We start from the raw sequence: 72,089 nt of genomic DNA, 5'->3' as shown, positions 1-72,089 counted from the left end.
CTCTTCCAGGTTCCATATGTTGCGATGTTTTCCACATTTTTCTCAATAAGAAACACCACCTCTGTCTTTCATTTCAGCCATACCGTGTGTTGTGGGAGCTGCATAATCTACACCATATGATGCCCAGCTTTCTGTGAGAGCCAATGGATCAAAACGTATTAATGTTAATTTAGCGCCTGACACTGACCTCGAAGTCATGGTAGGAAAACAAAATGCATGTCTGTGTATACAGCTGCACTCGTACTCTGCTTCGATAAGTTGCAGCAAAAAACGGTGTATCAGACTACTTATGAAACAACAACACTGGAACTCTTTCCTTGTGACCACTAGTCGACACGACCTTCCTCCAACACAAGTGACAAAACTTTACACATGTCTGTGGCAACGACTTCGATTACGGGGCGTCTGCTCCAGTGGACCAATACACGTATATTTAATGGGATCAACACACATGGTCGATGTCAAGACACAGACGGTATTTATTTCCCGATATGCACTGGCGTAGCGTGAGGGGAGACTTTGAGACTTAGTCTCCCCTGTATTCGTGCTTAAAAAAGATGCAATAGTAATTCAAAACAAAAATATAAACAACTTTCTACTAAGAGCACTAAATGTGCGAAGACATCAGTTTTGTAGCCCGAGCCGCCGCACCCTGAGCATTGGTGTATCTGCCTGATTGAGACTCGACTGCTCTCAGTCTGTGCCTCCCTTCCCTTATCTGGCTGTGTGCGCCTGCGCGCTTCAGTGGCATTCTCGGCTCCCCTCCACTTTCCCTCTTCCACGCAGGCCGGTGCGCTGCGCTTGCTAACAGGTATCGAGACTAGTCTATGCCGCTTCTACGCTGGCTTTTAACACGGAAGTGAACAGTCGCGCGGTTTGTGTTCATAGTCATTCTTATTTAATTTTAGTGCATATTTTCGTTGTGTCGCCAACAAGAGTGAGCCAGCAACTGAACACCTTATAGAATTTTTATTAAAAACTCCTTTTTGTACATTAACGAACGAAAAAAAGTGGGAATTGAAGGACAAACGACCTACTCCTATACTCAGTGTAGTTTTAAGTGAAGCCAAACAAAAACGCACTTTTCAGACGGCCTGGTACGAAAAGTATGCTAGGCTGACTGCGAATGCAGTTAATAACAGATTATATTGTTATACACTCCTGGAAATGGAAAAAAGAACACATTGACACCGGTGTGTCAGACCCACCATACTTGCTCCGGACACTGCGAGAGGGCTGTACAAGCAATGATCACACGCACGGCACAGCGGACACACCAGGAACCGCAGTGTTGGCCGTCGAATGGCGCTAGCTGCGCAGCATTTGTGCACCGCCGCCGTCAGTGTCAGCCAGTTTGCCGTGGCATACGGAGCTCCATCGCAGTCTTTAACACTGGCAGCATGCCGCGACAGCGTGGACGTGAACCATATGTGCAGTTGGCGGACTTTGAGCGAGGGCGTATAGTGGGCATGCGGGAGGCCGGGTGGACGTACCGCCGAATTGCTCAATACGTGGGGCGTGAGGTCTCCACAGTACATCGATGTTGTCGCCAGTGGTCGGCGGAAGGTGCACGTACCCGTCGACCTGGGACCGGACCGCAGCGACGCACGGATGCACGCCAAGACCGTAGGATCCTACGCAGTGCCGTAGGGGACCGCACCGCCACTTCCCAGCAAATTAGGGACACTGTTGCTCCTGGGGTATCGGGGAGGACCATTCGCAACCGTCTCCATGAAGCTGGGCTACGGTCCCGCACACCGCTAGGCCGTCTTCCGCTCACGCCCCAACATCGTGCAGCCCGCCTCCAGTGGTGTCGCGACAGGCGTGAATGGAGGGACGAATGGAGACGTGTCGCCTTCAGCGATGAGAGTCGCTTCTGCCTTGGTGCCAATGATGGTCGTATGCGTGTTTGGCGCCGTGCAGGTGAGCGCCACATTCAGGACTGCATACGACCAAGGCACACAGGGCCAACACCCGGCATCATGGTGTGGGGAGCGATCGCCTACACTGGCCGTACACCTGTGGTGATCGTCGAGGGGACACTGAATAGTGCACGGTACATCCAAACCGTCATCGATCCCATCGTTCTACCATTCCTAGACTGGCAAGGGAACTTGCTGTTCCAACAGGACAATGCACGTCCGCATGTATCCCGTGCCACCCAACGTGCTCTAGAAGGTGTAAGTCAACTACCCTGGCCAGCAAGATCTCCGGATCTGTCCCCCATTGAGCATGTTTGGGACTGGATGAAGCGTCGTCTCACGCGGTCTGCACGTCCAGCACGAACGCTGGTCCAACTGAGGCGCCAGGTGGAAATGGCATGGCAAGCCGTTCCACAGGACTACATCCAGCATCTCTACGATCGTCTCCATGGGAGAATAGCAGCCTGCATTGCTGCGAAAGGTGGATATACACTGTACTATTGCCGACATTGTGCATGCTCTGTTGCCTGTGTCTATGTGCCTGTGGTTCTGTCAGTGTGATCATGTGATGTATCTGACCCCAGGAATGTGTCAATAAAGTTTCCCCTTCCTGGGACAATGAATTCACGGTGTTCTTATTTCAATTTCCAGGAGTGTATATGTCTTCTGTCTGATGGTGAAAAGGAATGATGCAATGAGGGCATTTGTACAATAATGAACTTTGACAGGAAAGCACAAAAGCATCAGATGTCAAAACGTGACCTGCAGAACAAAGAATCATTTCAGTTATTCAAATCTGAATTGAGCACGCCCTTTCTGAAGCCGCTCGTATGATAGCAATATAATACAAAAAACAAGTTGCATCCAGCAGGAGAGTATTGGCTCGTCTTATTCACGCAACTGTATTTCTTTGTAAACAAGAACTAGCCTTTTGCGGCCATCGAGAAGACGAATCCTCTAGCAACAAAGGTAACTATCTGGAATTGTTGGATTTACTAGCTCAAGGAGAGCAGTTAATCCGAGACCATCTGTCATCATCTTCAAACTTTAAAGGAACTTCTCCAGATATACAGAATAATGTAACAGAAATGATAACTCTGGCAGTTAATGAGAAAATAAAATCTGAAATTCAGAATTGCAAATTCATTTCGATTCAGGCTGATGAAACATTAGACGTTTCATGCAAGAGCCAAATTAGTATAATATTTAGGTATTGTATTGCAGACAAAATTGAGGAAAGATTCGTTGGATTTTACGATATTTCTGGAGATAAAACTGCTGAAGGTTTGACAAACATTATTCATGCAGTATTGGAAGAATGGAATGTGGAAGGAAAAGTGGTTAGTCAAACATATCAAGGCGCTTCGGTAATGGCGAGCAGAGAAAGAGCACTACAACAATTGGCGAAGCAGTTCTGTCCCCATGCGCTGCTTATTCATTGTTATGCACACCAACTGAATGTGGTACTGTTACATGCCTCCAAAATCATACGACAATTACGCATGTTAGTAAGTGACCTTACTGCATTCCATTCGTTTTTTAGCAAATCATCAAAACGAACTGTGTTTCTGATTGAGAAAGGATTTAAACTCCCACATGCAAGCCACACTCGCTGGCACTTTCGTTCCAGGACAGTTTCAAAAACGTCTAGTCATTTCTCAGGGCTATATAGTGTTTTTAATTATATATTTCATGATATAGACTCTCAGTGGGATCCAGAATCTTTGAGCTGTGCTGTGGGAGTGAAACGACAGATGGATGATCTTACGTTTGTCTACTTCCTTTGCTACTACCGAGGGTGTTTTGTTTATGTTGATCATTTCTTTAATGTTCTTCAGTATAACTGCTTGCCACGAGGAAATAAGAAATGTCTTCAGGAACTTACAACAGTTAAGAACGGAAACATTCGTTCATGGCACCTTGTGTTTGAATGGCAACTTATCATTCTGTGACAGTCAAAAGACATCTCCCAGGGCATTAATTTACGAGATATTGGATTTGCGAATTGTTCAGATGGAAAGAAGGTTTCAAGACTTTCCCCAAATTTAGTTTGTCGAGCCTTTGAACAAAAAGTATTTCCCGAACTATCAAAAAGAATTCCCAAAGTTGAAACTACTTCAGTTATTAGAACAGTACTCTTTTTTTCAAACAAAAACAATTTTAAAATGAATTATGTAACATAAACGCCGATGAGAAAAAACACTTATCTCCAAGAGTCCTCTTAAAGTACAGTGTCAACAATGATTTAGACTCCGTTTATGAAGAAACAACGAAGTTCCCGCGTTTGGTTTTGACCCTACCCGCAACTAAAGCAAGCAGTGAACGAAGCATGAGTGCTCTTGAACGAGTGAAGAATTGTTTAAGGAATTCAATGTCCAACATACTTCTGTCGTGTTTGAGGACGTTAGCAACAGAAAAGACACTACTTGGAGAGCTATCGAGTGATCAGATCTTTGTTGAGCGAGCCGGCCGCGGTGGTCTCGCGGTTCTAGGAGCGCAGTCCGGAACCGTGAGACTGCTACGGTCGCAGGTTCGAATCCTGCCTCGGGCATGGATGTGTATGATGTCCTTAGGTTGGTTAGGTTGAAGTAGTTCTAAGTTCCAGGGGACTGATGACCGCAGCTGTTGAGTCCCAGAGTGTTCAGAGCCAGTTTTTAGTTGTTGATCGAGTTATCTACTTATTCGTAGAAAGAAAAGACAGGCGCATTGCACTTATATATATATATATATATATATATATATATATATATATATATATATATATATATATATATATATAAGCGCTTCTGTTGCTGCTGGAGTTCTACAAATTTGTCATCGTTTCTTGAACAAGTTATTATTATTAGTGGCGGTGGTAGTGGTAATGGTAGTAGTAGTGGTAGTAGTAGTAGTAGTAGTAGTAGTAGCTGTTGTTTTATTTGATGCATTTTGTTTCATTTGTTTAAATTATTGTTTATTGTACTATTTTGTCTCCCTATAATAACTACCTTTACAAACACGCTACGCCATTGCCGATATGTCGGAAGAGAGAGACGCAGTAAAATCTATTGAGTTCTCTACCAGGTAACGTTAGCGAAGTTTTTATAGTGCGTGGTTTTACTGCATTGGATGTTACAAAAATAACGAGGAGAGAGAGACACTGTGCTGTCAAAGAAGACTCAGACAATATTAAACTGTCGTATTTCTAGCGTGATAATCATAGGAAGGATATTAGGACATGGGAAGGATATGAGGACATGTACAGAGAGATATTTATAGACTGTCATTCAATATCGACGAATTGTAGGTACTATGCTTCTGAAATTCTTTGTGCAGTCCGTGTATAGACTGTATGGCTGTGAATTTGCTCCTGTACCTTAGTGCGCTGTTTTTCTCGTTGTTATAGTTTTCTACCTGTCAGCCTTCTCACTAAGGGAACAGTGCTGTCGAGAGAATTAACAGAGTTCTGTAACTTGGCGGGAAGCATCTCTTACTCGTCAAAATCAGGTGGTTTCAAATGCTATATATCGAAGACTGGAAGATCTGTGAGAATACGGCAGGCAAGCGATATTCTGATGAAAGGGGAATTGAGAGGTGAGTTCAGTACCGTTTCTTCTAGTTCAAGTGGTTCTGAGCACTATGGGACTCAACTGCTGTGGTCATTAGTCCCCTATAACTTAGAACTACTTAAACCTAACTAACCTAAGGACATCACACACATCCATGCCCGAGGCAGGATTCGAACCTACGACCGTAGCAGTCGCACGGTTCCGGACTGCGCGCCTAGAACCGCGAGACCACCGCGGCCGGCACCGTTTCTTCTAATTATTTTGACCAAACATATTACAACCTCTCACATATGGCTCGTGAAGTGACTGCAATGAGAAAATTGGGGGCTGATACGAAGGTTTCTACAGAGAAACAATCAGCAGTAGAAGTTCCATCTTTTGTTTTTTTCCATAAATAAGAGACAACATTCATCCATGAGTTTTGTGTACCTATAAACGGATAGACTGATATCTTAATAGGTACACTAAACTGATATTTGCATCTATATGCTTACTTTGCAAGCCATCGTATGGTGTGTGGCGGAGGGTACCCTGTACCACTACTAGTCATTCCCTTTACTATTCCACTAGCAAATAAAGGCAAGAAAAAGGCTACCTATATGCCTCCTATGTGCGCAAATTTTTTGTATTCTTATCTTCGTGGTCGTTATGTAAAAATGTTCATTGACAGTTTCACATGCTGGGTTGGGGTTGTTTGGGGAAGGAGACCAGACAGCGAGGTCATCGGTCTCATCGGATTAGGGCTGGACGGGAAAGGAAGTCGGCCGTGCCTTTTGAAAGGAACCATCCCGGCATTTGCCTGGAGCGATTTAGGGAAATCACGGAAAACCTAAATCAGGATGGCCGGACGCGGGATTGAACCATCGTCCTCCCGAATGCGAGTCCAGTATCTAACCACTGCGCCACCTCGCTCGGTCATATGTTCGTTCTCAATAATGTTTTTCGAAGAGAATATCATCTTCCATCCAGGGATTTCCATTTGAATTCTCGAAGCACCTGCCCAATAATTTGGTGGAAGCCAATAGCAACGCTTTTATAGCGATGTATTCTGAGGGAAACCTAGGTCTACACACTTGTACACGTTTGAGATGTGGCGCTCTGTTGACAGGTATTTTGTTATTGCTCCCTGCATCGGCCTTTTTGGGATATTTCTAAAACACATCTCAGAACATCTGCATGAGGGGTGAGGGAAACATGTTGTTCAGCGTCTTGGCATTTACCCCAGCAACATTTAAGCGCCCAGTCCTTCAGCTGATTGGCACGGCGAGAAGTGGGTTGTCCACTGTGAGCGGTACAGTCCTGAAGGGTGGGCGGAGGTTCGCAAACCCAGTGACGGTGGTGGCAGCTGTTCACAAGCATTCTGGTGGTGGAGGAATCACAGGGGTGGAGAAAAGAGTGAAACATACTACTGTCCAGGGAGGTTGAGCGGTGAGCTCAATATGTTTCTTCTAATTATTGTGGACAAACATATTACAAACTCTCATATATGGCTCGTGAAATGACTGCAATGAGAAAATTAAGGGCTAGTACGAAGGTTTCTACAGATGGACAATCAGCAGCAGAAGTTCTGTCTTTTGTTTTTTCGATAAATAAGAAACAGCATTTTTCTGTGAGTTTTGCTTGCCTATAAATGGATTGACTTATATCTTTATAGGCACACCAAATTTACATTTTCACATGTGTCCTTACTTTGCATGCCGTCATACGGAGTGTGGTGGAGGGTTCCCTGTACCACGACTAGTTATTCCGTTTTCTACTCCACTCCCAAACAGAGTGAGGGAAAAAGACTACCGATATGCCTCCCTATGAGCGGTTAAGTTTAAGTACTTTAGTCCATCCAGATTAATCTTTAGAACTGTGAGCCAAATTTGAAGGCAATCTTTAATGCTGTTAGACGACTTTAAACTGATGATGTTCTTGTTCATTTGAAAAGCGAAACCGGTCAATAAAAAATACCAAGTATGGCTTGTGGCTCAGTTCGAAAACATATATCTCACAACATTTCGGTTTGCAGGAGGAATGACGGGAAAGCATATTGTTCAACATCCTCGTATTTACCTAAGCAACATTTAGTGTCCAGTCCTTCTGAGAAGCATAGGACAGCTTTTGCGAGTCTGGAATCATTAACAGGTGTTCGGCACGGCGAGCGGTGAGGTGTCAGCTGAGAGCGATACAGTCCTGATGCGTGGGCGGAGGTTCGCGACCTGGTGACGGCAGTAGCAGCGGTTTAAATGCAGTCAAGTGGCAGAGACGTTGCGGGGGAAGGGAAACACACTACTGCCACCACAGACCGACAGATCTTAGCAGAATTTTTTTGGGAGTAGTATGTCAGAATTCCAAGGGATTTATTTCCAACACCATGACAAGGCAACTGAGAGACATAACAACACAATTAGTGTTGGATGTCTTCCGTTATTTGACGACGGTTATCATCCATTTTGGTATCGGAGGAAGCGACTAGCTAACCTGTGGGAAGCCTCCAGAGATGTCATGGTAGCAACTGTAATGATTACCTGGCGAGTGTAATCCGACTACAGGAAAAAAAACTCACCCCGCAAAGTGACTCTCATAAACAATTCAATTAATTAGTCTATAAATTTGACATCAATGACATTCTTCTGGATGGGCAGAAGTGAGGGCGAGATACTATGGATATGATTCGACAGATATCAACTGCGTTTTTTAAAGTAGGAACCCCCATTTTTTATTACATATTCGTGTAGTACGTAAAGAAATATGAATGTTTTAGTTGGACCACTTTTTTTGCTTTGTGATAGATGGCGCTCTAATAGTCACAAACATATGGATCAAAATTTTAGACAAACTGTTGGTAACAGGTAGGTTTTTTAAATTAAGGTACAGAACGTAGGTACGTTTGAACATCTTATTTCGGTTGTTCCAATGTGCTCCATGAACCTTTGTGAACTTATCCTTTCTGAGAACGCATGCTGTTGCAGCGTGATTACCTATAAATACCACATTAATGCAATAAATGCTCAAAATGATGTCTGTCAACCTCAATGCATTTGGCAATACGTGTAACGACACTCCTCTCAACAGCGAGTAGTTCACCGTCCGTAATGTTCGCACATGCATTGACAATGCGCTGACGTATGTTTTCAGGTGTTGTCGGTGGATCACGATAGCAAATATCCTTCAAGTTTCCCCACAGAAAGAAATCTGGGGACGTCAGATCCGGTGAACGTGCGGGCCATGGTATGGTGTTTGATGACCAATCCACCTGTCATGAAGTATGCTATTCAATACTGCTTATATCGCACGCAAGCTATGTGCCGGACATCCATCATGTTGAAAGTACATCGCCATTCTGTCATGCAGTGAAACATCTTGTAGTAACATCGGTAGAACATTACGTAGGAAATGAGCATACATTTCACCATTTAGATTGCCATCGATAAAGTGGGGGCCAATTATTCTTCCTCCCATAATGCCGCACCATACATTAACAGGCCAAGGTCGCTGATGTTCCACTTGTCGCAGCCATCGTGGATTTTCCTTTGCCCAATAGTGCATATTATGCTGGTTTACGTTACCGCTGTTGGTGAATGATGCTTCGTCGCTAAGTAGAATGCGTGCAAAAAATCTGTCATCGTCCCGTAATTTCTCTTGTACACAGCAGCAGAACTGTACACGAAGTTCAAAGTCGTCACCATGTAATTCCTGGTACATAGAAATATGGTACAGGCGCAATCGATGTTTATGTAGCATTCACAATACCGACGTTTTTGAGATTCCAGATTCTCGCATAATTTGTCTGCTACTGATTTGCGGATTAGCCGCGACATCAGCTAAAACACCTACTTGGGCATCATCATTTGTTGCAGGTCGTGGTTGATGTTCCACATGTGGCTGAACGCTTCCTGTTTCCTTAAATAACGTAACTATCCGGTGAACGATCCGGACACTTGGATAATGTCGTCCAGGATACCGAGCAGCATACATAGCACATGCCTGTTGGGCATTTTGATCACAATAGCCATACATCAACATGATATCGACCTTTTCCGCAATTGGTAGACAGTCGATTTTTAACACGGGTAATGTATCACGAAGCAAATATCGTCCGCACTGGCGGAATGTTATGTGATACCATGTACTTATACGTTTGTGACTATTACAGCTCCATCTATCACAAAGCGAAAAAAGTGGTCCAACTAAAACATTCATATTTCTTTACGTACTACATAAATACGTAATAAAAAATGGGGGTCCCTATTTAAAAAAAGGCAGTTGATATCTGTTTGACCTATGGCAGCGCCATCTAGCAAGCCAACCATAGCACCATCTGGTTTCCCCCTTCAAGCTTGATGAGTTTCGTTCTTTGTAGTTTTTTCGTTTGATGCTTATTTAGTGAGATATTTGGCCCAGTCACTATCAATGGACAACCCTGTATTACCGAATTTAAAGTAGTATCAAGCGGATATTTACAACTTCTCTGTGCTGATAGCTCGAGAGACTACATATTTAACAAGACATTTGTTTACTTTAAGAGAGTTAGAAAGTGAGGAGGCACCCTGTGACAGAGAAAGAGCATGCTCTTAGCACTCCGTCATGAGCCAAAAATGAGTTTAATATTCTATTCCTGTGAGGCACAACATGGCAGATAAGAAAAGATATTTTTCTACCTGACGAGAGAATACTTAGAGGAAATATAGCCTATGCCATTGTGTTGTACAAGATTTTCCTAGCAAGTAACTTTATGTGGGCAATGTGGAAATGCATGTATGGTCCAATTTCTTTTATCCTCGAAAATAACTCTTATAAAATGGAGGAATCTATATTTTGCACAAGAAATTCGAGGTGTATTGACAGAACAACATCCCCATTTCGGATATTTTTAAACTGAGGAGTCTATGTCAGGGTTGGAGCTGCAGTCAGTTCAAGTTGCGCTACATTGTGCTAGGGTCAGCAGTTGACGTGGTCATGAGGAGATCGGACGACTGGAGGTTGAGGCTTAAGGCTGTTTCTCGGCTTGTCCGCTCTTCAGGTACACAATGCAACTGGTAGATGGCGTTGGACTAGGCTGGAGGTGACTGGTAAGTTCCTTTTCTCGTCTTAAGACACTGTGTTTAGGTAAGATAATGAGCACTACATTGGTAAAAAAATATTGTACAATACACTTTCCATGTTTTGTTGGCTGGAATGTGACTTGTAACTTGTAAATAGATGTAACTCCGTTTCATTCCCAGATGATGTTGCAAATGATGCAAGGGGAGGGGGAAAGGAAGGAGGAAGGGACGTATGTGCTGGCTGGGAAAACCCATGACGCCATGAGGAGGCGGCAACAATTAATTGGTCAATTGATTAATTTGCATAATTAATTTGATAACTATTTGATATCAGAAGGGCGCCAGAAAAGGCTTTGCCCCACTACTCACACTGTCAGGTGGCTTGCAGAGTACTGAGGTGGATGCAGATGTAGAGCCGGCCGCAGTGGTCTCGCGGTTCTAGGCGCTCAGTCCGGAACCGCGCGACTGCTACGGTTGCAGGTTCGAATCGTGCCTCGGGCATGGATGTGTGTAATGTCCTTAGGTTAGTTAGGTTTAAGTAGTTCTAAGTTCTAGGGGACTGATGACCTAAGATGTTAAGTCCCATAGTGCTCAGAGCCATTTGAACCATTTTTTTGCAGATGTAGATTATGGGCCAGCTCATACAGCTCATCCCGGTGAGGCTGTGACAGGATGCACTGGCTGGTGACCTCTTTGCACACTGCAGTGGTATTTCATAAAGGAATGCACCACGTAAGATAGCCTTATATGTCACTGCTCTTTATACTTACCTATGAGTGTATTGTAGCTATGACTCCTGTAAAAATGGAGGAGTGCAGACAAATAACAATTTGTTAAAATTACTCCAATGAAAGGTCTCAGATAAAGCCAGAAAATGACAATATGTAAGTCCAATACAACAGTTTCCTCATCTGTTGCCAAGTAAATACACTGTGCAACACAATTAAAGGATCACTCTTTTTACATACCATAATTGTCTCCCATTGCATTGCAGAAATTTGAAATTTGGCTCAAAGGTGCCTACAACATTCCACTGTAATGGCACCCTGTGATGTCACCATCCTGCTCGGCAATGCTTCAAACAGCAAGGTTTTGACACATGGAAATAAAAGACCAGAACTCAGAAGTCCATGTGAGCTGTAAAGCGGGTAAATGATTTGACACTGGCACCAAATTTCACCACAATTCTGCCCAACACCACAGTGGGAATGCCACACGAGGGAAGGTAATTACACTCATGCTTACCCACATTACACCCATTCATTCGATACCTCTGCAATGAACGTCAGATATGCAACATATAATGTGGAAAACGTGAGCAGCAGGGTAGGCAGTGGGGTCGTCGCAAATTAATTAAATGGATCTATTAAACACCCTCTGATCTCGCCCACCCCTGCCTCCTACCACGTCCACCCCCGCCTCCTCAGATGATGTCATGTGTTTTTCTAGTCTGCACGTGGGCCCTAGCCCCCTCCTTTCCCCCTCCCACTCGCCCAACGTATCCTATTGGCGGAAATTTTGAATTTTGGCGGGAATCTAGAATTTGGCGGGATCTCCGAATTTTCGTTGTGAAAATCAATTGTCAGTTCAGCGGACATAATACTAAAGGAAATTATTAATGGAAATTGTTTATAAAATGTGAATAGGTGGTAAAAATGGGAAAAAAATTCAGAGGACAGGAAACCACAGATTTATGCTCTGAGAAGGACATAATTTACATTTCACGGGACTAGGATACTCTTGTTTAACTTCTGATCACTTCATCGCTTTGTATGTTGCGATCACCGTGTCATTAAGACATGCCACAGTGCTCTGCATGTCTCGAGTGCAATACTGGCATGGGTGGCTGCGTGCGGCCGCCAGCCCCTCGCATCAGGTAACAGTCCCATGCCGGCCCAGCCGCATCATGGGACACTGCTCCCCACCCCCTGACCTTCTGCCAGCCTTCTGACATGAAAGGCACCACGCCCCACGAGCTCTGAACTCTCAGGCGACCTAGCGACAAAACCGTGACACATGCACCATTCAGCCACGTGTCCAGCGGTCTACTGATGACTATGTGTCTGCCTCCATCAGCGGGGCGACAACCAGCAGCTGGAAATCGGTGTACAATGCTGCTCTCAATCCGCTTTTGTCGATAATTACCACCAGCAATAGCGTTGTTTTCGTAGGTTAGCATCTTCCCCCACAATTATGTCCTAATGAAAACAGCAACATATATTTTGAGGTATGCAGCTGGCAATGGGCCTGTTAGACTATCCATCTATCTCAGACTGAACAAAGAGTGTTTTTCTAAAGCTAGCAGCTTCTTCCAATTTTCCGTCCACTTGCCAGCAAACACAGGATGTTTTCGGAAATGAACCTCTACTTGTTTCACAGATTTTTTTGTCTCCTGCAGCATCTGCCTGCACAAAGAAGAAAAATAACGCAAAGTTAGCATCTGCTCCCACAGCTCTGTCCAAAGGAAAGCAGCAACATATATTTCGAGGGATGCAGCTGGCATTGGGCATGTCAGAGTAGTCACCTGTCTCAGACTGCACAAAGAGTGTTTCTCTAAAGCTAGCAGCTGCATCCGATTTTCCATCCACTTGCCTGCAAACATAGGAGGCTTCCTTCCGCCACAGGTGTGATATTTTCCTTAAACAGCTGCACCAAGTCTGCCTGAAGAAAAAAGAAGGCAAGTTGTGACTTACTGGTACGGCACTCTGAGATCCTATTGGTCCGCTACAAAATAGAGGATGGAGTCGGAAGCCCAATTCCCACCACAATCATTTTCAGTCTTTGACAGTGCATAGTTGTGGCAGTGTGATTCCTGAAACATGAAACGGTCAGCCGGCAGTGATTTTCGGAAATGAGCCTCTACTTGCTTCACAGATTTTTTTTGTCTCCTGCAGCATCTGCCTGCACCAAGAAGAAAAAGAACGCAAAGTTAGCATCTGCTCCCACAGCTCTGTCCAAAGGAAAACAGCAACATATATTTCGAGGGATGCAGCTGGCTTTGGGCATGTCAGAGTAGTCACCTGTCTCAGACTGCACAAAGAGTGTTTCTGTAAAGCTAGCAGCTGCATCCAATTTTCCATCGACTTGCCAGCAAACACAGGAGGTTTCCTCCCCCCACAGGTGTGATATTTTCCTCAAACAGCTGCACCAAGCCTGCTTGAAGAAAAAAGAAGGCAAGTTGTGACTTACTGGTACGGCACTCTGAGATCCTATTGGTCCGCTACAAAATAGAGGATGGAGTCTGAAGCTATATAAAGCCCAATTCCCACCACAATCATCTTCAGTCCTTGACAGTGCATAGCTGTGGCAGTGTGATTCCTGAAACATGAAACCCTCAGCCAGTAGTGATGCCAGCGGCAGCGGTGGTGGGAAACGGCCAAACATGGGTCAATTGCCATGTAAGTGTTTATAATAAAATTAGGAGTTCAAATTGCGACAGTTATAAAATTTTTTAACAAAGTATTCAAAATTTATTGAGATTGTGATATATTTTCGTAACAAGGTGTTATAAAAGTTCTTTTTCTTAACATTACAGCATTCATTCACGAAATGTTGATGGAAATAGAACGCCAGCTGGAAGGTGAAAGTCTCCAGCAAGTGTAAGAGGTTGTGCTACCATCATGTAAATACATCTCCAAATTCTATATAGTAGTTTACATGTTCAGAAAACAGCCCTTGATGTATTCAGATCGTAACAAGTGCTTATAAAACTATCTGATGTCGCTGTTTGCAGCATTAGAGCAGCAGCTGTTGCATATTGAGCTGCTGCTGCTGGAATCTGAAATGCAGCAGGAAAGTATGTACAGTTGTAATATATTGCAATTACACTTTTTATCATACACAGTTGTTTAGGGTATATATTATTCATTGTTGTAGATGTTGCTACTGCTTGAGAGGAAAATGAGATTCTGGTAGGAGTGTGCGTCGACAATGACGACTAGGAGTCATCACTTCCATCTAATATGAAGTTTTTACTTACTTATTTAATTTTGTCATATTTCTGTATAATCAAGATCTCGCTGTAGTCAAATGCAGTACACATTTTGTTGTTGTTTCTAATAGCTGTTGTTGTAGACGACTTCCATAAGATGGATCGATGGCACCACAACAGCAACAATTCTGGCGAGGGTGAGATGATTAAGTAGGAACGTGAGATGGTGGCTGCTGAAAGGCGGTGCGATCTTTCCCTTCTCGAACAGGAGATGGAGATGTTTGACTGAGTGGGAGAACTACCAGAAAGAACGTGATTATGGCTGCGGTCAGCTGCCTTCAGGCTGCTGCCTCGGAGTGTATCGGCAGTAAGGAGTCTGGTGCGTCACCTGGTACACCCCAGGTGCTACATACTTCACCCACAGTCCCTGCTGTCGAGACATCTTCGCAGTTTGGCCATCCTCTCGCCAAGGGGAGTGGCGGATTCAGAGGCGTTCACGTCGCACGAGGCGGAGGGCCAATGTGGAGGCTGGCCGTGTTGCATCACCTGCTCTGCCTGTGAGTGGACATGTGGCTGCTCCATCAGCAAGGTCCGAGCAGGCACACGGGGGGGGGGGGGGGGGGGGAGGTATTCATTAGTGATTGGGAGCTCCAATGTTAGGCGGGTGATGGAGCCCCTTAGGGAAATAGCAGAAAGGTCGGGGAAGAAGGCCAGTGTTCACTCTGTCTGCTTGCCGGGGGGTCTCATCCGAGATGTGGAGGAAGTCCTGCCGGTGGCGGCGATAGAGAGCACTGGGTGCACCCGACTGCAAATTGTTGCTCATGTCGGCACCAATGACTCCTGCCGTAGGGGTTCAGAGGTTATCGTCAGTTAGTACAGGTGGTTGGCGGAATTGGTGAAGGCAGAAAGCCTTGTTCGCTGGGTGGAATCTGAGCTAACTATTTGTAATATCGTTCCCAGAACTGACCGCGGCCCTCTGGTTTGGAGCCGAGTGGAAGGCTTAAACCAGAGGCTCAGACGATTCTGCGGAGATATGGGGTGCAAATCTCTCAACCTCCGCTATCGGGTGGAGAACTATAGGGTTCCTCTGAACAGGTCAGGCGTGCACTACATGCAGGAAGCGGCTACAAGGGTAGCGGAGTACGTGTGGAGTGCACATGTAGGTTTCTTAGGTGGGAGAATTCCCTCCCTAAGCCCGACAAGATGCCTCCTGAGATGCAACAAGGTAGCAGTAGGCAAAAGGCAACAGGGAACAACAATATTAATGTGGTAATAGTAAACTGCAGGAACGTCTATAGAAAGGTCCCAGAACTGCTCTCATTAATAAACGGTCACAATGCCCACATAGTACTAGGGATGGAAAGTTGGCTGAAACCAGATGTAAACAGTAATGACATTCTAAACTCAGACTGGAATGTATGGCACAGAGACAGGCTGGACAGTGAAGGGGGAGGCGTGTTTATAGCGATAAAAAGTGCAATAGTATCGAAGGAAATTGACGGATATCCGAAATTTGAAATAATTTGGGTGACGGTCACAGTTACGGCAGACTCAAACTTGGTAATTGGATTTTTCTATAGGACCCCTGGCTCAGCAGCTGTTGTGGCTGTGCACCTGAAGAATAATTTGGAAAATACTTCGAGCAGACATCCCCACCATGTTATAGTTATGGGTGGAGATTTCAATTTGCCGGATATAGACTGGGAGACTCAAACGTTTATAACGGGTGGCAGGGAGAAAGAATCCACTGAAATTTTGTTTTAAGTGCATTATCTTAAAACTACCTTGAGCAGTTAAACAGAGAACCGACTCGTGGCGATAACATATTAGACCTTCTAGTGACGAACAGATCCGAACTATTTGAAACAGTTAACGCAGAACAGGGAATCAGCGGTCATAAAGTGGTTACGGCATCGATGATTTCAGCCATTAACAGTAATATTAAAAAGGGTAGGAAGATTTTTCTGTTTAGCAGAAGTGACAAACATCAGATTTCAGAGTACTTGATGGCTCAACCCAAAATTTTGTCTCGAGTACAGACAGTGTTGAGGATCAGTGGACAAAGTTCAAAACCATCATACAATATGCATTAGACAAGTATGTGCAAGCAAGATCGTAAGAGATGGAAAAGAGCCACTGTGGTACAACAACCGAGTTAGAAACCTGCTACAGAAGCAAAGGGAACTTCACAGCAAACATAAACATAGCCAAAGCCTTGCAGACAAACAAAAATTCCACGAAGCGGAATTTAGTGTGAGGAAGGCTATGCGAGAGGCATTCAATGAATTCGAACGTAAAGTTCTATGAACTGACTTGGCAGAAAATCCTAAGAAATTTTGGACTTACGTCAAAGCGGCAGGTGGATCAAAACAAAATGTCCAGACACTCTGTGACCAAAATGATACTAAAACAGAGGATGACAGGCTACAGGCCGAAATACTAAATGTCTTTTACCAAAGCTGTTTCACAGGGGAAGATTGCACTGTAGTCCTTCTCTAGATTGTTGCACAGATGACAAACTGTTAGATATCTAAATAGATGACAGAGGGATAGAAAAAAATTAAAATCGCTCAAAAGAGGAAAGGCCGCTGGACCTGATGGGATACCAGTTCGATTTTACACAGAGTACGAGAAAGAATTTGGCCCCCTTCTTGCAGCAATGTACTGTAGGTCTCTAGAACAGCGTAGCGTTCCAAAAGATTGGGAAAGAGCACAGGTCACCCCCGTTTTCAAGAAGGGACGTCGAACAGATGTGCAGAGCTATAGACGTATATCTCTAACGTCGATCAGTTGTAGAATTTTGGAACACGTCTTATGTTCTAGTAAAATGACTTTTCTGGAGACTAGAAATCTACTCTCTAGGAATGAGCATGGGTTTCGAAAAAGATTACTGTGTGAAACCCAGCTTGCGCTATACATCCACGAGATTCAGAGGGCCATAGACACGGGTTCCCATGTAGATGTCGTGTTTCTTGACTTCCACAAGGCATTTGATACAGTCGTTTAATGAACAAAGTAAGAGCATATGGACTATCAGACCAATTGTGTGATTGGATTGAAGAGTTCCTAAATAACAGAACGCACCATGTCATTCTCAATGGAGAGAAGTCTTCCAAAGTAAGAGTGATTTCAGGTGTGCCACAGGGGAGTGTTGTAGGACCGTTGCTATTCACAATATATATAAATGACCTTGTGGATAACATCGGAAGTTCACTGAGGCTTTTTGCGGATGATGCTGAAGTATATCGAGAGGTTGTAACAATGGAAAATGGTACTGAAATGCAGGAGGATCTGCAACGAATTGATGCATGGTGCAGGGAATGGCAATTGAATCTCAATGTAGACAAGTGTAATGTGCTGCGAATACATAGAAAAAAGATCCTTTATCATTTGTCTAAAATATAGCAGGTCAGCAACTGGAAGTAGTTAATTCCATAAATAATCTGGGAGTAGGCATAAGGAGCGATTTAAAATGGAATGACCATATACAATTAATCGTCAGGAAAGCAGATGCCAGACTGAGATTCATTGGAAGAATCCTAAGGAAATGCAGTCCGAAAACAAAGGAAGTAGGATACAGTACACCTGTTCGCTCACTACTTGAATACTGCTCACCGGTGTGGGATCCGTACCAGATAGGGTTGATAGAAGAGATAGAGTAGACCCAACGGAGAACAGCGCGCTTCGTTACAGGATCAATTAGTAATCGCAAAAGCGTTACGGAGATGATAGATAAACTCCAGTGGAAGACTCTGCAAGAGAGACGCTCAGTAGCTTGGTACGGGCTTTTGTTGCAGTTTCAAGAACATACCTTCATCGAGGAGTCAAGCAGTATATTGCTCCCTGCTACGTGTATCTTGCTAAGAGACCACGAGGATAAAAACAGAGAAATTAGAGCCCACACAGAGGCATACCTACAATATTTTTTCCACGAACAATACGAGATTGGAATAGAAGGGAGAACCAATAGAGGTACTCAAGATCGACTTAACTGCTCAATCCTGGGGCACAGAATGTAAAAGATGATTATAATGCGACTGTCATCGTTAAGAATGTAATTGTTATCCAGGAATGGTGATTTACTTAATTGTCCTTGTTTGTTTACAGCATATATTTAAAAAAATTCTTGAGCATTGTACTTAATTTTTTCAGTTATTCATATGTTACAGAGCTGACATCAACACAGCCATAACAAGATCTTTCTGTACCAAGTGCATCTAGAGCAGTGGTTGTGGGGGCAGATGTCAAACACACACCTGCGCAGCATGCACAATCGTGCAAAGGGCTGCTCATTGCTGAGTGAGAGGCAGCCATAGCTGATGCAGTGCCCACCCCTGGACCAACGCATACAATTTGGCGTCAATGGGTAATTCAGTCAGAGCAACGATCACCCATCCCCCAGGCTGGCGATGGTGAAGGCTCAAAAATGCAGGAGCATCAAGGAGGCCGTCACCATAGCCTGGGCGCTCCCACAGGAGGTCATCGTCACTGCCGCCTATTACTCACGCTCCAGGTGGTCGCCCTCACCGACAATGAAAGGTATGTGTGCGTCAGCACATACCCATCCCCGAAGGCGCCTCATCGCCAGTGCCCTCATCCACCAGCTGGATGCAGTCATCACCTAGCTTTCGCATTAAAGATAACAGACCTGTGGCTAGCGGTAGTGCTCTATCCCGTCCTGATCTACATCTACATCTACATCATTACTCTGCAATTCACATTTAAGTGCTTGGCAGAGGGTTCATCGAACCACAATCATACTATCTCTCTACCATTCCACTCCCGAACAGCGCACGGGAAAAACGAACACCTAAACCTTTCTGTTCGAGCTCTGATTTATCTTATTTTATTTTCATGATCATTCCTACCTATGTAGGTTGGGCTCAACAAAATATTTTCGCATTCGGAAGAGAGAGTTCGTGACTGAAAATTCGTAAATAGATCTCGCCGAGACGAAAAAGTCTTTGCTTTGATGACTTCCATCCCAATTCGCGTATCATATCTGCCACACTCTCTCCCCTATAACGTGATAATACAAAACGAGCTGCCCTTTTTTGCACCCTTTCGATGTCCTCTGTCAATCCCACCTGGTAAGGATATCACACCACACAGCAATATTCTAACAGAGGACAAACGAGTGTAGTGTAAGCTGTGTCTTTAGTGGACTTGTTGCATCTTCTAAGTGTCCTGCCAATGAAACGCAACCTTTGGCTCGCCTTCCCCACAATATTATCTATGTTGTCTTTCCAACTGAAGTTTTTCGTAATTTTTACACCCAGGTACTTAGTTGAATTGACAGCCTTGAGAATTGTACTATTTATCGAGTAATCGAAATCCAACGGATTTCTTTTGAAACTCATGTGTATCACCTTACACTTTTCGTTATTTAGCATCAGCTGCCACCTGCCACACCATACAGCAATCTTTTCTAAATCGCTTTACAACTGATACTGGTCTTTGGATGACCTCACTAAGTGGTAAATTACAGCATCATCTGCGAACAACCTAAGAGAACTGCTCAGATTGTCACCCAGGTCATGTATAGATATCAGGAACAGCCTAGGCCCCAGGATGCTTCCCTGGGGAACACTTGATATCACTTCAGTTTTACTCGATGATTTGCCGTCTATTACTACGAACTGCGACCTTCCTGACAGGAAATCATGAATCCAGTCGCACAACAGAGACGATACCCCATAGGCCTGCGGCTTGATTAGAAGTTGCTTGTGAGGAACGGTGTCAAAAGCTTTCCGGAAATCTAGAAATACGGAATCAACTTGAGATCCCCTGTCGATAGCGGCCATTACTTCGTGTGACTAAAGAGCTAGCTGCGTTGCACAAGAACGATGTTTTCTGAAACCATGCTGATTACGTATCAATAGATCGTTCCCTTCGAGGTGATTCATAATGTTTGAATACAGTATATGCTCCAAAACCCTACTGCAAACCGACGTCAATGATATAGGTCTGTAGTTCGATGGATTACTCCTACTACCCTTCTTAAACACTGGTGTGACCTGCGCCATTTTTCAATCTGTAGGTACAGATCTATCGGTGAGCGAACGGTTGTATATGATTGCTAAGTAGGGAGCTATTGTATCAGCGTAATCTGAAAGGAACCTAATCGGTATACAATCTGGACCTGAAGACTTGCCCGTATCAAGTGATTTGAGTTGCTTTTTAACCCCTAAGGTATCTACTTCTAAGAAACTCATGCTAGCAGCTGCTTGTGTTTCAAATTCTGGAATATTCCATTCGTCTTCCCTCGTGACTCCACTTTAGCGGCACAGTCGTCGGTAACAGTGCCATCGGCACTGCGCAGCGAAGGTATTGACTGTATCTTGCCGCTTGTGTACTTTATACACGACCAGAAATTCTTCGGATTTTCTACCAAATTTCGAGACAATGTTTCGTTGTGGAACCTATTAAAGGCATCTCGCATTGAAGTCCATGCCAAAATTTGCTCGTCTGTAAATTTTAGCCAATCTTCGGGATTTCGCGTTCTTCTGAACTTCGCATGCTTCTTCTGTTGCCTCTGCAACAGCGTTCGGACCTGTTTTGTGTACCATGGGGAATCAGTTCCATCTCTTATGAGGTATGAATCTCTCAATTGCTGTTGCTACTATATCTCTGAATTTGAGCCACATCTCGTCTACATTTGCATAGTCAGTTCGGAAGGAATGGAGATTATCTCTTAGGAAGGCTTCTAGTGACACTTTATCCGCTTTCTTAAATAAAATTATATTGCGTTTGTTTCTGTTGGATTTGGAAGAAATGGTATTGAGCCTAGCTACAACGACCTTGTGATCACTAATCCCTGTATCAGTCATGATGCTCTCTAATAGCTCTGGATTGTTTGTGGCTAAGAGGTCAAGTGTGTTTTCGCAACCATTTACAATTCGCGTGGGTTCGTGGACTAACTGCTCGAAATAATTTTCGCAGAAAGCATTTAGGACAATCTCGGAAGATGTTTTCTGCCTACCACCAGTTTTGAACAAGTATTTTTGCCAACATATCGAGGGAAGGTTGAAGTCCCCACCAACTATAACCGTATGAGTGGGGTATTTATTTGTTACGAAGACTCAAATTTTCTCTGAACTGTTCAGCAACTATATCATCGGAGTCTGGGGTCGGTAGAAGGAGGCAGTTATTAACTTAGTTCAGCTGTTAAATATAACCTCCATCCATACCAATTCGCACGGAGTATCTACTTTGACTTCACTACAAGATAAACCACTACTGACAGACACAAACACTCCACCACCAACTCTGCCTAATCTATCTTTCCTTAAGACCGTCTGAGTCTTCGAAAAATTTCTGCAGAACTTATTTCAGGTTTTAGCCAGCTTTCTGTACCTATAACGATTTCAGATTCTCTGCTTTCTATTAGCGCTTGAAGCTCAGGGACTTTCGCAGCACAACTACAACAATTTACAACTACAATTCCGACTGTTCCTTGATCCAAGCACGTCCTGTATTTGCAATGCACCCTTTGAGATTGCAGCAGACCCCGTACTTTCCCGAGGCCTTCTAATCTAAAAAACCGCCCAGTCCACGCCACACAGCCTCCGCTACCCGTGTAGCCACCAGCTGAGTGTAGTGAACTCCTGACCTATTCAGCGGAACCCGAAACCCCACCACCCTATGGCGCAAGTCAAGGAATCTGCAGCCAACACGGCCACAAAACCGTCTGAGCCTCTGGTTCAAACCCTCCACTCGGCTCTGCACCAAAGGTCCACAGTGGGTTCTGTCAACGATGCTGCAGATGGTGAGCTCTGCCTTCATCTCATAAGCAAGACCGGCAACCTTCACCAAATCAGATAGCCGCTGGAATCCAGAGAGAATTTCCTCAGATCCGAAGCAACACATGTCATTAGTGCCAACATGTGCTACCACCTGCAGCTGGCTGCACCCTGTGCTCTTCATGGCATCCAGAAGGACCCTTTCCACATTAGGAATGACTCCACCTGGAATGCACATGGAGTGCACACTGGATTTCTTCCCCTCCTTAGCCGCCATATCCCTAAGGGCCCCATTACGCGCCTAATATTGGAGCTCCCAACTACCAAGAAGCCCACCCTCTGGGATTGCCCAGACCTTGAAGGCTGAGAGTCATCCTCTGAAACAGGGCAGGCAGTTGCATCTGGCTCAGCCAGAGACAGTACCTAAAACCTGTTTGTCAGACGCACCAGGGAGGCATTATGATCAGACTCCGGGGACGTCTTTCGCTGCCTGCCACGTCTTGGAACGACCTCCCAATCAACCACAGGTGAGGGCTTAGCCCCACTGTGGGCAGCAACCAGGGCAACCACAGCAGCAGACCGATCTGGGGACAGACGGGATGAGTTTGACATCCCCGTGATACCCACTGTGGTGCCTGGTGCCCATTGGCAATAGCCTCAAGCTGCGTGACCGAAGTCAGCGCCGCCTGCAGCTGTGAGCGAAGGGATGCCAACACAGCAATCACAGTCCCTGTCCATTCTAATCGATGTTGAACAACAGTTACTGAAACAGGACTCTGTGCCTAGATAACACAAGGGAAACACGCAAAGAATGTATGAACTAACCTGTACAAATGCCTAACGACTGCGCTACAATCTGCCTGAATTTACGATTACAGTAAGTAAAACTCGAAATTACACCTCCTATACGAAACTCACACGCAATTTAAGTAAGAATCTACGAAGTAAACACAGAAAAGAAGCTATATACGTATCTTTCTGCGCTGTCGATGTGCACCAACTGGGAGCTCAGGCCACACTGGTCTTTGAGAGCCTACTAGACAGACAAGTGCCACTGACGTAACAAAACAAAACAAATGCCTAACGACTGCGCTACAATTTGCCTGAATTTACGATTATAGTAACTAAAACTCTAAATTACACCTCCTATACGAAACTCACATGCAATGTAAGTAAGAATCTACGAATTAAACACAGAAGAGAAGCTATATACCTAACTTTCTGCGCTGTCGATTTGCACCAACTGGGAGCTCAGGCAGAAGGAGACTACGCGATTTTACACTAGTCAGGTACTAACAGGGCGATGCTACAACTCTCAAATACTATAATACGGCCGAAACTTATGAATTAAAAAATGCAAGTACCCAAAAACACGCAAAGAAATTAAGAATTAAACTATGTAACAAATAAGTGAGCTAGGAGTATACGACTTGCTCCTGGCAGCTGCTTATCCAGCGGCGGCAGGGAGAACACTGATAGTGAAGGACATCAAATTAGCAGCGTCATGACCCCTCTAGAATACTCGGCAGTTGCTAGGGCCTTTGAGGGGTATATCTCATTTACTAGAATTGAGAATCCAGCTTGGGGTATCGTGACCCAGGCAGGTTACTAGAAGCATGCCTCCAAGTGCTTGAGCCCTAGATGATTCGAGATATATTGCCGTTCAATGTAATGCAGTACTCACTCCGCTGCAGTACTCACTCCCAACCAGCAAGGTGCTGCTAGGGAGAAAATCTTAAACCACAGCTGGGGTGATAATGGCGTTATATCTCAGAGTACCCGTGGTCTAGGGGTAGCGTCTTTGATTCATAATCAAAAATGTCTTCGGTCTCGGATTCGATCCCCGCCACTGCCTAAATTTTGATAAACAATCAGCATTGCCGGCCGAAGACTTCCGGCATAAGAAGTCAGCCTCATTCTGCCAACGGCCTTGTCAAAGAGGACGGAGGAGCGGATAGAGGTTCAGGGCCCTCTCTTGTCCTAGGGGTGGGAAATTGCCCCTAAAGGCGGAAGAATCAGCAATGATCAACGACATGAGGATGCAGAAGGCAATGGAAACCACTGCATTAAAGACACGTAACGTGTAACCACAGGACATGTGGCCTGTAGTTGAAGAAGGGTCATGATGATCTCTCCATTGGCAAAAGATTCCGGAATAGTCCCCCATTCAGATCTCTGGGAGGGGACTGCCAAGGGGGAGGTTACCATGAGAAAAAGATTGAATAATCAACGAAAGTATAATGTTCTATGAGTCGGGGCGTGGAATGTCAGAAGCTTGAATGTGGTAGGGAAACTAGAAAATCTGAAAAGGGAAATGCAAAGGCTCAATCTAGATATAGTAGGGGTAAGTGAAGTGAAGTGGAAGGAAGACAATGATTTCTGGTCAGATGAGTATCGGGTAATATCAACAACAGCAGAAAATGGTATAACAGGTGTAGGATTCGTTATGAATAGGAAGGTAGGGCAGAGGGTGTGTTACTGTGAACAGTTCAGTGACCGGGTTGTTCTAATCAGAATCGACAGCAGACCAACACCGACAACGATAGTTCAGGTATACATGCCGCCGTCGCAAGCTGAAGATGAACAGATAGAGAAAGTGTATGAGGATATTGAAAGGGTGATGCAGTATGTAAAGGGGGTCGAAATCTAATAGTCATGGGCGACTGGAATGCAGTTGTAGGGGAAGGAGTAGAAGGAAAGGTTACAGGAGAATGTGGGCTTGGGACAAGGAATGAAAGAGGAGAAAGACTAATTGAGTTCTGTAACAAGTTTCAGCTAGTAATAGCGAATACCCTGTTCAAGAATCACAATAGGAGGAGGTCTACTTGGAAAAGGCCGGAGATACGGGAAGATTTCAATTAGATTACATCATGGTCAGACAGAGATTCCGAAATCAGATACTGGATTGTAAGGCATACCCAGGAGCAGATATAGACTCAGATCACAATATAGTAGTGATGAAGAGTAGGTTCAAGTTCAAGACATTAGTCAGGAAGAATCAATACGCTAAGAAGTGGGATACGGAAGTTCTAAGGAATGACGAGATACGTTTGAAGTTCTCTAACGCTATAGATACAGCAATAAGGAATAGCGCAGTAGGCAACACAGTTGAAGAGGAATGGACGTCTCTAAAAAGGGCCATCACAGAAGTTGGGAAGGAAAACATAGGTACAAAGAAGGTAGCTGTGAAGAAACCATGGGTAACAGAAGAAATACTTCAGTTGATTGATGAAAGGAGGAAGTACAAACATGTTCCGGCAAAATCAGGAATACAGAAATACAAGTCTCTGAGGAATGAAATAAATAGGAAGTGCAGGGAAGCTAAGACGAAATGGCTGCAGGAAAAATGCGAAGACATCGAAAAAGATATGATTGTCGGAAGGACAGACTCAGCATACAGGAAAGTCAGAACAACCTTTGGTGACATTAAAAGCAACGGCGGTAACATTAAGAGTGCAATGGGAATTCCACTGTTAAATGCAGAGGAGAGAGCAGATAGGTGGAAAGAATACATTGAAAGCCTCTATGAGGGTGAAGATTTGTCTGATGTGATAGAAGAAGAAACAGGAGGCGATTTAGAAGAGATAGGGGATCCAGTATTAGAATTGGAATTTAAAAGAGCTTTGGAGGACTTACGGTCAAATAAGGCTGAAGGGATAGATAACATTTCATCAGAATTTCTAAAATCATTAGGGGAAGTGGCAACAAAACGACTATTCACGTTGGTGTGTAGAATATATGAGTCTGGCGACATACCATCTGACTTTCGGAAAAGAATCATCCACACAATTCCGAAGACGGCAAGAGCTGACAAGTGCGAGAATTATCGCACAATCAGCTTAACAGCTCATGCATCGAAGCTGCTTACAAGAATAATATACAGAAGAATGGAAAAGAAAATTGAGAATGCGCTAGGTGACAATCAGTTTGGCTTTACGAAAAATAAAGGCACGAGAGAGGCAATTCTGATGTTACGGCTAATAATGGAAGCAAGGCTAAAGAAAAATCAAGACACGTTCATAGGATTTGTCGACCTGGAAAAAGCGTTCGACAATATAAAATGGTGCAAGCTGTTCAAGATTCTGAAAAAAGTAGGGGTAAGCTGTAGGGAGAGACGGGTCATATACAATATGTACAACAACCAAGAGGGAATAATAAGAGTGGACGATCAAGAACGAAGTGCTCGTATTAAGAAGGGTGTAAGACAAGGCTGTAGCCTTTCGCCCCCTACTCTTCAATCTGTACATCGAGGAAGCAATGACTGAAATAAAAGAAAGGTTCAGGAGTGGAATTAAAATACAAGGTGAAAGGATATTAATGATACGATTCGCTGATGACATTGCTATCCTGAGTGAAAGTGAAGAAGAATTAAATGATCTGCTGAACGGAATGAACAGTCTAATGAGTACACAGTATGGTTTGAGAGTAAATCGGAGAGAGAAAGACGAAGGTAATGAGAAGTAGTAGAAATGAGAACAGCGAGAAACTTAACATCAGGATTGATGGTCACGAAGTCAATGAAGTTAAGGAATTCTGCTACCTAGGCAGTAAAATAACCAATGACGGACGGAGCAAGGAGGACATCAAAAGCAGACTCGCTATGTCAAAAAAGGCATTTCTGGCCCAGAGAAGTCTACTAATATCAAATACCGGCCTTAATTTGAGGAAGAAATTTCTGAGGATGTACGTCTGGAGTACAGCATTGTATGGTAGTGAAACATGGACTGTGGGAAAACCGGAACAGAAGAGAATTGAAGCATTTGAGATGTGGTGCTACAGACGAGTGTTGAAAATTAGGTGGATTGATAAGGTAAGGAATGAGGAGGTTCTACGCAGAATCGGAGAGGAAAGGAATATGTGGAAAACACTGATAAGGAGAAGGGACAGGATGATAGGACATCTGCTAAGACATGAGGGAATGACTTCCATGGTACTAGAGGGAGCTGTAGAAGGCAGAAACTGTAGAGGAAGACAGAGACTGGAATACGTCAAGCAAATAATTGAGGACGTAGGTTGCAAGTGCTACTCTGAGATGAAGAGGTTAGCACAGGAAAGGAATTCGTGGCGGGCCGCATCAAACCAGTCAGTAGACTGATGTAAAAAAAAACAAAAAAAAAAAAAAAAAAAAAAAAAAAAAAAAAAAAAAACGCCGCGTAGGGTGCTATACCGGTCCATTTTTCCGAAATGGAAGTAAGAGGGTCAGCCAAAGCACTCAGCCAAATACCACACGTCGACATTCATATTCATCTCTATGATCCATTAAATGGAGGGTCCAGTTATATAAAACTCCCTGAGCATATGAAGAAGAAGCTGGCTTGCATAACGCTTGTTTTGCATGGTCAACCGTGGCTTGTGAAAGACAACTTAAACAGCATCCAGAGCATACATCTCGATACAGAATAGGTTTTAACATTCGTGGATGTTATAATGTTGATGGTATCAAGTTCCCCGTAAAGATTCAGGACATACCAATATTTGAGGCATAATATCCTGGAATATCGGTTCACGTTTATGGCCTGAATAAGAAGCAGAAAAACAAGCCAGATGAGCAGGACAAGCATACTATAGCTGGACCACTCTATTTTTCGAAATATCGAGGTAAGCGTGATCTTCATGCAAACATGCTGCTCTTCTCTGAAGGTGATAATCAGCATTACATATGGATCAAACACATGTCCCGCCTCCTTTGCAGCCAGTTGCCGAAAGATAAAGATAAGAAACACATTTGCTTCAGGTTTCTAAACAACTTTTCAGAAGAAAAGTATTTAAAAAGGAATATGGAGGACTGTGAATCCAAGGAATTGGTACTTGTTGTTATGCCTACAGAAGAAAACAACTTCATTAAATTCAGGGATGCTCACCACCAGGAACGATGTCCATTTGTTGTATACAAAGACTTAGAATGTATCCTTGCCCCTATCTCCCACTGTCAGGGGAACCCCTTAGCCGGGCGGAGTGGCTGTGCGGTTCTATGCGCTACAGTCTGGAGCCAAGCGAGCGCAACGGTCACAGGTTCGAATCCTGCCTCGGGCATGGATGTGTGTGATGTCCTTAGGTTAGTTAGGTTTAATTAGTTCTAAGTTCTAGGCGACTGATGTCCTTAGAAGTTAAGTCGCATAGTGCTCAGAGTCATTTTAACCATCTCAACCCTTTAGCCTCACATACATCCTTCATGCAAAAACACATACCGTATGTGGCAGCATGCCGAACTGCATGTTCATATGATTGAAGTGTTAACCACTATGAATCTTATGTTGCTGCAGTTTGGTTGCTCACTGAGCTTGAAAACTCTCATGACATATTCATAGGCTTTACGGCAACAATCCCCATGATCGAATAGGAGGAGGAGAAAAAATTGGGCCATAATGCAGTTAACTGTCATATTTGTGGGCTGCCGTTAGATAGAAAAGTTGAAACTCCCCATAGAGATCACTGCCATCTTATGGGTAAGTTCCATGGTGTAGCTCACAACACATGCAATTTGGAGTGTCAGTTACCACGACATCTACCCATTTTCTTCCATAATTTAAGTCTGTATGACGCTCACTGTCTAGCTGAGCAATTGGTTAATTTCGGTTGGGAGGAAAATCAGGTCAGTGTCCTGCCTTAGAGTGTTGAGAAGTATATTTCGTTCTCCAAACGAATGACACCAAATATTACGCTCCACTTCCTTGAATACACACTAATTTTTATGCAGGCACCACTCCACAAACTCGTTGAAACTCTACCTCAGGAAGATATGCATGTCACCCGATCTGTTTACCCCAATGAAGAAAAGTTTCAGCTCGTGACTAGGGAAGGAGATTTCTCTTACGAGTATCTGGACAGTAAGGCGAAACTCGACGAAACCAAGTTACCTGACATATCTGCATTTACCAGTACTCTCACAGGTGATGCCATAACTAGTGCAGATAACGAGCATGCAGTGAATGTCTGGCGGGAACTCAACATTCCAAATTTGGGTGAATATGCAAGATTATACGTGGACATCGACATGCGTTTGCTTGCACATGTTTTTGAAAAGTTCCACAGTGTATGTATGGCTGTGTACTCTCTGCACCCTGCCTTTTATTACACAGCACCTGGGTTGCCCTGGGACACAATGCTCAAGAAAACGAGGTGCAGTATTGAACTTTTGACTGATGCTTCTTTTCTTTGAGTGCGGGATCCGTGGACGACTTTGGCAGTGTATCCATAGACACACCAAGGCAAATAATCCATGTATGGGTGCGGGGTCCAATGCATCCCTCGATTCAAGTTATATTCTGTATTTGGATGTGAATAACTTATATAGTCACGCCGTCATGCAGCCACTGACGGTTGGTGGGTTTCAATGTGTTCCCGAAAACGAATTAGAGGCATTAGGTGGAATAATATTGGGTTTGGGTATGTGGTGGTGGCAGAGCACATATACCCTGTTAGTTTGCATGGGATGACAAACAACATGCTTCCATTATGAGTTTGCTAAAACTCATGTCATGGAGCCAAAGTTACTTTATATGAATATGGATTTGTTAATGTAAAGCTGTATCACTACTGTGAGTATTTATGTCTGAATAAAAAATTCAGAGCAGTAAGTTAGGCGAGGAAGCACTATTTCCAAACTGATGACCACTGTTGGACACAAGCAAAGGTATGTAATTCATTATCGTAATCTCCAGCAGTGCCTCAGCTTAGGGGTGGAGCTACATAGACTCACCCGAGCTATCTCCTTCAATCAGTCCTCCTGGTTGAAGGAATACATTGAATTAAATACCAAAAAGAGGGCAGTCGCGATTAGTGATTTCAAAAGAGACTTTTACAAATTGAAGAATAATTCCATTTTCTGTAAAACAATTCAAAATGTAAGAAATGAACACGATATTTTGATTAGCCTCATATGGGATAGGTGTTGGGGCACAAGAAACTGCATCACCAGACCAAATTTTAAGTGGATCACTACTTTCAATGGGAACTTTGTTGCTGTAGAGATGTCGAAAGTTTCAGTAGAGTTTACGAAACCAATCTATTTGGGTATGTGTATACTATACATCTCCGAACTCCACTTGTACTGCTTCCACTATGAGTTTTCTAAAACTCATTTCATGGAGCCAAAGTTACTTTATATGGATATGGATTTGTGGAGGTAAAGCTGTATTACTACTGGGAGTATTTATTTCTGAATAAAAAATTGTTATTCGTTGCCATTAGTTTTTCTTATTATTTCGCAAATCACTACCCTTACATTTGTATATAAAGGCTGAGCAAGATGCACAAGATATTAGTTTAAAGCATGAAGGAGGAAAAGAAAATATATGTAATGATTGCATGGGATTTCGCCTATCGTACTGTACGTATAGGTTTTTGGGAACAGAAGGAGCGGGATGGTGTCCGCTTCCAAAGACATACAGAAAAAATGGCTGAAATTCTATCTCCTCTGCTTGAACAAAGCCACAGACATAGAATCTGGGCAAAGCTACATACTATCTAAGTAGGGGCTAGGTAGAAAGAAACAAAAACGCAAAATGTGAGGTAAAAAATTCATTTATTTTCATTAATCCAACTTAAAAGTAATTTTACATTTCCATAAGCAGCCGAAACACTATTTTTACAGATCCTCTTCTTCATGGGCTTATGCATAGAAGGACACACGTAGAATTGCAGATCTTGAATAGATGCAAACTTGATGCTTCACTGCATCCATGTGATCTTCTCCTCACCTTTGACGTAGACTATGGTCTCAGGATGATCGAATGTTCAAAGTGACGTCATCATTTCTTTATAAGATATACCAGGATCACCCTAGTGGAGTCCATGAAAGAAAAGTGTTAGTGACACAGTTCACGTCCTTCAAAGGCCTCGGTGATGCAATTCTTGCTGAGAATGTCTCTATTGTACCAACATCTCCTATGTATGCTATGAGTGCAACATCTTTAAACATGTATTGTCTACACTCATCATCACAGAAACCTTGAACGTTCACACTGCAAGTTGTCATTGTGAAATGCTCTGCACATGCCACAGCACTTGGTCATTTATACAGCACGCTGCACAACAATAGTAAGTGGGCAATAGTTAATCACACTGTGGTGTGTCCTGGGAAATTTGATGAACATTCAAATTCGATTCGTACATCTATTGGTCCTGATTTATCTCATTCTGCTTAGAACAGTCTATCATGATGGTTGGTGCCAGCTGCTTGTATTTCCGTGGACTGAGTAGGCATCCTTCCTCTTCAGCCCATTCATAGCAAGAAGCACAAAACCTTGCATACATGTCAAATGCTAGACTGTACTCATTCTAATCCCCACTGTAGCCGTAAATTGTCATACGCATAGAATTCGGAATTCAAGCAGTCTCTGGCATTAGTTAAATTACAGTTGTCAAATACGGTGGAATCATTTGCTAAATTCCCCCTTCTTTGGTCTAGAATGCAAGTATGATGAATCTTGGTGTTTCCAGCTACACTGTGGTTTCAACAGCCCATGTTTGTCTGCTCGCTGTCGGTAGCACCGGGTACTCAAAAACCTCCCACGAACGGAAAGTTAATGGCAGATGTCTACTGGTATTCAGAACTTTTAAAAGCTTGAAACGCTCCTCATCTGCCACAGTGATGTGCGGGATTTTCCCTATAATTTTATTGATGATGATCTGATTCTCCTCTTGAGCTCTGTGAAAGTATGAGCTGCTATCTGTTGCACTCCGTACTACAATAACCTCCTATTTAGCCTTCATAATAATTTGCTGCATGTCCTCAAAGTACCCCAAATGCATTTCTAGATGTATGCATGCAATAAATCGGCGGTACTCTTCTGCTGTTCTGTCCACAGGCTCGTCTATGAACTATCCTGCATTTTCCAAGCCATTCAGGTCAGGGGGTGATGATGAGACATATGTTTTAAAGGTTGATGCTATGCCAACATTATGTATACGATCAATCTCTACCCCCATTAAGTTCATAACCTATTTCCTGAAAAGCATTACGTGTAAGCTTCGACTCCACTGTATGACTACCATCCTTTTTTCTTAAAAGATCCATCCAAATATATGAAACTCTTGCATGGAAGATATAAGCGGCTTGATTCTGGATGACAATCGTAGTTTCATCGTTCTTGTTAAATGTTGTTGAAGCATAAGGTTTATACGAGAATTATTGCTGGTGTATGATTCGCTCATCATATTCTAGTCGGTGAGATACTGAATGACGACGTGATTGCGCGGTTTCAAGCGTACTGATTTAAGAAACTCGTAGTCTGCACCTGTTATCACCTTGCGTTCTGCTTGCGAAGTGGTATGCTGTGGGCTTCGTGCACTGGTTTTATACCTTAAACTCATCTCGTAGACGTTGTCGTACAATGATTTCCTCACCACGAAAGTCAACAGGTTGGTTTTTCTGATCCATAATACACACCTCCAGATAGTCTAATGTTTGAACGGTCACTGGAAGGTATATAGCGGTGGTAGGAGACTCAACAATCTTATACTCTGTTCTAACTGATGGGAAGAATGAACCAATCCATCGTTGAGATATGAGTTCGCTGAAATGTTACACTCAACACGGATTGTACTGACTGGGAGAATATCCACTGTCTGATCAGATTTTTAAAAATTTATTGGGATCCATCTTCAAAACCTTCCCCTTTATGAAACCCAGTAGAGGGCCTATTAAACTTTTGTACTTAAAATCAATCGATGCATTCACTATCATTATTTCACATTTAAGTGTGCTGATGTTTGCACAGAGCTTAATCACTTTTGTAGACTGTTTTAAAACTTCGTTTAAGTCGTCAATATCTTATGCACCAGGTTCAATTTCCACAATTTCGTTTTTACCATTTATTTCCAGATGCAGTTTATTGTTAGCCTCTGTGATATTTGGGACGGTGTTGTATGTCCCAATTCAGTCAGTACAATGCTCCAATCTCCAACGTTTGAATCAATTGATGTGAAGTAATTCGCTCGTAGTACAGACGACCATTCTTTCAATGCCAGAGTGTGCAAGATCCGGGCGGTCGCAGAGGGTGGGCTTACTGGTAGTTGGGAGCTCCAACGTCAGGCGCGTAATGGGGCCCCTTAGTGATATCGCAGCAAGAGAGAGGAAGAAAACCAATGTGCACTCTGTGTGCATACCGGGGAGGGGGGGGGGGGGGGGGGAGTCATTCCACATGTGTAAAGGGTCCTTCCGGATGCCATGAAGGGTACAGGGTGCACCTATCTGCAGGTGGTCGCTCATGTCGGCACCAATGATGTGTGTCGCTATGGATCGGAGGAAATCCTCTCTGGCTTCCGGTGGCTATCTGATTTGGTGAAGACTGCCAGTCTCACTAGCGGGATGAAAGCAGAGCGCACCATCTGCAACATCGTCGACAGGACTGACTGTGGACCTTTGGTACAGAGTCGAGTGGAGTGTCTCAATCAGACGCTGGGACGGTTCTGCGACCATGTGGGCTGCAGATTCCTTGACTTGCGCCATAGGGTGGTGGGGTTTCGGGTTCCGCTGGATAGGTCAGGAGTCCACTACACACAGCAGGCGTCTACACGGGTAGCAGGGGTTGTGTGGCATGGACTGGGCGGTTTTTTAGGTTAGATGGCCTCGGGCAAGTACAGAAAGGGCAACAGTCTCAAAGGGTGCGGGGCAAAGTCAGGACATGCGGGGACCAAGCAGCAATCGGTATTGTAATTGTAAACTGTCGAAGCTGCATTGGTGAAGTACCGGAACTTCAAGCGCTGATAGAAAGCACCGAAGCTGAAATCGTTATAGGTACAGAAAGTTGGCTGAAGCCAGAGATAAATTCTGCCGAAATTTTTACAAAGGCACAGATGGTGTTGAGAAAGAATAGATTGCATGCAACCGGTGGTGTCGTGTTTGTCTCTGTTAGCAGTAGTTTATCCTGTAGTGAAGTAGAAGTGGATAGTTCCTGTGAATTATGGGTGGAGGTTACACTCAACAACCAAGCTAGGTTAATAATTGGCTCCTTTTACCGACCTCCCGACTCAGCAGCATTAGTGGCAGAACAACTGAGAGAAAATCTGGAATACACTTCACATACATTTTCTCAGCATGTTATAGTCTTAGGTGGAGATTTCAATTTACCAGATATAGACTGGGACACTCAGATGTTTAGGACGGGTGGTAGGGACAGAGCATCGAGTGACATTATACTGAGTACACTATCCGAAAATTACCTCGAGCAATTAAACAGAGAACCGACTCTTGGAGATAACATCTTGGACCTACTGACCCGAACTTTTCGACCCTGTAAGCGCAGAACAGGGAATCAGTGATCATAAGGCCGTTGCAGCGTCCCAGAATATGGAAGTGAATAGGAATATAAAAAAAGGGAGGAAAGTTTACCTGTTTAGCAAGAGTAATAGAAGGCAGATTTCAGATTACCTAACAGACGAAAACGAAAATTTATGTTCCGACACTGACAATGTTGAGTGTTTCTGGAAAAAGTTCAAGGCAAACGTAAAATGCGTTTTAGACAGGTACGTGCCGAGTGAATCTGTGAGGGACGGGAAAAACCCACCGTGGTTCAACAACAAAGTTATGAAACTACTGTGAAAGCAAAGAGAGCTTTACTGCAAGTTTAAATGCAGCCGAAACCTCTCAGATAAACAGAAGCTAAACGATGTCAAAGTTAGCGTAAGGAGGGCTATGCATGAAGCGTTCAGTGAATTCGAAAGTAAAATTCTATGCACCGACTTGACAGAAAATCCTAGGAAGTTCTGGTCTTACGTTAAATCAGTAAGTGGCTCGAAACAGCATATCCAGACACTCCGGGATGATGATGGCACTGAAACAGAGGATGACACCCGTAAAGCTACTAAACACTTTTTTCCAAAGCTGTTTCACAGAGGCAGACCGCACTGCAGTTCCTGATCTAAATCCTCGCACAAACGAAAAAATGGCTGACATCGAAATAAGTGTCCAAGGAATAGAAAAGCACCTCGTATCACTCAACAGAGGAAAGTCCACTGGACCTGACGGGATACCAATTCGATGCCACACATAGTACGCGAAAGAACTTGCCCCTCTTCTAACAGCCGTGTACCGCAACTCTATAGAGGAACTGAAGGTTCCAAATGATTGGAAAAGAGCACAGGTAGTCCCAGTCTTCAAGAAGGGTCGTCGAGCAGATGCGCAAAACTATAGACCTATATCTCTGACGTCGATCTGTTGTAGAATTTTAGAACATGTTTTTTGCTCGCGTATCATGTCGTTTCTGGAAACCCGGAATCTACTCTGTAGGAATCAACATGGATTCCGGAAACAGCGATCGTGTGAGACCCAACTCGCTTTATTTGTTCATGAGACCCAGAAAATATTAGATACAGGCTCCCAAGTAGATGCTATTTTCCTTGACTTCCAGAGGGCGTTCGATACAGTTCCGCAGTGTCGCCTGATAAACAAAGTGAGAGCCTACGGAATATCAAACCAGCCGTGTGTCTGGATTGAAGAGTTTTAGCAAACAGAACACAGCATGTTGTTCTCAATGGAGAGACGTCTACAGACGTTAAAGTAACCTCTGGCGTGCCACAGGGGAGTGTTATGGGACCATTGCTTTTCACAATATATATATATAAATGACCTAGTAGATGGTGTCGGAAGTTCCATGTGGCTATTCACAGATGATGCTGTAGTATACAGAGAAGTTGCAGCATTAGTAAACTGCAACGAAATGCAGAAAGATCTGCAGCGGGTAGGCACTTGGTGCAGGGAGTGGCAACTGACCCTTAACAAAGACAAATGTAATGTATTGCGAATACATAGAAAGAAGGATCCATTATTGTATGATTATATGATACCGGAACAAACACTGGTAGCAGTTACTTCTGCAAAATATCTGGGAGCATGCGTGCGGAACGATTTGAAGTGGAATGATCATATAAAATCAATTGTTGGTAAGGCGGGTACCAGGGTGAGATTCATTGGAAGAGTCCTTAGAAAATGTAGTCCATCAACAAAGGAGGTGGCTTACAAAACATTCGTTCGACCAATACTTCAGTAATGCTCATCAGTGTGGGATCCGTACCAGATCGGGTTGACGGAGGAGATAGAGAAGATCCAATGAACAGCGGCTCGTTTCGTCACAGGGTTATTTGATAAGCGTGATAGCGTTACGGAGATGTTTAGCAAACTCAAGTGGCAGACTCTGCAAGAGAGGCGCTCTGCATCGCGGTGTGGCTTGCTTTCCTGGTTTCGAGAGGGTGCGTTTCTGGATGAGGTATCGAATATATTGCTTCCCCCTGCTTATACCTCCCGAGAAGATCAGAATGTAAGATTAAAGAGATTCGAGCGCGCACGGAGGGTTTCCGGCAGTCGTTCTTCCCGCGAACCATACGCGACTGGAACAGGAAAGGGAGGTTCTGACAGTGGCACGTAAAGTGCCCTCCGCCACACACCGTTGGGTGGCTTTCGAAGTATAAATGTAGATGTAGATGTACATCGTTGCATCTAAATATCGACTGGTGAATGGGTGCTTAATACTTGGCCTTATATATCATCCGTTAGCGTCAGGAGGAACATGATGCATAGATGACCACACAGGAATGTATTAAAATATTGGTAGCGTCGAAAATTGTAGAAGAAATGTCTTATGCCTGAAGTATCGTTATAATTCTTTTGGGGGTTGCGGGTCGCCGAATGAGTCGAAATAGTAGACGTTATTTGTATTTCTTTTTTTAACATATGCTATCCTGTTAGTTCCAGGTCCTCCTGCTACATCCAGATTCACAATCCCGCAATCTCCTGATTTCCATATAGTCTTCAGTAACGTATTCCGCACAAACACACCTCAGAATCTCGGGATGTTGAATTTCTTCGTAACAAACTTAAGCAGTTCTGTATTTGTAAGAGCTCTGTCTGGTAGGACTGCTAGGGGCCTTTTTTTTATGAAGAGACCTAGTCCTTTCTTGTATGGTTTCAAGTATAGCCCTTTTCCGATTACTGCTGCCTCCATCATGCGGTTATGTCTTCCTGCCTCCTGCAGTTGCTCCTGACACTTCGTGCATTCTTGACTGTCCTGGCAATAGCCGCAGCACCCCTAGCCAGTGAACCCACTGCTGAGAGACCGGCTAACGCAGGAATGAGGAAGGGAATAATTCCACCCGATGTCTTGGATATTCTTAGAACCTTACGTGGTTTAATCGATCTTTTTTTTTTCTCGCTCCTTTCTGCTTCAAGGCGCTTTTAGTTGCATACAGCGCTGTCAGGATGCAGTTTTTCATGCACCCTTTGGTTTTCATCTTCTTTCTTAGCACCCTACGTGCAGCGCTCATAGCTTGGCTGAACTACTTCACACCCAAGCCCTACTTAACTTTACCACGCATAGTTCTTTTAACTGCAAATGCTGCAATGCGTTGAGTTATGCCAATCTCCTTCCTCGCGCGTATTGCCTTAGCTTTATCAGCTAAAATTCGATCGGCGGTTGACGATCTTTATTTGTTGGATAAGCGATGTCGTGTTCCATACACGCTTCGCCGAGTAGATTCATCCCTTTATCACCGCGAGCCAATCGGTTTTAAAGTTTTGTTCCAGATCCACAGTATTTATATCCAGGAATGTGTATTGCGAATGGTAGCTTGTTGAGAATACACGTCCTCCTCTAATGCGTCTCTGGAGACGCATGTAATGCCACTGAGGTGCTTGTGATGTGCGCTCCGTGTTTATAACAAATCGTCAGCGTCGATCCAGCTGTTTTGTGTTGCGGGAAAACCAAGCCATTTAACCAAAGCTCTATTCCCTCGACGCCGTTTTCGAGACACACATCTGGCTCCGAGCTCTTCTGTGTATCCAGCAGTTTCAGTACCACTGCTGTCCTTTGAGAGGAAGATTCTAGGATTCGTTCTCTGTACTTTGGAAACTGTGAATATCTCGGTTGACCAGTTGGCATGTGTTACTTTTCAAATTCTGTCTTGTGTTTTGAAATATGTGCTAAATCACCTACATTAAATTGTTGTTTGTGGTGATCTAACATTTTAATACGATTGTGTAAAGTATCTAGAAGTCTATAATCACGAACATCGATTGGTCTCGTTTTTATTGTGTGATGATTGGTTCGATTACACTGTTCAATTATTTGCGGAAGGAGCCACGAAGCCTGAATTCCATCCACATTTGGGTTTTCACTGCTCTATTCAGACGTTCCACGATACTCGCCTTCAGGTGGATGAACGTCGAGTAGTGATGTATTCCATACTGCTCCCCCACAGTCTTAAAATATCTATTGCAAAACACACCGCCGTGATCTGTTTGAATGTTGTCTGGGCTTCGATTCATTCCCTTCCCTGTTTTCGCTTTCCAGGCATACTTAGAATAAGTATCAATGACATTAAAAAATATATGAATCCGTTATTTACATGTGTAATGTCGACAAGATCCGCCTGCCACAGGTAGCCCAAACCTTTAATAATAACATACATCCGAGGGTGTGTTTTGCGTGCTGGTTTGTGCAGTTCTCTGACTAGTCTCGATACTTATTCGATGATGCCTCTTTCGCAGTGTCTGCTCCCGCTTCAAACGCCCTAACCCGTTCTAAAATGTCCTGTTCTCAACGACAGCTATTTCCCCTTCAGTTAAGCCGTTTACTTTCTTCTCGAATCCACTAACCCGATCATTAAGTGTATTGTTCAGTCTCAGAAGGGTTTGACAATACGCCTCTAGTTCCTTTTGTGCGCCTCCGACTTTATGTTCGAGACTTTGAATTTTCGCGTCCATGTACGACTACAAGCGAATATTTTGTCGATGTACACCCATCCTATCAAACTGAGCTTCCGGCTTGCATGCGAATTTATCCATAGTGATGCGTATACTAATGCACTCTCCTCTTTGCACGGAACTCCTGGAAGTTCCCTCTGTATGTGCCATCATTCAGTTTTCTTGTTTTATCAATAACGAGAAACCCATTCTGTGATTGATTCCAGCAATCTGCACACATCTTTACAAAATCATTGTACAACATGTCGGTTCCTACATGATCCTGGTAAATGTGTTTTAAATTCAGATTGTCCTGTCTGAATGCTATTATTAGGTTTGCACTATCCTTCACCAGCTGTTATGGGATTCTGGAATATGTCTGACTCAGATAAAATGCATCAACAGCCAAATCGCGACCGAAACATAATTATCGTCTAAATTGATCTTGGTTTTCTACAGAAACATCATAAAATATGAACACTGTGTTTGGCTTTACTTTTTTCCGGTGGAGGGATATCATTGCTCTCACTGAATGTTGTATATGTCACACCATCTACATCCTGCAGAATCTCCTTTAATAGTTGATATTTGGGCTGAAACGGTGTTTTTGAAAATACACATACATGCTCAAGGCGGATTCCATCCGGATGTGTTAGTAGTGACATGAGAACATTTGTCTTGTCGCATTTGGAGGTATCTACAATTATTACACATATGTGGACGGGAATGAGTACACCACTCTTCTTCTTCCGGTCTTCTTGTGCACCGTCCTCCACCGGACATTTACTGTGGTGCTCTAACTCTATCCATTACAACAGTGTACAATGATTCTGCACTCCATGTGAAATCAGGTGACACAACCATTTATCTTCAGCACTCCATCGTTAAAATCCTGTTGAGTCTACAGATGGCGTTATCCATTGTGCTGTAAAGACTGAACAGATTGCCTTGTGTTAAGGCTGTGTATAGAGACATTTTACTGTATCTAAGTATGAGCACTGTGCATGTAGACAACTTCAAACAGTGGATCAGTATGGTGTCGGCGAAAACTAAAGTACTGCCAATAAGTTTGTGAAAAATACATGCTGAATTCTGTGCTTACAAGAAGGCTTTATTTTCTATATTATGTACTGGCTTGAAGATAAAGAACCAGTTGATGTAGTGCATCCTGTGTATGACTACTGAATAAAAAAAGGATATAACAGTGTATATGTTTTTTATTTCTTACCTTTTAATATATTGCAAGTACTAAAAGTATTGCCCCAGTATTTTGATTGGAAACAGGCAACAGCAGAAAATTATGTCATTTAACTAAATTCCCAATAAAAGCCCATTGCACGCCAGTACCTGAAATGGTCGTTATCATGGAAAGGGCACAGTGTTTATTATTTTCTATAAAAACCCATTGCATGCCAGTACCTGATGTAGTGGGTATCATGGCATGGTGGGTGAAGCATCAAGACTTTGTTGTAAGTAACTGGAGATATGATGGCATGATATATGCTTTTGTATGACAGAGTTCATCCCATTCCACCTCCATAAACTGCACTTTAATACTTTTAGCTGCATTCTCGATCTGTATCACAATACGCCACTCTCTGTCTGTGGTTGCTTCTATACCAAAATGTAAATGTATTGAACGACTAGCAGTTAAATTATACACTGAAGAGAAGAGTAGTGGTGCACAGGGCTTAACTGATATCTTCTCATCCACTACATCCTCACTCTATCCATGCAGTATCACTCGAATATTATGGAATGGCGCGTATGATGGAGGCCAGTACCGACCTGCTTTGTGCTGATTAGGACCACCGGTGCACTTAAGCGAGTCAGCAGCTGGCTGGGTGTCTTCAACGGACAATAACAGCTGACTGTCCTGCTCCATCAAGCTGAACAGGTGCGCGACAGGATACCAAAATGCTGCCGCTGCTGCGGGTCCCGACAGGCTGGGACACGTCACTGTTGGATACCCTGACAGGCTGAAGGATGTCACATCCGCTAATGAGCAAAGAAGAAAAAACCGTTACAAGCAATGATAGACGCACAAAGACCCTCACACATCAGTAAACACAGATATTAAGGAGGGGGTACTTATTCTTCCACGGCTTCTTCATATTCTGTGGCTGGACAGCGCTGGACGAGGTCGACTGCCACTTCAGTCTGGGTGACTGACTGCAACTGAGGCTGCAGAGCTGCTGGGCCCACCTTATATCCCTGTTGTGATCGGATGCTGCGTTCCTGTTGGCTACTACCACTTTCAAGCACTTCTGGTGGTACGAGGGCTATCCACAAAGTACATTACGTTTTGGAATTAAAAATAAATAAAGTATTGGAATTTTTTTATTATATACAGATGAAAGCCACACTTAAATACTACTTTTCTACATAGTTGCCATTTAAATAAAGGCACTTATCGTAGCGATGGACGAGCTTGGAAATTCCTTCGTCGTAAAATTCGGCCGCCTGCTCCTTCAACCACCTCTTCTTGAAGCTGTGCGTCGTCATCAAAATGCTGCATAGCCAACAACTTCTTCATTGCTGGGAATAAATGGAAGTCGCTCGGTGCCAGGTCGGGACTGTACGGCGGACGAGGAAACAACTCCCACTTAAAAGATTCGAGAACTTCACGAGTGGAATTTGCTGTGTGGGCCGGGCGTTGTCGTGAATCAGCAAGATCTTTGAGCCCAACTTTCCCCTGCGCTTGTTTTGTATTGCTCTTCTGAGGTTGTGCAGAGTTTGGCAATACCTTTGAGAGTTTATTGTAGTGCCTCTTTCCAGGAAATCCACAAAAATCACACCTTTTCTGTCCCAAAAGAAAGTCGCCATCACCTTCCTTGCCGACATTGTCTGCATGCATTTCTTGGGTTTTTGTGGGGAATTTGTGTGCCCCCACTGCATTGACTGCAATTTTGTCTCGCAGTTCACATGCTTAACCCATGTTTCGTCACCAGTAACGATGCGATCAAGTAATGAGTCGCCATCTTTCTCGTAAGCGTCCAAAAACGTTAACGCTGCAGCGATTCGCTGATTTTTGTGAATCTGTCAAGATTTTTGGTATCCATCTTGCACAAAACTTGTGGTAACCAAGCTTTTCGGTAATGATTTGGTGCAACAAACTTCGTGAAATTTGTGGAAAACTCATAATGTGTTCCGTTATTGTGAAACTACAGTTTTCACGGACCACGGCATCGACTTTTTCGACAAGTTCGGCAGGCACTATGCTGGGTCTTCCACTTCACTCTTCGTCGTGTACGTTAGTTTGGCCATTTTTAAATTTTATGACCCATTGACTCACTCCACCTTGAGTGATTATGTTGTCCCCATACACTTCACAAAGCTGCCGATACATTTCTATCGCTGTACAGTTTTTTGCAGTCAGAAACCTTATTACAGCTCGCACTTCACACTTCGCAGCATTTTCAATTAACGCTGACATTTCAAACTGTCACAGTAACTCAACGGAGTACAGCGTGAACCTCTCACTAGCACGGCAGAATGCCATAACACCAAGATGGCCGCGCTAGCCCCGCCCCTAACGGACACAAACGAAAACGTAATGTACTTTGCGGATAGCCCTCGTATAATTGTGTTATATGGGGGTGGCGTGTAGGGGGGGGGGGTGCACATGGGTTTTACACTCAGTAGAATCAGGGTTCGAGTCCCAGAATTGCACCACTATTCTTAATTTCCCATCAGCGCTAAGCACTTCTGATGGTTCAATTGTGTTAGGGGGTGCACTTGAGCTTTCTGCCTGAGAGTACAAGGGTTCAAGTCCCAGAAAAGGCACTGCCAATTTTAATTTCCTGCCAGTTCCCGGGTGGGGTGGGACGTCGCCACAGCCCTGGGACAAAGAAATTCCCGTCAAAGCTCGAAATTCACAATAGGGTAGGTTGGGGGAGAGGGAGGGAGGGATCGTGGAAGGATGGAGGGGGGCTGAGGCCCACGTGCAGGCTGAGAAGAACACATGACGTCATCTGGGGGGGGGGGGGGGGGGGGGAGTGGTCAGGGGGCGATTAAGTGATCAGTTTAATTAATTTGCATATCAATTCGATATCAAAAGTGGAGTGATGATCCCCACTACCCTACTACTAACGTGTGTTTGGTTCATGCATTGAAGCCCCTCAGCTTTGTGTTTACATTCCGTGGTGAGCAGTTGCAACTTCAGCAGTTTTCAAAATCGAAGTGCTGATAAGTTGTTTGTGCATTGTAGTCAGTTATTAAATTTGGTAGTCTTGAACCAGTGTTTCTTGCTCTTTCTGCTGAAATAAGTAGAGAAGAAATTTTTGGAAACTTTCGCTCTCTGTGTTGATAAAGTATTTTGTGCAGTGCGGTCAGTTAGAAATTTAACATTCAGTCGCTTTTTCTAGCTGCTTCTTACGTTTTCTGTTGAAATACCTGTTGAAAAAGAACTTCCGTTCAGTGTTTGATAAAGTTCTTCATGCACTGTAGTCGGTTGTGAAATTTAGTAGTTTTCAACCGGTGTTACTCTTTTTTCTGCCGTAATAAGGGTAGGTAAATTTTTTGAAACTTTCTGTTTCTGTGTTTGGCAACTTTTTGTACATTTAGTTAGTTACTAAATTTAGTATTTTTCAGCCACTGTTGCGTGCTGTATCTAGTGAAACAGTTGTATTAAAAACTTTCACAATCTTTTGCTCACCATGTTCAGTTTTGTTGGTGTATCAGTGAACGCTTGAACTTTTGGTTTTAGAGAAACAATCATGTGAAGTGTTTGTGCTATTGTTATTTACTTTGGATTATTAATGTTAATTATAGTACCAGTAGTTACTTTATTTGTAAGAGCGAAATTTGAAATCACTGTAGATCGTTCTTAAAACCGTTCTATTGTAGTAACAGAAATTAAAAAACATAGAAGTTTTGCACTTTTATTGGGCACTTTGAAAATGTACAGAGATACTCATTCACTGATTCCTACGTGCTGATGAGAGAAATACTCGCTGCATATTAGCGCCTGCTGGCCACATTTGAAATCAGAGGGGTGTCGAAAGGGTTGCCTATCTGGCTGCCTGGAGGAGATTGGTAGAGGGGTGTATCTACAGAGCGACATTTTGGAAGTGCCCAACAAAGGTGTGCAGAAGGCGCCCAAGGTGTTGCTGATATGTGGGGTCTTAGAAGGCCCCTTTGCTGTTTCGTTCATGTGTGTGTCAAACTTGCACCTCTCCATGCACACGACAAAGGAGAGCGCAGAAAAGGATGGATGAAAAGGCATAGCCATCGTTCTGTGCTTCAGATCACGTTCAAATTTCGTCAAATAGTTTTAAACAGTCCCTAGCGGTTCCACCCCGTATACCAGAGCAAAACTTGCGGTCATCCTACACGCCAAAGGGGTGAGATCACGGTCAGTGGGCTTGTAGCCCCAAGATATACTTAGACAAAGGTTGCCCCGTCCGGGAGATGTGACATGTGGCAAAATTTGTCAAGAACATCTTTCTGTCCCACGAGCGAAAAATTTGTGAAAATGAACACTCATAGGGAACGGATGGTTCCATTGACGTCCCTTATGCCGCCTGCTGAGGCCTTTTCGTGTCGATTCTTAGCGATAGTGTGTTTGCAATGTTTTCTTCGGCCACCCATAAAAAAACAGCATGATTTAAGTGCTATGTGTTGCAGTTCTGACTTTGATTGTAGAGGAGTCAGATGAAGGGGTGAAAAAATGTAGGTGAGAGGGGCTGTAACTGCTCTCCCATCGCGTGACAGGTCCGCAGTGGTAATGGGCAGAATTGTGATGTGACATCATTAACTCACCTCAAAACTTACATGAACTCCTGAGCTCTGGTAGAAGGGTCGCCGAGCCTGAGGGTGGCGTCGCAGGGCGCCACGCTTTTGCACAATTACAGAGGAAGTTTGTAAGCCCGTTGAATCAGATTTGAAAAGTCTACGTCCAAATGGGAGACAGTTACAGGGTTTCAGAGAAGTGAACTTTTAATTGTGTTGCGCAGTGTATAACACGATGGACTTTCAAGGGAGGCACTCAGACGAAGGGAAGAGGTCGAGGCAATTCAGAGATATGCAAATGTTCTGCTCATGAAACGTTATTGACAAAGTTTAGAGAAGCAACATTTGCGACAGACAGCAGTACAATTTATTGCCACACCCTCGCTCTATTTGCAAGTGGAGCAGAAAATGGGATGACTAGCAGTGGCACCAGTACCCTCCACTATACACCGTATGACGGCTTGCGGAGTATGTGTGTAGATGTGAACTGAAGTGTGATGTAAACATAGGATACATAGTAGTGAAGGCGAGTGGAAAGTGTGGTGCATCCATAAATAAACCCCAATGCCATCCATTATGGAGCACCCATTCACTAGTTTCACGTCATTATCCAGCAAGCTTCGTAGCATTAATCGAACAAAATTAGAGACGGGTTATCAGTATCATAACAGGTCAATACACTCATATGAAAGTGTAACAGAGATGCTCTGAGAACTCAAGTGATGAATTCTGGAAAGCGTTGTCAAAAAACATAGTTGTATACATGAAGGTAGTATCGTCAGAAACTTGTGGTGCAACAGAGATGAACACAAATGAGACAAGTCAGAGCACTTCAAGATGATGACTAAGGCAGTTGTTGAAATACTATGAGCAAAGTGGAATCGCTTATACAGAAATCCCAAAATATACGATCAGTCAGTCACACCGTTTATGAGCTGATAGCACTACTTTCAAGTTACGAAATTGGGACTGATGTGATGAGCTGACTGTGGTGCTCTCTGAGTGGTTCATCTTACACACTTGGAACCAGAGATGATGTACATGTAGTTTTTCGTTTTTTAATGTGCCATGCACTGCTACAATGTTATATACATTAACAGCGGTTTAAAATATCTCTGCATCAGTCGAGTATGAACTCTTAAAGGGAGAAGATGTCAAACTGCATATCTCAGCTTGCATTCTTGATGCAGGAGAGAAGTGAAGTTAATAAAAAAGAATGTGACCATACATGTATGAATTTAATGCACATTTCTTCATGTTCCTGCAGGTGATGCAAAACCATCAGATCTTAGAATTGTGTTACATAACATCACCTCCATTTTTAAACATCAAAGACAGCAGACATGTTAGTGTGGGGATGATCCTAGATTGAGAGTTTTACCCAGTGTTTGTTTTCGAAAATCTTCAGTGTAGTGATATCAGTGTCATAATATTGCTAGATGAGCGAATTCACCTATGTGAAACTCTCATGCAGATTACCTCCATGTTCAATGGAGCTGATAAAGCTCCCTCAGTGAAACTACGTGACTATACAGTTGCCGCAGGTGACTTTCCAGGTACAATTAAAATTTTAACGAAAATGGGTGTATATCTCTACAGGAGCTGAAACTTAAGAACTTAACTTCGCCAGTTAGGTAGTAATTCAGCATGCCCTAGACTGGAGGCTACTCTTACAACCACACATGTACAGATTTTATTACAAAATGTGGACCAGTTTGATGTATGAACCAACCATGCATGATGTGAGGCTGGCTGTGTGTTGTGCAGATATGGTGTTGATTAGTGTGTGTGCATTTCCTGGTAGCATTGGTGAGTCTCGTAAGTGCTGGGAAGTCTTGAAACAGGGTATGAAAAATTAAATCCTCAGACAATGTTATATTGCCTACTGCACACAAATCATTACGACTCAAGGGTTCTTCTTAGGTGATGCACATGTGTGTGTCCCACGTTGCTGCGAGTGCAGAATTGCATCATCAATACCCCGGAGCAAATGAAGTGGCAGAGGTGTTGGCCATCTTTGTGAGGAAAGCCTTAGGCATATTGTGCAGCACTTGTTCCAATATGGAAGATATCTTTTAGGTGGATACTGGTACCAACAGATGCTTGACAAGGTCAGGTGTAAACGATAGTTACGTAAAAAGTCCATTCAGGTTATAGAACCAGGCACATCTAGACTCCTGGAAATGGAAAAAAGAACACATTGACACCGGTGTGTCAGACCCACCATACTTGCTCCGGACACTGCGAGAGGGCTGTACAAGCAATGATCACACGCACGGCACAGCGGACACACCAGGAACCGCGGTGTTGGCCGTCGAATGGCGCTAGCTGCGCAGGATTTGTGCTCTGCTGTCGTCAGTGTCAGCCAGTTTGCCGTGGCATACGGAGCTCCATCGCAGTTTTTAACACTGGTAGCATGCCGCGACAGCGTGGACGTGAACCGTATGTGCAGCTGACGGATGTATATTTGAGAGATATAGAGGCGAGCGAGTGTGCCGGGACTTAGCCCAGTTCTTTGCTACGAAAGGCAGGTCATCATAACGCACCTGTGCGTAGCATACGAAGTATTGCATCATAATATAGGTATGAAATTAAAAATTATTGTAGCTTTTCCAAACTCTGTCAATATATGCTTCAGTATATTAATGCTGAAATTGTTAAATCTCAGAATGATCAGATAAATATGATTTACTAAATACATTTTAAGAAAAAAAAAACAGGTGCCGCTTAGAAAATCAATAACAAGTTTCAAGACTTTAATGTAAGTAACAATCAATACAAGGTCTTTTAAAGATGTAGTTCAGTGGTCATGTTCTACTGTCAGTTACGTTTAAAATAATTAGCTGGCAAAATGTAAATGCAGTCGAGCTGAAACTTTGTTTAATGACTAAAGCCAACTTAACTTTAATCCCATAAAAATTACGAAGATAGTAAATTGATATATGACGCAGTTATTAAAAAATACGCGTAAGAAAAAGCGGCCGTTTAGATGCTACTATCTGGGCGCATATGTTCCGTTCAGCCGCCCGCTGCGCCCTTTCATACGAGGGTCACTCCAAAATAAATGCACAATATGCTTGTAAAAATACAGTTTTCATTCTGCATGTGTGAAAGTTTTACAGTGTGTAGATACATCCTTCCCACTTGTTTTCAAACTTAGTTCAACCTGTTTCCGTGAGTGGCGCCGTCAGAGCATGTCTTCAAGATGGCTGCTACACTTGACGTTCGTCAGAAGCAACGTACTGTCGTAGAATTCCTGTGCTGTGAAAACTAGACAGTCGGAAACATCCACAAGAGGTTGAAAAAGGTGTATGGATATGCGGCTGTCGATCGCAGTACAGTTAGTCGGTGGGCAAGCATGTTACATGATGAAAGTGGGCATGGCAATATTGAGCAATGTCCTCACAGCGGCAGGCCTCGTACTACACACACTCCAGACAATGTGACAGACATCACAATGAACGAAATGTCACCCTACGTTTGGATAAGGGAAGGAAGTATTTGCAGACTACTGAAAGTGTTGATGTTAAAAAAGGTTTGTGCCAGGTGGGTCCCCAAGATGTTGACAGTGGCTCAGGAAGGAAAAAAAAAAAAACAAAAAAAAAGAAAGAAAAAAAGGTATGCAGCGAACTTTTGAAACAGTACGAGAATGGTGGAGATGAATTTTTTTGGAAGAATTGTGATAGGTGATGAAACATGGCTCCATCATTTTTCACCAGGGACGAAGAGGCAAGCAATGGAGTGGCATCATGCAAATTCACCCAATGAAAAAAAATTCAAAACTAGACCTTCTGCTGGAAAAGTTATGGCTACAGTGTTTTTCGATTCTGAGGGACTCTTGCTTGTGGACATCATGGCAAGTGGAACCACCATAAATTCTGATGCATATGTGACGACATTGAAGAAACTTCAAGCTCAACTGAGTCGTGTTCGACCACATCGGCAAAAGCAGGATGTTTTGTTGTTGCACGACAATGCACGGCCATGTGTCAGTCAAAAAACCATGGTAGCGATCATAAAACTCGGATGGACAACCCTGAAACACCTGCCTTACAGTCCTGACCTGGCTCCATGTGACTACCATCTCTTTGGGAAACTGAAATACACTCTTCGTGGAACAAGGTTTGAAGATGATGACTGCCTTGTGCATGTTGCCAAACAGTGGCTCCAACAGGTTGGTCAAAAATTTTACCATATGGGTATACAGGCGAAGGTTCCAAGGTGGCGTAAGGCAATTGAGACGGATGGAAATTGTGTGGAGAAATGAAAATATTGTTCCTAAAGGCTTGTATCTACACACTCTAAAACTTTTAAACATGTAGAATAAAAGATGGATTTAAAAAAAAATAGTGTGCATTTCTTTTGGAGTGACCCTCGTAAATACAGACGGAGAGGCAGTATGGGACACACTTCGCACCTAGCTGTCAAATTGTCCATGCATTAGTCAATCGCTGGCATGTACTGAGTCTCCGATAACGTCACAGCTAGACTGATACCAAACGCATGTTTTCGGTAAAAGCAGGAAGAGAACTCGCGAGGACTGTACACCGTCCTGGATCGCTTCGATTCCACGGGAGTAATTGGACTTGCAGACTGGAAATTGTTGTCAGTATGTTCTCCATCGCTTTCTGGCTGACGCAAAGTAGTTTTCAAGCTCTTCTAAAAGGACGACGAATAAATATACTAGATTAATTAACCACATGCCGCCCCTCATGTGGTTTTAATCGGCTGGGAAACTGAACAATGAAAGTAACTGGTAAAAAAACAGCAGACTCCGGAGGCATTAACAAGATGTCGAAGTGAAATGTGCCGAAACTAGTGCGAGAACATTGTTAAGATTTGCTTTTGAGTGTGGAAACTAAATTCTGAATGTTATTCCCAGTGACCCTGATCGTGGCGAAACTCTTACGGGACTCAGTAAGATTATCTACCGCGAGTAATGAGTGTAATGGGCAGGAGCTCTACGAATGTAGTGTGTGGACTAGTGATGGGCTGAATTGCGATTTTCCGATATCAGTGATTTCTGTGAATGCTACTTTTCAGTATCTGCTATTCTTAACTGTGATTTGTCGCAGTTCAGGAACGTAGGTCGCGTATCCCTCCGCCACTGCTATTTCTGTGACTTCTGCTACTTCTGCGATTTACCACCGTATGAAAAAGTTACATCTGCCCACACAGAAAATTGCATCTCAACAAATCTGTCATTGGTAAGTAAGTTTTACGTTTGTTCTTCCGTTGGCTTTAATTATGTATTAAAGAAACAACTGTGAAAATATTAATAGTGTAATTAATATGTAAGTAGCCATACAGTAGCATAATAGTTCGTGTTTAGAAAATGAATTCTAACATATCGTTATGTTCACAGGTACCCGAACTACATTTCAGTCACTCAGTAAATTGACAACTCAAAATATCATTGTCAACAGATCTGGAGAAATTGCCACTGCGTCTTTAGACCGTTTTCGTCAGACGAGAGGTTAGTTTCTAAGTGTTTCGATGGACTTAATTACTTCAGTGAGATCGTTCTTGCGAACGTGAAATATACCCCATTGAGTGGCTTTCATTACAGCAAATATTAGCAATCTACTCTGTCAATTATATTGCTTGTAATTAGTGACAGCAGAAATTGTTTAATAATCCTTGTGATTTTGCAGACACACTTCTCACTCTTGATTACTGGTTGCTGTACGTATCTATCCACATCAAGGCTATTGAGAGAGACTCGTGAAGATTCAAGACAGCTCTTAGAGGATTTGCAGTTTAAAAATGACATAATTGTGAAATAAGTGTGCAGATGAGTGATTAAACTGTGTTTTATTGAAGTAGTTATGCGGTTTTAAAGGAACAATAAATGTTAAATACAGTGATTGAATAATGAAAATCTCATTTTCCACATGGTATAAGCCGTCCTATACCCGTAATTTTTCGCCACATACTGATAAACACTAGTTGAAGAGTGACATTCGCCCCCCCCCCCCCCCTTTCTCCACAATCTTGGTGTGACACTGACCTGTAACATAGCCCGAGGTATAGAATATGCATTTTGAGGCTGTTGATATGAAAGTGGGAAGTACAGATCTTCCAGTTAAATCAGGAATAGCTTAAGTGTAGTACTTGAAAGTAACACAGGAAAAGCTTACTTATGTAGGTGGTTGTAGTGTCGGCAAAAAGTTCGTGTGTGTGAAGTTGCCATGTAGAACACCAGGGGCAAAACTTTTATCCCGAGTCTTGAACTGTGCCGGAATAAAAGTGAGGCATTCATATGACTCAATGCTGTTTTCATTTCACTACACTTATACAGATGTCTGAGTTCTGCTGTGTTAACATTGCAAAGTCCTGTAGACATGTGGAGCATTAACCAAAATTGTCATGTTGGAAGCTGAATCACATTTGTTACGTTACTTGATATTTTCAGGAGAAAAAGGCAATGTTGCTTCTTATTAATATAATACATTCAGAGTCACAGCTGTGTTTGACCAATCATAACTGATGCTGAATGTGCATGTCGTCATATAATGTGAAGGGCTTATTTCAATAGTGGTACAAGTCCATTACCTCCACTTTTCTGTCTATAATGATTCTGAAATTAATGATCCAAACAAACATTAATAAAGGTTCATTTCTAGCAAGAAGCCATATGCTTGAATATTTCTGGTATCTCAACTGTAGATTTTTCAGCGCTCAACAAAAATGGACTTGTACCACTAATGAAATAAGTCCTTCATACGCACACACAACACACCGATCTCGTGAAGCACAAGGCTCTTATAACGATGTACGTACGTCGTTCAACAGATGGCACTAGGAAAAGAATGTTAACTGCGCTTTTTAGTTGCTACTTGTGACTCTTAGTTGCGATTTGTCACGGAAATCGCAGTTTGACTCGGTAGCGAATAGCATAGTATGAGCTTTGCTCAACAGATGGCACTGCTAACTGCGCTTTTTAGTTGCTACTTGCGACTCTTAGTTGCGACTTGTCACGGAAATCGCAGTTGACTCGATAGCGTGTCGCAGAGATGAGCGTAGTACAAACTTTGGCCAAATAGGTGGCACTGCTAACTGCGCAGAAAGCAGTATGGAATTCGGCCAACAGATGGCTCACGGCGTTTATAGTGAAATGCTACTTGCGACTGCTACCTGTGACTGAAATCGCAGTTACATTTTGTAAAGTTGTTACTGTGATATCTGTGACTTCTCAATCACTGTGATTTCTAACAGATACGCGATTTCCTGCCCACCACTAGTGGGGACGTTAAATTGGGAATGTTGGTCTCACAGGGAGCGTGCAAGGGACAAATCCCTGCAGTCGCACTATCCTTTGTGCCCTCGGTGGCTCAGGTGGATAGAGTATCTGCCATGTAAGCAGATCCCTGTCGGTGCACACATTTTTAACTGTCCCCTTTGATGTAAAGAAGCTTAGGGTCTTGCTTTAATGATCATTTCATGTAGTTTGAATGTCCTAACAAATCGTTCAGAAGTTATGATGATCTTATTTCATACAATTGAATATTTGTCACCCTCTATTACTGGTACATGAAAGGACATCTTTCAGTTTGTATCAGCTAAAGCGCTTGAAAATAACCAAAGATCGGAACTGGCCAATCGCATAAGTAATATAAAAAATATCCAACCTTGAACATGTTTTCATTCACAGTAGAGATATATCATCTAAATCTTTCTTCATTTGACTTTGATCGACTGAAAACTTTAGGAGGCAGTAAATGACAGTATCATGTGCAAACAATCTAAGAGGACTTCTCAGATTGTCTCCTAGGTCACTTATATAGTTCAGGATCAGCAGAGGGCCTATAACACTTTCTTCGGAAACGCCAGATATTACTTCTGTTTCAGTCACTGTCTTTACATCGATTACTATGTATTGTGAGCTTTCTGACAGAAAATCATGAATCCAGTCACACAACTGGGATGATAACCCGTAGGCACACAATTTGATTAAAAGTCACTTTTAGTGAATGATGTCAATCATCATTTGGAAACCTGAAAATGTCGAATCAATTTGAGACACCCGTGGCACTCATTACTCTGTGTGAATAAAGAGCTATTTGTGTTTCACAAGAATGATATTTTCTGAATCCTTGTTGGCTATTTGTCAAATAGTTTTCATTGAGGTAATTCATGATGTTCAAAGAGAGTAGATGTTCCAAAATCATACTGCAAATCGACGTTAGTGGCAGGGGTCTGTAATTCATTGGATTGCTCCTATTTCCTTTCTTGAGTAGTGGTGTGAGCTGTGCAACTTTCCAGTCTTTAGACACAGATCTTTCGATGAGCGAGCAGTTGTTTGTGATTGCCAAGTATGGAGATTTTGTATCAGCATACTCTTAAGGAACCTAACTGATATACAGTCTGGACAGGAGGCCTTACCTTTATTAAGTGAGTTAAGCTACTTTGCTATACTGAAGATATCTACATCTGACTTGCTCATGTTGGCTATTGTTCTTGACTCAAATTCTTGAATATTTACGTTGTCATCTTTGCTCATGCAATATCAGAAAACCTTGTTTACTAACTCTTTAGTGGGACTGTCATCAGGAACATTACCATTGATATCAAGTAGTGATGGTATTTATTGAACCCTGATGCTGACCTACTTTACACATGACCACCATCCCTCTGGGTTTCCTGCTAAATTTCAAGAAAGAATTTGGTTGTGGTAACCATTATAAGCATCTTGCATTGAAGTCCATACTAAACTTTGAGCATATGTAAAATGTCGCCAATCTCTGTGATTATGCATTCTTTTATATTTGTTATGCTTTTTTCGTTGTTACTGCAACAGTGTTCCGACCTATTTACGTACCATGGGGGATCAGTACCATCTCTTATTCATTTATTTGGTAAGTATCTCTCAACATTATTTCTTTGAATTTAAACCACATCTAGTCTACACTTACATAGTTCAGGTTGGAGGGAATGGAGACTGTCTCTTAAGAAGGCATCCAGTGAATTTTTATCTGCTTTTTTTAAATAAACATATCTTGCATTTATTTTTGGTGGCTTTGGATGTTATGGTATTCAGTCTCTCAACAACAACCTTGTGGTCAATGGTACCTGTATCCATCACGATGCTTCCTATTTGCTCAGGATTATTTGTTACTGAGAGGTCAAAGTAGGTTTTCACAAACATTTGCCCTTCGAGTGGGCTCTTGGACTGATTGTTTGAAACAATTTTTGAAGAATGAATTCAGTACAAAATTGGATGATATTTTATGCAAACGACTGACTTTAAACATATATTTTCACCAACATACTGAAAGTGTAGTTAACATGCCATCAACTATAATTGTAGGAGCTGGGTACCTATTTGAGATGAGACATGTTTTCTTTGAACTGTTCAGCAACTGTATCACCTGAGCTGCGAGATCAGTAAAAGGAACCAGTCGTTAATTTATTCCAGTTGTCAAGTATAACCTATATGCATACAAACTCACAGGAGCGATCTACTTCAATTTCACTACAAGGTAAGCTACTTCAGCAATGAACACTGCACCACAAACTGTATTTAGTCTATCATTTAGGAATATGATTAGGTCCTTTCAAAAATTTCAGCTGAACTTATCTCCAGCTTTAGCTAGCTTTCTGTACCTGTAATGATTTGAACTTCAGTGCTTTCTATTAGTGCTTGGAACTCTGATTCTTTCCCAACAGAGCAATGACAATTTACAACTACTTATAATGACTGTTGCTAGATCTACACTTGTCCTGTGTTTGAACTGCACTCTTTTAGATTGACACCCTTTGTGTACCTTATCGCAAGACCCTATATCCTAAGGAACCACCCAGTCCTCTCCATGTAGTCCCCATTACCCACTTCCCATATGTAGTAGACTCCCAACGTATTAAACAGAACCTGAAAACCTATCATCCAATGATGTGAGTTGAGGAGTCCCCCTACACAGTTGCTGAACTGTCTGAGCTTCTCATTCATACCCTCCATTCAGCTCTGTACCAAAGGTCCACAGTTAGTCCTGTTGATGATGCTACAAATGTTGAGCTCTGTCTTCATCACAAAAGCAAGACTGACAATTACTACCACATTAGCTAGCCACCTGAAACCAGAGAGAATTTCTTCCATCCCAAAGCAGCATACATCATTAGTACCAACAAGAGCCACCACCTGCAATTGGCTGCACCCTGTGCTCTTCATGGTATTCAGAAACACCCATTCCATATCTGGAATGACTCATTCCAGTATGCAAACTGAGTTTACACTGGATTCCTTGCCCTCCTTGGTAGCAATAACCCTAAGGGGCCCCATTCTGCACCTAACGTTGGACATCCCTACTACCAATAATCCCACCCTCTGTGACTGCCCGTATCTTGCAGCCTGAGAGGCCTCCCATCAAATAGGACAAGCGACTGTATCTGGCTCCCGATGTTACCACACATACAGCACCTGAAACACATTTGTCAGCAAACTTGGGAAGCCCTTCATTTGGCCCCCCTGGAAAGTCTTTTGCAGCTGTAGTGGACCCAATGGGTGACACGTGTGAACATGCGGTATGTCTCTTGGATCACCATGTGCAGCCCCTGATGAGGATGCCCATTGGCAACAGCCTTAAGCTGCATGACCAAAGCCAGCACTGCCTGGAGCCATAAGGGAAGGGTCACGAACTCAGTTTGCATCTGAATGCATCAATCACAATCCCTATCATTACTAAATCTGATCAAAATACATTCTATAGTTATTAAAATATGGAACTTTTTCTGATAAATACACAACCACACACAACATTTCATAGTTTAAACTAAAGAGCACAGAGTAAATTTAAAATAAGTTGCTTCTTGTGAGAAGCTCTGGAAACTCACAAATGAAACTGTGTGCATTGGTGTGCTGCTGCAGTGAGCGAAGCTACCACTCAACTATATTTGCTGGTTATGGACATCCGTGCGACTGGACTGCAACACTGGTGGCTTTTCTGCCATAGACACCTATGCCAGACGTGGGCAGTTTTAGTCATATCGATATACTTGTGTTTTCCATTTGCACATCCAGTTAGGATACTAAATCCCTACCCCATTGTACCAATCCGCAGGACTTGCAACTGTGTGGGGAAGGATGTCACTGGAGAAGTGACCAGGAGCTTGGTAATATCGTGAAGGAAGGCTTCTGAGAGATTTCCAGTGTTTCTAGTGACAATGGTGCTGGTTCTGCAGTGTCTTGCAGAGGACTGGCGACTTCTCAGAGAGGAAGTACCACTGCAGAACGTGGCGAGTCCAGTGATTGATCGCATGTAAAGCATGACTGATGTCCAGTGGCTGCCTATCAGTTTGTAAGAAAGGAGGACAAGGTGGTAATCATCTGTGATCCAGCATAGAGTGATGATGTAGTTGCAATGGTGTACTCCGCAACACGGGAGGCCGCTGGCAAGGGTGCTGTAACCAGGGTTGGTTGCAATGCTGATACAGCATCCCACGAGTTGTAGCCATGAAAACCACCTTGCACCCCTGCTGTCTCCCCCCCCTCCTCCCCCCAACTGTATTTGCCCATCCTGGTGAACCCAGAAAGAATGATTTGGTTGCATCTGCTTGATGTTGCAGGAATGGAAACAAGATATTCAGGGGCATCACGTAAATGCTCCCATGTAGGAAATCTACCGAGACAAAGAATACGCAGTTTCTTCACTGAGGTTATACCCTAAATAAGTGACTGCTGATTGAAGGCACATCTGGAAATGTTACACTAATGACCTTTTGGTGCAAGGGCCACAAAAAGCAGATACAGATTGCACAAATGTTCCTCTGTTGTGTGACCAGTGACCAGAATATCATTGAGGTAATTCACACAAGGAGTCCCTGCAATAATCTGTTCAACAAACTTCCAAAAAATGGTGGGGGTGCTAGGCACTCCAAAAAGCTACCTGTTATACAGTTCAAATGGTGTGTTCAAGACTAAAATCTTCAAGTCTTTTGCCATGAAAAGTTTAGGAAATAGTTCATCTGGATGAAGCAATGGATAAAAAACAATGGTTTACTTTAAGTCACTACACAGCTGAAGACAACCCCAAAGTTTCCTGATGACCACTAATGGTGAACCCCACCGACTGTACGAAACGGGGCGAAATTGTTTGTTGTTGTTGTTCTAGTCCATCTAGGACAATATTAACCTCATCATTATTGGCCAATGGAATTGGGCAAGCTTTGCAAAATCTCAGACTTTCTGTTGGCTTTAAGATAATGTGGGCCTGAAAGTCAACTGCCCTCCGTGTATATGCACTGCATCAATGTACTCAGTCGATGGATCTGCCAAAGTATAAATGACAATGTTTGAGACACTCAGTAAGTGACTGTCAGTTGCACACTGTCTAAAAGTTGCAGCTCATAATGGCCATATACCAACTTTCATTGCACTTTGCTGAATGAAGTAGCACCCTTACTATAGTAAGTAGACTGGTTAATAGCAGAACAATGCACCAATATCAAAAAGAAGTCACTGGAATGTCTTGCACTTTTGCATGTCAAAAAATTTTGTATGGTACAAGTGTATGATCACTGCCTCAAATGTTACTAAATTCAACTGGCTGGGGCCAATGTCTGCTGCTCACCATGCTATGGCATACTTCTGCAATATGATCTTCCCGGAAACATTTATAATACTTGTCCTCATAATGTGGACATTCCCTCTGGCACACATGGGAAAACAATCTGAGCAACTTGTAAATTGATCACTGCTGTACAGAACTTGTTTATCACTTAAAAGTCTGTTATGGAAACCCACTGCCACCTCTTTTGTGCAAAAAATTCTACAACTTATGCCACTGCACTCATCTTTTCTGAAGTTGTTAAATGCCATTCAGGAAACTATCTTGTCAAATCTTGAAAGCCACCAACCATGGCAATATAATATTTATTGACTTCCAAGCAACATTTAACTGAGTACACTGATTAACAAAATTACAATCACATGGGTGTGTGAAACAAAATTTGTACCTGAATTGAGAATTTCTTGGTAGGCAGGCTGAATCATGTTATTTTGGGTACATTACCATTGAGACATTTATAAGTAACTTCAGGCATGCTTCAGTCAAATTTTTTCGCAATGTTGCTGTTCGTGAGGTATACTAATGACCTGGAAGTACATATTAACAGGAATCTCAGACTTTCGGAAGATGATACAGTTGGTTGGTTGGTTGGTTGGTTGGTTTAAAAGAGGTGGGGAAGAGACCAAACAGCTAGGTTATCGGTCTCTTGTTCTGAATAAAACATTGCCACAAGGGTGAGAATAAAACAAGCAAAATGGAGAGAAAGGAAAAACCACAAGAACGATGGAAGGGCAACAATAACTTAAATGGAAAAAAAGGGGATAAGAAAACCACAGACATGCAAGAAACAAGTAGAAGATATGGAAACAACAAAACAGATTACCACGGCTGGCTGACCATGAGAATAAAAAGGAGAAGCCAGCCACCCTGCAACGCATTAAAACCTCCACCCCAAAAGCAGAATGGTGGAGGATACAGAGGGACAAAGGACATGAGCTAAAATTTACATCAAATGATAAAACCCACTCTCACGAATAAAACGTAATGCTAAATCAGCCAATGAGGCACTGTCAGATAAAATTAGCGGCGACAAGTCCGGTAACTGAAGATTTCATCACAGGGCATTCAAAGTGGGACAGTGCACCACAATATAGGCCACTGTCAAACGGGCGCCGCATGGACACTTCACGGCGCAGGAGGCAGCCGTGGGTCACCCAAGCATGGCCAATGCAGAGCCGGCAGAGAACCACAGAGTCCCTGCGAGAGGCCCACATGGAGGACTGCCACACATTCGTAGTCTCCTTAATGGCACGCACATTGTTGTGTGAACTGAAACTATGCCATCCCGTCGCCCACAGCTGAAAAAACTGGCAGCGTAAAAACAAACACAGGTCAGATATTGGAATGCTGATCTCCATAAGCGGTTTCTGCGATGCCTGTTCAGCCAGCCTGTCAGCAAGTTCGTTGCCTGAGATTCTGACATGTCCTGGGGTCCACACAAACACCACTGAACGATCGGACCATTCCAGGGCATAAATGGACTCTTGGATGGTCACTACCAAAGGATGACGAGGGTAGCTCTGGTTGATAGCTTGTACGCTGCTCAAGGCGTCAGTACACAGAAGAAACGACTCCCCATGGCATGAACGAATGTGCTCAACAGCATGAGATATAGCCACCAGCTCGACAGTGAAAACACTGCAGCCATCATGCAAGAAATGCTGTTCAATATATCCTCCATGGACATATGTGAAGCCGACATGACCATTAGCCATCGAGCCATCAGTGTAAATCACTTCATAGCCTCAGTACATGTCAAGAATCGAGATGACGTGACAACAGAGAGCCACGGGGTGAACTGAGTCCTTTGGGCCATGTGAAAGGTCCAGGTGAAGCCACGGCCTAGGTGTACACCATGGAGGTGTGGACCTCGAGTATAGGTGGTAAAGGCAAGCTCACCAGTTCAGATAGAAGGGAGGGAAGCCATGACCTGGGACGCCGATGCGGGAGATGAACCGCCGTGGGTGGGGAAAGGAGATGGTAATTTAGATGTGCAGGAGAACTATGGATGTATACAACATAACTGGCGAGCAGTTGAGGACACCCGACCTGCAATGGAGGAACTCCAGTCTCCGCAAGGATGCTGGTCACTCGACTTGTCCTTAAAATCTCCTGTCGCTAGTCGAACGTCACAGTGGTGCACTGGGTCAAGTAAACGCAACACTGAGGGTGCCGCCGAATCATAAATCAGACCCCCATAGTCAAGGCGGGATTGAACAAGGGCTCTGTATAGCCGCAGTAGCGTAGAGCGATCTGCACCCCAGTTTGTGTTGCTCAAGCAGTGGAGGCATTGAGGTGCTGCCAGCACTTCCACTTAAGCAGACGAATGTCAGGAAGCCAAATCAATTGTACGTTGAAAACCAGTCCTAAAAATTTATATGTCTCCACTACAGTGAGGAGATCTTCAGTAAGGTAAAGTTCTGGTTCAGGATGAACGGTATAACGTCGACGGATGTACATAACACATGACTTTATTGGCGAAAACTGAAAGTCTTGGGCTAGAGCCCATGACTGTTCCTTGTGGATGGATCCCTGTAGGCGCCACTCAGCAACTCCAATACTGGTGGAGCAGTACAAAATGCAGAAGTCATCTGCATACAGAGAGGGCGAGGCGGACAGCCCTACAGCTGCTGTTACACCATTAATGGCCACTAAAAATAAAGATACACTCAATACAGAGCCCTGTGGGACACCATTCTCCTGGATATGGGGGAAGCTATAGGAGGCACCACCTTGGACATGGAGAGTATGAAGCGACAGCAATTCTGGATAAAAATTGGGCATTGAATAACCCACTCGTATAATGTGCCAAGGATATGATGTCACCAGGTGATGTCATATGCTTTTCCTAAATAAAATAAAAAAAGACAGCAACAAGGTGTTGGCATCTGGAAAGGCTGTTCGGATGGCAGACTTGAGGGACGTAAGATTATCACTGGTAGAGTGACACAGGCGGAAGCCACCCTGGCACAGAGCCAGTAGGCCACGTGATTCTAGGACCCAACCCAACTGCCGACACACCATATGTGCCAGCAGCTTACAAAGAATGTTGGTGAGGTTGATGGGCCGATAGCTATCCACATCAAGCTGGTTTTTGCCATGTTTGAACACTGGTATGATGGTGCTTTCCTACCATTGTGATGGAAAGACACCATCGTACCAGATCTGGTTGAAAATCATGAGGAGATGTTGCTTGTAGTCAGACAAGATATGTTTAATCATCTGACTTTGGATCCGATCGGGCCCAGGAGCTGTGTCGGGGCAATATGCAAGGGCACTGAGGCAGTAGATAACACGCCACTTACATTAACACCAAAAACACCAGTTGGGGTCAGGTACCCAAAAACTTGTTTGATCTCTCCCTAGACTTGAGAAGGTGACGTATGGCACCTAATAGTTGACACGTACCTATCCCAACACTCCTGTTTCCGCCTTCTGATTAACTGGCGAATGCAGACACAGAGCCGTTTAAAGGCTATGTGGTGCTCCAGGGAAGTGTTCCACATGGAACTGTAGAGCTTGCCAATGCTCCTTCATTGCCTCAGCGACTTCCGGCAACCACCAAGGGACTGTATTTCGCTTGGGGCACCTTACGGAATGAGGGATCACATTTTCAGCCGCATAAACGATCGTTGTAGTTACCTGCTCAACCACCACATTGATGTTACTGTGTGGTGGAGATTCAACGGCGACAGCAGAGGTGAAGGCTTCCCAGTCTGCTTTGTTTAAAGCCCATCCGGGTACGCGTCCATGGGCCTGACACCAGGGCAGTGGTTCACTACCACACTGGTAATCATGTGCTCTCCAGTGGATAGATGGGAGAAGCCAGGACTGAAAACCGAGAGATCAGTGGCCAAACATGTACTATATGCCACACTGAAATGTGTGGTGGCCCCAGTATTTAAGAGGCTGATGTCAAGTTGTGACAGTAAACTTTCGACATCTCTGCCTTGGCCATTAAGAACTGTGCCATCTCACAAGGGGTTACGAGTGTAAAAATTTCCTAAAAGTAAGCAAGGTTTAGGGAGTTGATCAATTAGTGCAGCCAATGCGTTCAGGGGTACTGCACCACCTGGAGGAAGATATACATTGCAGACAGTTATTTCCTCCATCGTGCCTGTCCTGACAGGGGTTTTTAGGGGCACAGGTTCACTGTGTGCTGAGTTCAGGACACAGATGCAAACTCCACCTGACACTATTATAATTGCTACAGTTCCTGTAATATCCATTACAGCCACGGAAGGCATGGGTCCGCATTGCCGGGAACCTGGTTTCCTGGACGGAAATGCAGAGAGCAGGTGTAAAGCTTAAGAGTTGCCATAGCTCAGCCAGGTGGTAGAAAAAACCACCGCAATTCCACTGGAGGATGACGTTATTGTGAGGCTGGGAAGGCATGAGGCGCGCAAGGAGGCAGGTTATGCCTCAGGGTCACTTGCTGCTTCCGACTGAATATTTTTAGCCATTTCTATGGTGGATGAGTCATCAGTGAGATCCAGGTCCACAGCAGACGATAAGGTCTGCACTGCATTCTCAGATGCAGAATTGATAGGGACTGGTGGTGTTGTGGCCCCCAAAGTGCCCTGTTTCTTAGCAGACTACTACTTATTTTGCTTGCTCTCTCGCTTCTCTTCAGGGGCTTGCTTGGAAAATTTCTCCAAAGCAGCTTCTGGCATGGAGGAAGACTGTGAAGCTCTTCGTCCAGCAGCTTTTGGCTCCTTGAGCCACTGGCGAGTGTCCGCCGTGGCATTAGTGGAGACCTTGGGACAGAGGGCTTCAAGGGACCCCTTCTGTACGTGAGCAGCCTGTAGCTTCTCCAGCAGGGGGGAGGGGACCGATGTCCCCTGCATCTGGGGGGGCCTCGCTCCCGAAGTAGGTGCTTTGGGAGCAGCGGAGGAAGATTTGCCCCCTACCAACAAAGGGTGGATGTATTCTGGTGGCCCGGAGGGCCCACTGTTCGTGGCACAGAGTGAGGAACCACTGGCACTTGGTGATGTAGCTGCAGCGTATGTCGACATCAACCAAATGGGGTGCAATCTTTCGATTTACGTTTAGCCTCTGTGTAAGTCAACCGGTCCAGGGTTTTGTACTCCGTAATATTCCACTCCTTTTGGAGTACTGGGCAGTCTGGCAAGCAGGGCGAGTGGTGCTCTCCACATTTGATACAAGTGGGAGGTGGCGCAGATGGAGTATCTGGGTGCAGTGGACATCTGTCGTCTTGACATGTGGTGCTGGAAGTGCAGTGGGAAGACATGTGCCCGAACTTCCAGCACTTAAAGCACTGCATAGGGGGAGGGACGTATGGTTCAACGTCACAGTGGTAAACCATCACCTTTACCTTTTCAGGCAATGAATCACACTCAAAGGCCAAGATGAAGGCACTGGTAGCAACCCCGTTGTCAGAGTCCCCTGTAAAAGCGTCAGATGAAATGAATACCCCACTGTTCTAAATTGGCGCGGAGCTTGTAGTCAGACTGCAAGAGGTGGTCACAATGGAAAATAATCCCCCTGGACCACGTTGAGGCTCTTATGGGGAGTGACGGAAACAAGAATATCACCAGTTTGTCACAGGCGAGTTACGCTGAAACCAGATGTAAACAGTAATGAAATCCTAAACTCAGATTGGAATGTATACCGCAGAGACAGGCTGGACAGTGAAGGGGGAGGCGTGTTTATAGCGATAAAAAGTGCAATAGTATCGAAGGAAATTGACGAAGATCCGAAATGTGAAATAAGTTGGGTGAAGGTCACGGTTAAAGCAGGTTCAGACATAGTAATTGGATGTCTCTATAGGCCCCCTGGCTCAGCAGCTGTTGTGGCTGAGCTCCTGAAGGATAATTTGGAAAATATTTCGAGTAGATTTGCCCACCATGTTTTAGTTCTGGGTGGAGATTTTAGTTTGCCAGATATAGACTGGGAGACTCGAACGTTCATAACGGGTGGCAGGGACAAAGAATCCAGTGAAATTTTTTTAAGTGCTTTATCTGAAAACTACCTTGAGCAGTTAAACAGAGAACTGACTTGTGGTGATAACATATTAGACCTCCTGGTGAAAAACAGACACGACCTATATGAAACAGTTAACGCAGAACAAGGAATCAGCGATCATAAAGCAGTTACTGGAGCGATGATTTCAGCCGTAAACAGAAATATTAAAAAAGGTAGGAAGATTTTTCTGTTTAGCAAAAGTGTCAAAAAGCAGATTACAGAGTACCTGATGGCTTAACACAAAAGTTTTGTCTCAAGTACAGATAGTGTTGAGGATCAGTGGACAAAGTTCAAAACCATCATACAATATGCGTTAGATGAGTATGTGCCAAGCAAGATCGTAAGAGATGGAAAAGAGCCACCGTGGTACAACAACCGAGTTAGAAACCTGCTACAGAAGCAAAGGGAACTTCACAGCAAACATAAACATAGCCAAAGCCTTGCAGACAAACAAAAATTACGCGAAGCGAAATGTAGTGTGAGGAGGGTTATGTGAGAGGCGGTCAATGAATTCGAAAGTAAAGTTCTATGTACTGACTTGGCAGAAAACCCTAAGAAATTTTGGTCTTGTGTCAAAGCGGTAGGTGGATCAAAACAAAATGTCCAGACACTCTGTGACCAAAATGGTACTGAAACAGAGGATGACAGACTAAAGGCCGAAATACGAAATGTCTTTTTCCAAAGCTGTTTCACAGAGGAAGACTGCACTGTAGTTCCTTCTCTAGATCGTTGCACAGATGACAAAATGGTAGATATCGAAATACATGACAGAGGGATAGAGAAACAATTAAAATCACTCAAAAGAGGAAAGGCCGCTGGACCTGACTGGATACCAATTCGATTTTACACAGAGTACACAAAGGAACTTGACCCCCTTCTTGCAGCGGTGTACCGTAGGTCTCTAGAAGAGCGAAGTGTTCCAAAGGATTGGAAAAGGGTGCAGGTCATCTCCGTTTTCAAGAAGGGACATCGAACAGATGTGCAGAACTATAGACCTATATCTATAATGTCAATCAGTTGTAGAATTTTGGAACACGTATTATGTTCGAGTATAATGTCTTTTCTGGATATTAGAAATCTACTCTGTAGGAATCAGCATGGGTTTCGAAAGAGACGATCATGTGAAACCCAGCTCTTGCTATTAGTCCACGAGACTCAGAGGGCCACAGACACAAGTTTCCAGGTAGATGCAGTGTTTTTTGACTTCCGCAAGGCGTTCGATACAGTTCCCCACAGTCGTTTAATGAACAAAGTAAGAGCATATGGACTATCAGACCAATTGTGTGTTTGGATTGAAGAGTTCCTAAATAACAGAACGCAGCATGTCATTCTCAATGGAGAGAAGTCTTCCGAAGTAAGAGTGATTTCAGGTGTGCCGCTGGGGAGTGTCGTAGGACTGTTGCTATTCACAATATACATAAATGACCTTGTGGATGACATCGGAAGTTCACTGAGGCTTTTTGCAGATAATGCTGTGGTATATCGAGAGGTTGTAACAATGGAAAATTGTACTGAAATGCAGGAGGATCTGCAGCGAATTTACGCATGGTGCAGGGAATGGCAATTGAATCTCAATGTAGACAAGTGTAATGTGCTGTGAATACGTAGAAAAAAAGATCCCTTATCATATACCGACAATATAGCAGGTCAGCAACTGGAAGCAGTTAATTCCATAAATTATGTGGGAGTACGCCTTAGGAGTGATTTAAAATGGAATGATCATATAAAGTTGATCGTCGGTAAAGCAGATGCCAGACTGAGATTCATTGGAACGAAATGCAATCCGAAAACAAAGGAAGTACGTTACAGTACACTTGTTCGCCCACTGCTTGAATACTGCTCAGCAGTGTGGGATCCGTACCAGATAGGGTTGATAGAAGAGATGAAGAAGATCCAATGGAGAGCAGCGCGCTTTGTTACAGGATCATTTAGTAATCGTGAAAGCATTACGGAGATGATAGATTAGCTCCAGTGGAAGACTCTGCAAGAGAGACGCTCAGTAGCTCGGTACGGGCTTTTGTTGCAGTTTCAAGAACATACCTTCACCGAGGAGTCAAGCAGTATATTGCTCCCTCCTACGTACACTTCGCGAAGAGACTATGAGGATAAAATCAGAGCCTTCTTTCCATGAATAATATGAGACTGGGATAGGAGAGAGAACCGACAGAGGTACTCAAGGTACCCTCCGCCACACACCATCAGGTGGCTTGCGGAGTATGGATGTGGATGTGGATGTAGATTGGGCTGGCGTTGCTGTCTGAATCAAGACTGTGGCATTTTGTATCTTGGACAGCGCTGTCACTTTTCCAGTCTTATCCTCAAGGTGTTCAATGAAAAACTGAGGCTTCATTGGTAGAAAAGAGTTCCCATCAGATCTGCTAGAGACTAGGAACCGTGGTGAATATGGCTCTCTCTCTTCTGTAGCTCTAGGTTCCTCCCATGCTGTAGCAAGGGAGGGAAACGATTTAGGGTTACACCTCTCAGCATTGTATTCTATCTTGCCCTTCTTAGAGACTGCTGGTCACCAGCAAGAGATGACTTAGCTTGCTTCATTGCGGGTCATTCGCCCTGATGCCACCCACTCCTATCAGGGGTTCTCCCCACGGCCGCCACTCAGCCACAGCAAAGGCCAATTCCTGTGGGTCCTGCTGGGAGTCCTGATGCTCCAGGAAGACAAGTATCTACTCCCTGGCATATGTGGGGAGTTTACAGCTAAGGAATCAGCAGTGCGATTCCTGTGTTGCCAGGGCACTACCACCAAATGGGTACATGATGACCCCACCACAACGGACTGGCTGCTGTGCTGGATATTCAGTGAAGAGAAATCAATTATTGTCATGGGGGTGAAAGAGGACAGCAGACAACGAAAGAAGAGGACATACCCTGGAATGTGCCCTTACCCAAATAGTTGAACCACATGTGGAGAGATTCAGGAGATCGAATCTAAGGGTACTTGTGCACCACGTAAGGCATCCTTTCCCAAATGGCCTGTACTTCTGTAGAATTTTGATAAGTCAAACCATAGAATGGGACCTGAACTCATAGGGCCAAAAAGTGAGAGACTCCTTTTAGTCACCTCTTATGAGAGGAGGAACACCTTGGGCCTATTCTAACCCCCAGATCCGCAATGGAAGGGGCGGGGGGTGGGGAGGGGTTACGACAATACAGTTGTCTATAATAAAGTAGTACTACCTAAAAACAGCTGAACAAACATCCAGTCATTAATGGCTGAACAAAGGTTACAGATCCTTTAAAATATTTCTTTAAATCAAGCAACAAAGACACTTAGAAATCTACATCTGGGCTATAACTTTTTTATTAGTTGTAGATTTTTTTTGTGTCTGTGGTATCACATTTCTTTTCAGAATCACTCAAAAATATACTTTCAGTGCATCACTGAACCATATTGGACTTTTCTAAGTATATGTATGTTCAATTTATTTGCGGCTTGAACCGATTAGTTTGTTCAGCCTTCAGTTCCATGTAGAAGCATGTTTTCAGTTTCAGCTACTTCTGCTGCAGATTTGCTCCAGTAACATGTAATAGGATTCCTAATTTACATTCAATTAAAACGTTTGAAGAGTCTGTCAACTGGAGCTGCTCCTAGAGATATTTCATCTAAATTTTATGTCCCAGAAGACAAAAGCAGACTTCATTAAAATTGGTGTTCAATATTATGAGCAAACTAAGTTCCCTGACATGATAGCAGCTGATAGCAATTGCATGGGTTATTTCACCCCCCATGAACCATGGACCTTGCCGTTGGTGGGGAGGCTTGCGTGCCTCAATGATACAGATAGCCATACCGTAGGTGCAACCACAATGGAAGGGTATCTGTTGAGAGGCCAGACAAACGTGTGGTTCCTGAAGAGGGGCAGCAGCCTTTTCAGTATTTGCAAGGGCAACAGTCTGGATGATTGACTGATCTGGCCTTGTAACACTAACGAAAATGGCCTAGCAGTGTTGGTACTGCGAACAGCTGAAAGCAAGGGGAAACTACAGCCATAGTTTTTCCCGAGGGCATGCAGCTTTACTGTATGGTTAAATGATGATGGTGTCCTCTTGGGTAAAATATTCCGAAGGTAAAATAGTCCCACATTCGGATCTCCGGGCCGGGACTACTCAGGAGGGCGCCGTTATCAGGAGAAAGAAAACTGGCGTTCTATGGATTGGAGCGTGGAATGTCAGATCCCTTAATCGGGCAGGTAGGTTAGAAAATTTAAAAAGGGAAATTGATAGGTTGAACTTAGATATAGTGGGAATTAGTGAAGTTCGGTGGCAGGAGGAACAAGACTTTTGGTCAGGTGACTACAGGTTTATAAATACAGAATCAAATAGAGGTAACACAGGAGTAGGTTTAATAATGAATAAAAAGAATAGGAGTGCAGGTGAGCTACTACAAACAGCATAGTGAACGCATTATTTTGGCCAAGATAGACACAAAGCCCACGCCTACTACAGTAGTACAAGTTTATATGCCAACTAGCTCTGCAGATGGCGAAGAAATTGAAGAAATATATGATGAAATAAAAGAAATTATTCCGATAGTGAAGGAAGACGAAAATTTAATAGCCATGGGTGACTGGAATTCGGTAGTAAGAAAAGGGAGAGAAGGAAACGTAGTAGGTGAATATGGATTGGGGGTAAGAAATGAAAGAGGAGGCCGCCTTGTAGAATTTTGCACAGAGCACAACTTAATCATAGCTAACACTTGGTTCAAGAATCATAAAAGAAGGTTGTATACATGGAAGAGATGTTTGTGGCACAACTTGACTAGAAGAAGGGGTCGCTTGGTAGGGCATATTCGGAGGCATCAAGGGATAGCGAATTTAGTATTGGAGGGTAGTGTGAAGGGTAAAAAACATAGAGGGAGACCAAGAGGTGAATACACTAAGCAGATTCAGAAGGATGTAGGCTGCAGTAGGTACTGGGAGAATTACAAGAATAGTTTTTCATGTGTGTTTAGGCCAGGACTGAAACAGAAAAAGAGATTTGTATTCTACAAAATATGGCCCATATTAAAAATGGAATTAAACCTAAGGACATTACACTACATATGTACATTCTTTCAAAAATCACAGGTAGGATTGAAGAGTGATGTAGTCACCAGTCAGATTTGGCACTTAACATAAAGGTAATAGGAAGCTAAACTCCTGCCACAGAAATTAGCTGCCGTATTGAGGTGGCATGCATGCACACCACAATGGTCTGATCACAGGTCACTATTTGACTAAAAGAAGAAAAAATTAAAAATGGTCAAAAGTTTTGTGCAGTCGTTTGTCTAAATGTAAGAAATAAAATTGATTAGAGAAACATTTGACGTGCCTTAGAATGATACTCAAAATCCTGTACAGCAACACAAACACTGAAGCAAAACTTTGCTTAGACTGCTTCACAAAATCAAGTATTTAAAATCTTAAACTACGATCACAGCAGCTGCATTGCTCACACATTAGTTACATACAAAGAGCAATAAATGCACTCATGCTCATAAATCAAGGATAATTGCAGAATGTGGTGCCACAGAATGTGGCATTACACAAAACTAGGGGTTAGTATCTAGTTACTGGTTCACGCCAGATGAAAACTCGGCGAGAATCACTGTTCAGACTATACCTGGACTCGTCCGTGAACATAACCTGAGACCATTGTTCCAATGACCATGTACTGTGTTCTTGACACCACACTTTACGTGCTCTCCTGTGATAATGAGTCAGTGGAACGCACCTGGCAGCTCTCTGGGCAAATAAACCATGTCCGTTCAGTCGTCTTGACTGTGTGTCTGGAGACAACTGTTCCAGTGGCTGCGGTAAGGTCCCGAGCAAGGCAACCTGCAGTAGTCCGTGGCCGTCTGTGGGCACTGATGGCGAGATATCGGTCTTCTTGTGGTGTTGTACACTGTGGACGTCCCGTACTGTAGTGCCTGGACACGTTTCCTGTCTGCTGGAATCGTTGCCATAATCTTGAGATCACACTTTGTGGCACACGGAGGGCCTGTGCTATGACCTGCTGTGTTTGACCAGCCTTCAGTCCCCCTAGTATTCTACCCCTCATAACCTCATCAATGTGTGTTCTTTGAGCCATTTTCAATGCATAGTCACCATTAGCATGTCTGAAAACAACTGCACACTTACTCGCTGCGCTGTACTCTGACATGCACCAAAACACCTCTGCATATGTGGACTACTGCCAGCGCCACAGTGCGAAGACTGCAGGTCTAAAGCACCGCATGATCATATTCCAATTATTTTTACTGTGGGTACATAGTTCAAGAGAAAGCGAATGTGGTGTCAACTGAGACTTTTAAAGTTTAATGTTGAACCTGGAATTTTAAAGAGTACTAGAGGATGTCTGTCTACTGGATTTGTCTGAATTACTGTGATTGCTTTCAAGCAATTAAATATTTTTCAGAATGAATTTCCACTCTGCGCCAATGTGTGCACCGATTTGAAACTTCCTGGCAGATTAAAACTACGTGCCAGACAGTGACTCCAAACTGCAACCTATGCCTTTTGCGTGCAAGTGCTCTACTGACAAGAGTTACCGAAGGACGATTCGTGACCTGTTCTCACAGCTTTACTTCTGCCAGTATATCTTCTACCTTTCCAAATGTATCCTTTCTTCCAGGAGAGCTATTACTGCAAGATAAGGAACAGAACTTCTGTTAAGTTTGGAAAGCAGACGATGTACTGGCGGAAGTGAAGCTGTGAGGACAGTTCACAAGTTGTGCTTGCATAGCTCGTTTGGTTGAGTACTTGCCCACGAAAGAATAAGGTCCCAGGTTCAAGTCTGCCACAGTTTTAATCTGAAAGAAAATTTCTATTAATATTTTTTGGAAAACTAGTCCTCACATTACACAATTTCCCCATCTGTCCATATTTCACTCTTTGTTTTGCTATGAAAATTCGGACAGAAACCAATAGTGTAATTCATAGGGAGTCTTGTTTTTGTTCTGCTCATACATTTGACCAAAGGTTAAGTTGGCAACACCACGAGAAACAGTTAACAAACGTTTATTTAGAAATGCACGTAATACATACTCTAGTTTTATGAAAAGGCATGGCACTGAAGAAAATGTTTTGAACACTGGTCTAACCTGACTCAGTGAACAATGAATAACTAAACTATCTGTAGCTTGGTCTGGACTACTGTCAGTGATAGATTCTAAGTTTGTGCTCAGTTAATAGAGACTTGACTGTCTGGTGATGACCCATTGGTAGTTGTAACTGGAACTGGGGCCACTTGAAACTTGTCAGTGGAAGAATGTTCATCTGCAAACTATTTCGTGGATGATAGTAGTCCCAGGTATCGGCGCCCTCTATGGTGGCAGACATAACTGTAGGTGTAGAGATCAGACTGTTTTTAAGTTGTGACGGCATAATGTGGTTTCTGTTGCGCACGCCATCTATGTGGCAACTGATAACCGAGGCACCATGCTGGAGACTGCCTGGAATGTGATGCGCTCTGTGGTTATTGCTGTACTATAATAGACACAATGTGGCAGAAGGGACAAAACTTATCAGAGGTACTACATATGTCAGTACTTTGTCTTATTGTGTTTCCCCAAAATTAATTTGAATCATGACAATACGACAGTCTAAATATGTAGTAAAAATAACTACCCAGTTTTTCTTGTATTTACGCACCTCAATCTGCCCTGCCAGATTCAACTTCTGATCACATCTTTCCCCAAAATACTTCCTTGTAATTGACATTAGAATACTCTTTCAGTGACTTTCAACACAGCATATACCTCTTTTCTAAACTCCCAGTTAAAAGAAATCCATGTCATCGATGAAAATTCTAGCAATTTCGAGACCTTTAACACAGAATGTTACTTTCCATCCTGATTTGTTAAAACGTTTCTTAATACTCACATATCAACTGTTCATACCTTAATCAGGATAACAAAATGACTGATAGTAGTACACAGAATAGCCACTGTAACAATGACCAATCCGAGGATGTACTTGGTCATGTTTTCTGCTTTGTTCTCATACTCCTTCGCTACCTCAGTTGTGGAAGGTGTTAGTAGCTGAGAATGAATTTGTTGCAATTCATTTTCATCCTGTGCTTTATTATTCAGTGTATCATGTTTATTTTACACAACAGAATGTCTGAAGCCAGTAGCCACAGAGCATAGACTGATAACACTATTACAATCCTGCCCGTTAAGGAGTGAGTGTGAATGTTTCCAGTAGAGAATCATACTGCATTTGGAGGGTAATGGCAAATCGAGAAGAATGTTTCCCACACCCTCAAGTGAAAGTAATTATGTTTTTGATCCAGATCTAGGTGAATGTATTTGCACTTCAATACATGCCCACATACATATGACAGTCAGATGTAAGTGTTCAGTCAAGACACTCAATGGCATTTCATGCTCCTTCTGTTGAGTGACGCTATTTCCCTGTCGAGCAATTACCACATCTAGTGTCTGCATACTTCCATAGTGTCTCATTACCTTTTCAAACAGAATAAAATCGTCCCCCCCCCCCCCCCCCCCCGTCATGTGTACGCCTTACTAAATAAACAGTCACAGGTCTTAAATTAAAATTTTAAAAATAGTATGTGTTATGTAGAATACAACAACAGTTTTGGTAGTGCTTGCTATGCTGTATAAACCCATGTTTCTTCTTCTTCTTTCAAAAGGCTAAGCCTTGTTTCTGTAGCCACAGCCACCTCTCTTTCCTAGTCCTCTTCATTTCCCTGTGAAGAACATCCTAGCTCACTCACCATCTTTTTTAAATAAGATGTTCTTGGCTGATCCATTTTCTTCCCTACAATCTTGCCTTCAAAGATGTTTTGTAGAAGAATATCATGCCTAATAAAGTGTCCAATGAGATTTTCTTTGCATTCACCTATAACCTTCAGTAGTTATTCCTTCTCTCCTATTTCGTGTATACATAGCTCACTTGTTTTCTTGTCAGTCCCACTAGTCCTTTTAATCCTCCTTC

The 72,089-nt window shown here is 43.4% G+C and overlaps 1 long non-coding RNA gene across 1 annotated transcript; it reads left to right on the top strand.

Annotated features, from left to right (window-relative positions):
• Window positions 1-49,716: 49,716 nt before the first annotated feature.
• On the top strand, window positions 49,717-50,410 carry LOC126297384 (uncharacterized). Its single transcript, XR_007552512.1, has 3 exons — window positions 49,717-49,791; window positions 49,950-50,060; window positions 50,239-50,410. It is a non-coding gene; the product is annotated as an uncharacterized LOC126297384 (long non-coding RNA).
• The last annotated feature ends 21,679 nt before the right edge of the window (window positions 50,411-72,089 follow it).

This window comes from Schistocerca gregaria, chromosome X (genome assembly GCF_023897955.1).
Source record: "Schistocerca gregaria isolate iqSchGreg1 chromosome X, iqSchGreg1.2, whole genome shotgun sequence".
In the NCBI taxonomy this organism is placed as follows: domain Eukaryota; kingdom Metazoa; phylum Arthropoda; class Insecta; order Orthoptera; family Acrididae; genus Schistocerca; species Schistocerca gregaria.
This window is presented reverse-complemented; position numbering and strand designations above follow the sequence as displayed.